Source organism: Sminthopsis crassicaudata, chromosome 2 (genome assembly GCF_048593235.1).
Source record: "Sminthopsis crassicaudata isolate SCR6 chromosome 2, ASM4859323v1, whole genome shotgun sequence".
NCBI classification, from domain to species: Eukaryota; Metazoa; Chordata; class Mammalia; order Dasyuromorphia; family Dasyuridae; genus Sminthopsis; species Sminthopsis crassicaudata.
The window spans coordinates 480,959,143-481,031,231 of NC_133618.1; the positions used below are offsets into that span (position 1 = coordinate 480,959,143).

Consider the following 72,089-nt stretch of genomic DNA (forward strand, 5'->3'; position numbering starts at 1 on the left):
AGTCTGGACATAAGCATTTTACATTGATTAAAAAAAAATTACAGCCGTCAATTCATTTTTTCAAATTAAGAGAACATAAATTACAGAACATTGGCTTCACAAAATGATTATGTTAAGGAACAATTGCATTTAATTTAGGGGAAAATATATTTGAAATACACATTTTGATGACGGCCACAAACAGGAAATATAAAATATTAGCTTAAACTCCTCAGACTGAAACACCTGAGGAAACTGTGGGCCTTAAACCTAGGGAAATTAATAATATGGTTGCTGGAACTCTTCCCAGAAATCAGCTGGAGTCAGGATCACTAAACATCTTTATTCTTGATCTTTTACAGTCAAGGTCAGGGGGTTAGGCCTAACAACCTCACACACACCTTCCTCCCTCAAACGCCTAGAGAGACTGAGTCAGCTTCTGCGTCTCAATTCCTCTTCCTCCTCTTACTCCTCCCACACACGTCACTTCCCCCTCTTTGTCCCACCAATCAAGTCAGCACAGAACAGCTGGGGAGAGTCAACCTTCATACAAGTTAATAGGGAACTGTCCAATTGGCAATTAGTCTCACGTGCTTCATTATCCAAGTGCATTGCTCAGTTCTAGCCCTTTACATATGGTGAAAAAACAAAAATGTTAATTCCCTCCAGTGACAAATAAGATTTATTTCATTGGCAATTTCAACAGAAATTCAACAGCTCAAAGTCAAAATTCCCCTCCAATCCCGGTTCCTCATTGTCATACTTTACAACCCCTCTGTCTCTCTTCTGAAATTCACTCTAAGCCTGAGTTTCCTCCCCATTGCATTGGAATACCCAATCATACCAGTGGCTTTGTCAACTTGAAATATCCTTCTGAAAGGTCTGCCCCTTTCTCCCACTGCTGAGTTCCTTCTGAGGCCTCTTTTATATGAAGAGGCCCAGACTGTCACAAATTTCCACTCCCATCCAGTTCTTGACTTCCTGACTTCAAATCCATGTCTTCATTCTTCTCTTCTCCCTTTGCTTTTCATTTCCCTATTGTGTGTTATCTTCCCCTTTAGAATACAAGCTCTTTGAGGGCAAGACTGACTTTTTTTTTGCTTGTATTTGTATCCCCAGTATTTAACATTGTGGCCAGCAAATAGAGGAATTAATAAATTCATGTTTCTTTCTTTCCATTCTACAAAAATGTTTCCAATGACTGAACATTTTAGCAATGACAACAGATTTGAAATGCATTTTTGAAGCAATGACAGGGAATTAAATAGATTTCAAGTGCTGTAAAGCTTAATGTTACCTCAGAAAGTGTTAAACTGCTCATCTTCCCTGCTGTTCATTTGGTACTGTGTAGGCACTGAAGTAATGGAAATGCAGGACTTCTTTATTAGGGTACCATATAACCAGTGTTATACAGTATACTTACTCATGGCACTCTTAGAAATTTTTTTAAGATCTAAACACATACAGCAAGTGAATTTAAAAAAAAAAATTTATATGGAAAATGTCACTAGCTGTCATTTAGAAAGTAGCTTAAAGGCTGACAACATATTAAGAATACTTGTCTTTATAGAAATATTCACTGGCACAAGCAATGTCTTTAGCCTCCTATTAAAATATGACAGATTTTTAATAATTAGACACTCTTATTCAGCTATTCTTTAAAAGTACAAAAGATCCCACTATTAAAATAAAAAGCAGATATCCTAGACAGTCCAAAGCTGCACATATTTATAAAGAAGATAAGGATCTGATTTGCTGACCAGTTTTAATCAAGAATTAGGATTAAGAGGTTATTAAAAAAATTTTAATTTAGGGCATCAGGCAGTCTAAAACAGTTAGCTAGAATTTCAATAGCTCGAACAGAAACTAGTTAAGCTAAAAGTATTTTAACTATACAAAATAGTATGTTTTCAACATTGTTTTTATTACAATGTTTTTTAATATTTTACTATTTTTATTCCCTAATATAAAAATGACCTAGATGGTTAAGTATTATGCAGTCTTGCTTGGCTGCTAATTAGCATATATTTCCCTCACTTTTCACAAATGTAACTGCATTCATCAAGTAGCATAAAGGTCCTGATCCTATATTTTTTATTTTAGCTTAATTCCAGTTAAAACCTACAGATAATTTCACCCAGAATAAGTCTGTTGTAAATTGAAGTCAAAAGAAACACAGATGGATTAGGAAGTAGTAAACATTTAAAGCTACATAACATTCCTCTTTATCTCTACAAAATTCAGGAAGTGAGAGCTATTTCCATATGCCTGTTTTCTACATTTCAGAAAAATTGGAATATACACCACTATGTTCAGATAATTCCTATTCACAGAAAGAATGACAAGTATATGAAGAATTAGTCTACAACTAGATGGTTAAAAAGCATTCACCCATCACATGCTGTCATAATTTAATAGTAAAGACATGCTCCTTTGAAAGTCAGCTTCTCAAACTGTTACAAAATCAAAAGCAATGTCAAATGGCAGTTGAATACACTTAACCTTAACACTAAACTTTTTCATTTAGATCAAAAAAGATAGCTGATAAGAGACTATGATGAAGAATAAAACATGGCTAATAACAAATATAAGTGCTTTACCTGACTAAGGCAATTTTGGCAAAATACAATTACATGCTTTTTCTGGTTATCATAGAACAATGATGAAAAACTAACAATTCCATATGAATAAAGTTTCAGAGCATGCGTAAATTTGAGAATATCTTAAAATCACAATTGTGCCAAAGATTGACTCCTAAGAAAAAAGAAAATGCTAACAAAAAGTTAAAGGGATGGATTATTTTCCCCCTATGTTTTCTATTTCAGTCATTCAACACAAATGTTAAATACACTTACAGAGCTCCCTCTACTACACAATTCTATTTGGTCATTTAGATCCCTTCATTACCGAATGCCCTTTCCAGATTTCTTATACTTTCCTCCCCCCATCACATATATACACACACACACACTCAGTGACATTAGCTGTTCCTATAAAAAGCTCCATTTCCTGACTTGCAGGACTATCTATTGTCATTAGCATCTCCCAAACGGGGAACTCTCATTTCTCCTTTCTGCCTCCTGCTTTCTCAGACTCTTCAAATCTTAGCTAAAGTCTCACTTTCTGCATGAAGCTTTTCCCACAGGGCAGCTAGGTGGTACAGTGGATAGTGTACTGGCCATGAAGCCAGGAGGATCTAAGTTCAAATCCAGCCTCAAACACTTATCACTTCCTAGTTGTATGACCCTGAGAAAGGTCACTTAACCCCAAATGCTTTATCAAAAAAAGTTTGATTAAAAAAAAAAAACTTTTCCCTGGCTTCCTAAATCTTAGTGCTCTCCTTCTAAGTTTATCTGCAAATCATCCTGCATATATCTTGTTTATATATAGTTGTTTGAATGCTATCTTTCCCATTAGATCGTGAGTTCTTTAAGGGCAGAATTTGTTTTTTGCTGCATTTTCAAAACCTAGGGCAGTGCCTGGCACATAATAAGTGCTTAAGAAATGCTTGATGACTGACTGCTAACAGAAATGTTCAGTTTTTTATGATTTACTTGACTATCATTTTCTTAAAAATAAGTTTGGCCTGTGGGTTTAGATATCAGACCTCTTGGAAAACCATTTTAAGCTAAAATGTAATACATTAAAAACTAAAACATTCTTATAACTGCCACTTATTTATATAGTGTTTAAGTTTTGCACAACACTTTCTTCACAAAATTAGTAGTAGAAAATAAAAATATCTCTATTTTACAGATTAGAAAAGTGATTCTGAAAACTTTTATGATTTGCCCAAGATCACATAGCTAGTTAATGTCTATACTGGACTCTGAACCCAGTGCTTTTTCTACTATACTATGTTGCACAGAAACAAAAAGGTTTTAGAATGTTACAGCTAATTAACCATAATCCAAAAACTATTTTGCCATAGTTAACCTATGGCAAAAAAAAAAAAAAAAAAAAATCACCTTTTCAATAACAAAACAAATTGTTTGTAAGGAAATCTGAAAAATGATAAGGATTAGGATTAATTCACCTGCAAGAAAAAGGCATAAAACATTTTTTTAAATTTTACTATTTTTTTAGAACAAATAATGCTAGGGTGCTTACTGCCTGAAGGAGTTTGAAGACATATTACTGGATTCAAGTTCAATATAATCTCTTTATAATTTTAATTGATAGGCATACTAAAAATACAATATAAATTCAAGGTGTTTTTTTTTTCAAGTTTTATGTCATATTAAGAAGGTTAACCCCAAAAAGATATAGTAACATTGTTTCATTTCGTCTTGGAAAAGATGAATGAAAAAATTGATCAGAATACTGTCATGGTAAAAGAAAAAGCACTACTTTTGAGTTTTTCATATTCAGCAATAGTGGAAGAGTTCTATACATACTCTTAATGATACTTTTAGTTCTGTTTCAAAGTGAGTACATCATCTATAGATATTTTGATGATTGCATAGTTTACCCCCAAAAAATGAATCCTACTCTTAAAAATCAGTTTGATTATGTGAGCAACTTCCTAATCATAAAGGTTTTTATTTCAACACAGCATCTACTGCACAGAAATCAGATCCACAATCAGGACTGAGAAACAAAAAGTGTGAGAAATGCTCATATTGCTCTATTGGTCATGTTCCCCTTAATTCCAGTCCTCTCCCTCAATAACCAGATTTAAAGTACTATATACTAAAAACTTACTTAATGTTCTCAATATAAGTCAATTACAATAAAAAGAAAGCAAAGCTTCTGGGCGAATAATTCTAGCCCCAACTTTAGTCCCTACAAGGCTTTTTAAAAATTCTTTATTTTTCACCTTTCTTATAAAAGGAGAATAATTTCTGTGCAACATTTGCAGAAAAGAATAAATATTGTTGCATTTCATTCAAATACAAAAGGAATAACAAATATACAATACCAGACAAGAAGCAAGCTACCTATGAGAAAAGCAGTGATTATTATAGTAGCATGTGCAAATCCAACATTTTTAAACATAAATTTCCATCAGAAAAGAAAAGTACCAAAACGGCCTTTTCCATTCCACTTGAACTGATTGCCTACAATAGAAACAAACATCTCCTGGGACATTAGGTTATCATCGGCTTCAATGATGCCCAGGCCACTCAACCTTTTCTTTTTTATTTGGCCTTTCCTCGTGGAAGCAGCCACTAGTTCATTGACAATTTCACAGTTGCCTTCCATTTGGTCAGTTTGGTCACAAAACTCAGGTCTTGCATATGGCCCCAGTTCACCAGATGCATACTGCATTTGCTCTTCTTGTCCCATTTTCTCCATTGCACCTATTTCTTCGTTTTCCTGAACTTTAAGTATTTTATTTCCTAGGGGAAAAGGAACAAATTAACAGAAATCAAGTTGCACACAAAATCAACTAAATAGAAAATATTTCAACATGATCATCTAATATAACTTCCAATTGTTTTTCTGACCAAGATCTCTTCTTGCATCTAACAATTAAAAGAATTTTAAATTTCCCATATTATATTTTCTATCAATAAGATTTCTTTGCCTTCCCAATACAACCAGGCTCTCATTCCTTTTCTTTTTATTCATGAACATAACTGTGCCTTGATTTTTTGAATCTTCTGCTCTATAACAAAGCTTTTAAATTCACACACATCCACTTAATGTCTAAACTTTCTCTAGCATTTAAAAATAAACAATAGATTGATTCAGGTCATGAGCCCCTAATATATTAGGTGAATTGTCCAATATCACTGTGTAAACTCTAGCTTTGAAATCCAAGAAAAATGGAAAAACTAAGGAAAGAATTCTTTGCAAGTAGGGAGCTACTGGCTAGCTATACTTCCATTTATCCTACTCCAGATTCACTGTCCCTCTCAGCAAGTCCCTATAACTCTTAGATCTCAGCTTCCTCATTTGCAGAAAATAGTTGAACTAGATTTCTAAAATCCTCTTTCACTAAGTCCTGCTGTACTGTATCTAGTTTAACACTTTCTGCTCTTTTCCTCTCTGATACTCTCTCCTAAGTCTTCCTGACCCTACTTTCTAATTACCTTTTATCCCAAACTGTTCCTTCTTACAAATATCACTATTTCTGATGAAATTCTGTTCGGATCTGTATGTGCAAGAATGTTTGTGGCAGCCCTCTTTGTAGTGACTAGAAACTGGAAAGTGAGTGGATGTCCCTCAATTGGAGAATGGCTGAATAAATTGTGGTATATGAATGTTATGGATTACTATTGTTCTGTAAGAAATGACCAGCAGGATGATTTCAGAAAGGCTTGGAGAGACTTACATGCATTGATGCTAAGTGAAATGAGCAGGACCAGGACAGCATTATATATTTCAACAATACTATATGATGATCAATTCTGATGGACGTGGCCCTCATCAACAATGAGATGAAACAAATCAGTTCCAATAGAACAGTAATGAACTGAACTGGCTACACCCAGCAAAAAAACTCTGGGAAATGAGTGTGAACCACTACATAGAATTCCCAATCCCTCTATTTTTGTCTGCCTGCATTTTTTATTTCCTTCACAGGTTAATTGTACACTATTTCAAAGTCCAATTCTTCTTGTGCAGCGAAATAACTGTATGGACATGTATACATATATTATATTTAACATATACTTTAACATATTTAATATGAATTTGTCTACCTGACATCTGGGGGAGAGGATAGGGGATGGAGGGGGAAAATTGGAATAAAAGGTTTTGCAACTCTCAATGCTGAAAAATTACCCATGCATATATCTTGTAAATAAAAAGCTATAATTAAAAAAATTATGTTCCTTCTATTCTCCCCAAGTTCATAATTGCATTTTTAGGGATAAACTTCAGTTTCTCCTCCTCTTTTATTCACAGATTCAAGTAGGTGCCAAATCGTGCTATTTCTTCCTCTACAACACCCCTTCCCTCAGAATGCATAGCTATCACTTTAACGTGAACTCTCTAAATGCCTCAATTAGTAGTTCTCGCTGATGTGTCCAAAGACTTTATGCTAAAAATTATTTAATGGTGTTTTAAGGAGTGTTTACTGCAAAGAATATCATGAGGAGTATATTAAATTACCCTACAGATTCACAACACATTCCTTTTTGTTGTTGAAAGAGGTTCAAGGGACAAAAAGCACTGTCTCAAGATTACTGCAAGAGGCTCTTAAAGTGGTCTCTTGCCTCAAGTCTCTCACCACTCCCACCCAACCTATCCTTCACAATGCTTCCAAAGTGATTTTCCTTAAGCAATAACAGTGTGACTGACTCCCTTAATTCCAGTGGCTTCCTATTGCCTCAAAATAAAATATATACTTCTTTGCTTAGCTTTCAAAGCTAAGCCTGGTATCTTTTTAGCCTCAAAGGACATTATACTTCTTTGGGAGAGTGGTCCTTCTCTGTTCTTATCACGCTTCATTCCATCTCTCATTTTGGTGTCTTTGGACTAGCAACTATCCTTTCTCACTACAACCCAGAAAATTTTTCTTCCCTAGTGGCTACCCCTCACCCAACTTTATGTTTAACCACTTTGTATTTACATGTACCATTCTTTTTTATATTTATTTTATATATACTTACATATATACTTATCCTCCCCACTAGAATGCTTCTTATGAGTGGGGATTTCTTAGTTCTTTGAACTTAAATCCCCAGTACCTACCACAATGCCTAGCACAAAGTAGGAGCTTAACAAATGCTTGTTGATTAATAGCAATTTTGTTTTCCTGGAATAATATATCCCTTACATATCAAAACAAACATTAAGGGCCTACTATGGATTGTGCTAAGGATATACAAAAATTTAAAAAGGTATAGTTCCTACTCTAAAGAAGCAAATAATCTAAAAGAGGAGGATGTGACATATATTCAGATAAAGAACCCCATTTTTTTCCACCAAGGCCCAGGTATTAAGAGAAGAATAACACAAATGGAATACTGCCACGGCTCTACATTCATACCCAATCACCTGATCATGGGAAAGGACTTTTCTCCCCAAGGGGACATAGAATCAAAGCCTTAGCTTTAGTTTAGCTCAAACAGTCTAAGTTCATATTTTTGTAATAAGAATTCATAAAAATAGTGTACCTTCAGATCCATGTTGAACATTTTCTTGCAGGTCAGAAAAAATTTTAGGTTTCACCAAGACAACACCATAGCCTTCATTATTATGTATGACATTATTCACCATAGTTATTTTGGGAATGTCATAATGTTCATCTAAGAAGTCCTGTGACATTGAAAACAAATGTTTTAAGGAACTGTCACATCCAACACTGCCTGATTTTAAAATCTTCTCCTCACTTTTTTCCAGGCTAGTCTAAAAATAAAGTAAAAAGCTAAGCTTATTAATATGTTACAGCACAGACTGAGTTCTGAATGACATACAACATTTTCTCTTCAATTATCTAGAGATATAGGGAAAGGAAAAACATTTCCTATGAGAGACAGAAAACTTCCAATCACCAATTATTGATATTACTGAAATCCATACACTGCAAATGTTTTTTCCACAATCCAAAACCAGAACAAAAGAATTTAATAAAACAAACATTCAATAAATAAATTCAATCTAACCTTGTAAAAGAACATAGTTCAGTTTGCACTCACCTTAATTAGTATGCCTTCCTTGCAATGATGTATCCCATTGTCACTCAAAGTACATTTACTCCCTGGATATATTTCTATACCTGCACCCTATAAATTAATTTGAGATATTAGTTATCAGTTTTAAAAAGTAAATGAAAAAGGCAGAAATAAGACTAAATTTATTATCATTAAAATTAGTCTCTTAAAAATACTACAACTTTATAAATCAATTTTATTATATAAATCAAATTTATTATCAATTTATTAAATAGGCATTCCTACCAACATTTCCATTTGTTTTATTTCCACCAGGTTGCATGAGAACCTTAGAGGTTCAAACACTTAATTTCTGTTTTTGGTTACTTTAATTCAGGGCAGATAAATTTTCTGATTCTTCAAAAAGTATTAATTATTTAATAATTTCCTTCAAAGAGATAAAACTAATTCAAAATGACCATTCTTCTCCTCCAGAACCAATTAAAAGGTAATCAAAATACGTTGAGTGAATTTTTTTATAAAACATTGTTGTCCCTCTGATGCCACATTTTGGTAGATAATTGTGGTGTCCAAATGACTGTAAAAGATGCTGAGAAAGCAATTTAAAAATAGGCAAAATGTGGCCTAGACAGGGTAAGCAATTATCTACGCTCACCAGGTAAAAATAAGTCAAAATTCAAACCCAGGTTTGGGTTCAAACACTTAATGCTCCATTCTCAAAATCTATGCCAGCCAAATACATATTAGGCAACAGATAAATCAAAATCAAGGACCATCCTGGATTCTTACAAAAGTTTTTAACCAAGCTAGCCACAGGCGACAAAATATCTTTGGCTATATCCATTTTTTAAAAAAGTAAAAATAATCCAGAACCTATCCTACAATGATAGCGGTGGAATGGCAGAAAATGGCAATGGGAGCTTACAGGAATTGTTAATTCTTTGACAGAGGTTCAACTCCTTGCTCTGCCCAGTGCTAGTCTTAGAACTGTCAGTGAGTTATTTTATTCGAAGCCTCTGTTTCCTTACCTATGAAGTGTATGGGCCTGTGTGCATGTGTTGTACAGATATGAATATGTGCATGCATATATGTAAATACATAGTTATACATATATACTATCCTGTGATTTTTATCATTAGATGCAGAAAAAAACCTGTGACAAAACACAATATCCATCTCTGCTCAATGAACCTCTCCTGAGCATGGTAAACAGAACAATAGTAAATGACTATAGTAATGTACTTTTGGAAAAATCCCAAGATCCAAGTTTTGAAGATAAAGAATTTACTATTTGACAAAAATTGCTGGTAAAATTGGAAATCACTTTGATAGAAACTAGGTATAGACCAAGACTTCACATCATATACCAAGACAAGACCAAAAATAGGTACATTATTTAGATATAAAGAGTGCTATTACAAACAAAGGAATTTTACCTGTCAGAACTATGAGAAAAGGAAATTTGTGACCAAACAAGAGATAAAGAGGATCACAGGAAAGATAGTAGACAATTTAAATATGTGAAATTAAAAATGTGAAAAATATATACAAATGAAACCAATGTAGCCAAAATGAGAAGAGCAAAAATTCAGAAAAAGAAGTTTATAGTAATTTTTTCTAATACTTCTAATTTCTTAAATATATAGAGAACTTAGCCAAAATTATAAAGAGCCATTCACCAATTGATAAATAGTCAAAAGACATGAACATGTAATTTTCTTTTTTTTTTCTATTATAGCTTTTTTATTTACAAAACATATGCATGGGTAATTTTTCAACATTGATCCTTGCAAAACCTTCTGTTCCAACTTTTCCTCTCCTTTCCCCACCCTCTCCCCCAGATGGCAGATAGTCCAATACAAAAATAGTCATTTCTTTTTTTGTTTGTTTTGTTTTGTTTTTTTTTTTATTTTGTTTTTGCTGAGCCAATTGGGGTCAGCTGATTTGCCCAGGATCACACAGCTAAGAAGTGTCAAATATTTGAGGCCAAATTTGAACTTAGATCCTCCTGATTTCAAGGTTCATGCTCTATCCACAATGCCACATAGCTGCCTCGAACATGTAATTTTCAGAAAAAGAAATCTAAGCCAATTATTGTCACATGAAAAAATGTTTTAAGTCATTATGGACTAGAAAAATGCAAATTAAAATCATTATGAGGCACCTCACATCCATCAGGTTGGCTAACATGATAGAAAAAGAAAATTATAAATGCTGGAGGGAATGTTAAAAAATAGGGACACAGGGGAAGCTAGGTGACGCAGTGGATAGAGCACCAGCCTTGAATTCAGGAGGACCCCAGTTCAAATCTGGTCTCAGACACTTAACACTTCCTAGCTGTGTGACCCTGGGCAAGTCACTTAACCCCAGCCTCAGGAAAAAAAAGAAAAGAAAAAAATAGGGACATTAACGCACAGTTGCTGGAATTATGAACTGGTCCCAACTATTCTGAAGAACAATTCTTTACTAGGCCCAAAGAGCTATAAAATTATGCATAGCCTTTGACCCAGCAGCAACATCACTATTAAGTTTGTATCCCAAAGATATTAAAGTTGAAAGGATCTAGATGTAAAAAAATATTTATAGTATCTCTTTTCATAGAAGCAAAGAACTGTAAAATTAAAGGGAGGCCCATCAATTGGAAATGGTTATTGTTATACTTTACTGTAAATGAATGTCCTTTGTTTCTGACTGTACCTTTCTTATACCCTCTGTTTAAATTCTGTCTTTTGCTCTGTCCTCTAGGGAGGCAGGGATATTGATTCAGACTTTTGGATTTGTTCTTTTGGTTTATATGGGCTCCTGTTTTCCTTCCAATGAAGGTTGTTTTAGACATGAACTGCTTTACTCCACTATTTTCATTTTAAAATAAAAATGACTGAATGGCTGAACAAGTTGTGGTATGTAATTTTGATAGAATGCTATTGTGCTATAAGAAATGACAAGAAGGATGGTTTCAAAAAAACCTGAGAAGACTTACATGAATTGATGCAAAATAAAGTGAAGAGCAAAACCAGGAGGACATTTTCACAATAAGAGTAATATTAAAATATTTAATTGTTAAAAACTTAGCTACTGTGATCAAGACAATGATCTCAAATAATTCCCAGGGACTCATGATGAAAAACGCTATTCAACTCAAGAGAGAACTGATGAACTCTGATTTGTAGATTGAATTATTTTTTTACCTTGTGCTTTTTGGGGCAACATGGCTAATATGGAAATATTATTTGCATCACTTCACATGTATGAAATCATATTGCTTGATTTTCATTGGACAGGAGAGGAACTAGAAGGAGAGGGAGAATTTGGAACTCAAAATTTTTTAGAATGATAAAAATAAATAACAATTTCCTTTAAAAACATGGCAAATAGTACAAATATAAAACCAGGAGCCAGCATTACTGGTGATAAACCAATAGTTCTTTGTCACAACTCCTATTTAAAATAATTCTATACATGCTAGTTGTAGCATTAAAAATTTGTGAAAATAAGCACAGATAAAGAAGAAACAAAACCTATTTTTTGCTGATTATTTTGAAAACTCTAAGAGTTTCAAATAAAAATAATTGAACTAAAAGCTTTGGAAAACTTACAGGGTTTAAATGAAGCCACATAAATCCCAAATATGTCTGTATACTGTCAATAAAAACTAGGAAGAAAAAATAGAAAAATTCCATTTAAAATAACTACAAAATTTGTGAAATATTTGGTAGTCTACCTACCAAGATATACACAAGTATTACATAAATAAACGAATTACAAAACACTATTTACAAAAATAAGACAAACCTAAATAACTAGAAAAAATAATAATTGCTCAGGGTCAGCTGAGCCAATGTAAAAATAATGATAATCTAAATTAACTTACATATTCAATATAATACCAAACTATCAAAGGATTAGGAAACTAGGGGGGAAAGGACAATAAAAATTTATATGGAGGTATAAAAAGTCAAGAATCTCAAGGAAATAATGAAAAAAAAAAGTGGGAAGGAAGAAAGTTAACAATGCTAGATCTCAAAATATATACAAAATGATAATTGTCAAACCAATTTGATATTGATTATAAATAGAAAGATGGATCAGTGGAACAAATTAGGTAGGCAAACAAATCTAGCAGCCTAGTGTTTACTAAGTCCAAATACCCCACCTGCTAGGATAAAAATTTACTAGTTCATAAAAGCTGCTGAGAAACTACTTAACAGCATCAATCAACATTTCTAAAGGGACAATATAGTAGAAATTAAGTTTAGAACAACACCTTACACCTCATGTCAAGATAAGTTCTCAATAAATGGATGTGTAATACAAATTAAAAAAAAATCACAGATTAACAAATAAAGAAACAAGAAAGAAATTACCTTTCAGATGTATAGATAGGGGAAGAGTTCACAACTAAATGGGGGATCCAAAGGATCACAGAAAATAAAAAGGGCAATTTCAATTATATATAATTTGAAAAATTTTGCACAAAAATCTAATACAGTTAAGATTAGAAGAAAAAAAAATTTTTTTGCAGCATATTTTCCTGATATGCCTTATTCACAAGATATGTAAGTAACTGATTCAGATTCATAAGAATAAGTATCATTCCCCTATTGGTAAATGACCTAAGGATATGAATAGGCAGTTATCAAGGGAAAAAAATTGAAGAAATTATGAGAATAAGTATAGATGAAAAAAAAAATTGTTTTTTGCAGATGATACAGTGGCACACTTTGAAATTCTAGAGTCCATATCCCAAAGAAATCAAAAAAGAGGAAAAGGATCAGTAGGTACAAAAATATTTATAGCAGCTCTTTTTGTAGGGGCAAAGAACTGGAAATTATCAGGATTCTCATAAATTGGAGATGACTTAAGAATCATGTTCTAGGAATGTAAGGGTAAAGCAAAGCAATTCCCACATCTGCTATATTCATTCAACATATTTAGTCTATTATTTCCCTCTCATGAGGCAAGCAGCATTCATCATTAGTTCTTTGATGAAGAGGAATCATAGTCTATTATTTTATTGATCAATCTTTATTTCTTTCAGAATTATTTTTACAATACTGATGTTATGGTATAAATTATTCAGGCTCTACTCTATATCAATTTATATAAGCCATCCCTGGTCTCCTATTTCTTAATTTCTTATAGCACAATAATATTGCATTACATTTAAGAATGCCTTTGTAAGTTTTTCACATTCCAAACTGCACTCCCAACTAGTGCTTCATCAATGACCATTACATCAAGCTATTTTTCTACTAGTTATAACCTCTTATGACAAGCCATTTACTCTTGAATGGTCTTCCCCCTCTTGACTTGTGGAAAATATCAGCCTACAAGTAGTTATATAGTATATAGACATGCAACAGAACACAGTAGATTGAATAGAGATCAAATAGGCAAACTTGGTCTTATCAAATTGCTATAAATCAATTATACTAACTAATCACTTAGGAAGTAGGAGAAACAGGTGTGAAACATCATGAAAGAAAAGAGAAATTCAGCAACTTTGAACGATTTATATTTGACTAATAAGAGCTAGTTAACTAAGAAATATTATTTTAAAAGACTAAGTTTTTCTTCAAGTTGACTTCAACTTTGAGATTTATTTTTCCTCTTTCCCTGAACTGCAAAAATGCTTAATAAGATTATTTAACTTTCTTAATTTGGTTTTGTTGTTTTGTTAAAAAAAAAAAAAAAATTACCTGGGGTACTTTACATAAAGTAAACAGTTTTATGTACCATACCTTGGCCCCATATAAATCAGAATTTTTCATTAGTAATTCTGCTGACGTTCGAACTGTTACTCCTGTAGTCTCACATTGCAACACACAGTTTTCCAATGTGGTCTTGCCACGATGAATACCTGTAATGAAAAATGCTCATTTAGTGTTAGTTGCATTAGAAATTATCTCACCTTTTCAAACATTAACATAAAAACTAAGTATTTTTAGGGAGCTGACAATTAAAAGTCTCCACAAGGTAACTCTCACAAAACTAATTGTGAATTGATGGTAACAATGCTTCACACAACACAATTCTAACATTATCAATTAGATAAATGACAATGTCTTGATTTGCTCTCTAACAGACACATACAGACTTTCATAGCCATAAAAGAAAAAATAAAATTTTTGAATTTTCATTAGTGGAGGTTAACCTTTCTTGTAGAAAATGCTAGATAAAGAAGCAAGCCATAAATTCTACAAAGAGGCTACAGATCATGGGAGGCAAAAAGCATTAGAATCCTAAAAAAGCATTATGAATATCTTAGCCAAATGTATAAGTACACAAAAGCAATTTATTATGAAATCTTTTCAAACTTTTTGAGAAACTTTGTACTTTGTACGTTCTAAATATAAAAATAATCAGTCTATCCATTCAGTAAAAGGTGATGAGAACTTAAGGGTTTGTCTATACTTGTTACTCTGATAAACACCAAGTTTTTCTTCAAAACTAAAAAGTCCAACAAATTCAGATACTTACTCAAGATTCCTTCTACAGCATCATGCTGAACAAATTTCACATTTGAGATTTTAACATTGGCACCTGTACAATCTACAAAATTGTCTCCTTTCCCCCTCTTTTCTATTACAATGTCATCTGGCAGACCATATCCTACAAAAAAAAAAAAATTTAAGATGAATTGGAAAAAATATAAACTCAATCTGAAAAATATGTTTTTGTGATTCACTGACCTTCAAAATTATAGTTATAAAACCAGTCAATCCAACAAGAATTTAGATAAAACAATTTGTTCGATTTGGGCAAAGAATTGATACAGTTCTTCACTATAAAGTTTCCCTTTTAATACCTAACGTCACTAAGATTTTCCCTAACCTATTCCATGTAACTTTCAGCTACATAAATCTCAGTATTTGCTAGAAAATAGGATTAGAAACAATCAATATCACTAATAAGGCTTGTCAAAAATTTTTCTAAGTCTTAAATGTACAAAACTGAAAAGGATATAGTAATCAGTCTAAATTAAGTTGAAAAGGCAAACCTGAACCTAAATCTTAAATGTACAAAACTGAATTGAAAGGATATAGTAATCAGTCTAAATTAGGTTGAAAAGGCAAACCTGAGCCTCTCAAAACATTAAAACACATTAATACATTTAATAAGAACCATATAGTTCACTGTTGGAAAAAAAAATTCAACTTTATTATTGAATATCAATTATATGCAAGACACTATACTGAATGTTTTACCTTCAAAATGTCAAAGAGGTACTCTGTCAAAAGAACATTTTCTAATTCCATTCTATATGAAAGAAAAACATATGTAGACAAAATATTTTCAATGGTTATGGCACTCAAAGAATAATGTTCACAGCAGAAAAAAATTAGCATATTCCATTGCTAAGGGTCATAATCCAACTATTCAATTTTCAAATATTTAAAAAGTCTTCTCTTTCCTGTGTTGCTACATAGGTAAAAAGTTTATAACTTAGATGTCCATAAGCCCCAATCAAAAAATCTTTGAACAATCTACTATGAAAAGAAGGTGTTCTGTAACTGGCACTAGTTTGGTTGTTTTTTCATTTCAAAAGAGATCCAAAGCAGGTCAAAAGCATAATTTCTTATTTATGTCTTAACTCTTCAATTCAATGATTATAAGTAAAAATGTACTATATGATGAGCAAAAAAGTCAGATCTAACCAACTGGAAAAATAGAAATGCTCTTGGATAGGGTGAGCAAATATAATAAAGATGACAATACTATCTAAATTAATCTATTTATTTAGCGCTATACCAATCAGACTCCCAAAAAACTATTTTAGTGACCTAGAAAAAATAACAACAAAGTTCATATGGAAAAACAAAAGGTCAAGAATTTCAAGGGAATTAATGAAAAAAAAAAAAAAAAAATCAAATGAAGATGGCCTAACTGTACCAGATCTAAAATTATATTATAAAGCAGCAGTTACCAAAACCATCTGGTATTGGCTAAAAAATAGACTAGTTTATCAGTGGAATAGGTTAGATTCAAAGGACAAAATAGCTAATAACTTTAATAATCTAGTATTTGACAAACCCAAAGAACTTTTAGTATAAGAAATTATTGTTTGACAAAAATTGCTGGGAAAATTGGAAATTAGTATGGAAAAAACTAGGCATTGACCTACACTTAACACCATACACCAAGATAAGGTCAAAATGGGTTTGACCTAGGCATAAAGAAAGATTATAAATAAAATAGAAGAACATAGGATAGTTTACCTCTCAGACCTGTGGAAGAGGAAGGAATTTATGTCCAAAGAAGAACTAGAGATCATTATTGATCACAAAATAGAAAATTATGATTATATCAAATTGAAAAGATTTTGTACAAACAATACTAATACAGATAAGATTAGAAGGGAAACAATAAATTGGGAAAATATTTTTACAGTCAAAGATTCCAATAAAGGCCTCATTTCCAAAATATACAGAAAATTGACTCTAATTTATAAGAAATCAAGCCATTCTCCAATTGATAAATGGTCAAAGCATATAAACAGACAATTCTCAGGTAAAGAAATTGAAACTATTTCTAGACATATGAAAAGATGCTCCAAGTCATTATTAATCAGAGAAATACAAATTAACACAACTCTGAGATACCACTACATACCAGTCAGATTGGCTAGAATGACAGGGAAAGATAATACAGAATGTTGGAGGACATGTTGGAAAACTGATACATTGTTGGTGGAATTGTGAATGCATCCAGCAATTCTGGAGAACAATTTGGAACTATGCTCAAAAAGTTATCAAACAGTGAATACCCTTTTGATCCAGAAGCGTTGCTACTGGGCTTATATCCCAAAGAGATTTTAAAGAAAGGAAAGGGACCTGTATGTGCAAGAATGTTTGTGGCAGCCCTCTTTGTAGTGGCTAGAAACTGGAAACTGAGTGGATGTTCCTCAACTGGAGAATGGCTAAATAAATTGTAGTATATGAATGTTATGGAATATTATTTTTCTGTAAGAAATGGCCAGCAGAATGATTTCAGAAAGGCCTGGAGAGACTTTCATCAACTGATGCCGAGTGAAATGAGCAGAATCAGGAGATCATTATATACTTCAACAACAATACTATATGATAATCAATTTTGATGGACATGGCCCTCTTCGACAATGAGATGAAACAAATAAGTTCCAATAGAGCAGTAATGAACTGAACCAGCTACTCTGGGAGATGACTATGAACCTACACTACATAGAATTCCCAATCCCTTTTTTTGTCCACCTACATTTTTTATTTCCTTCACAGGCTAATTGTACACTGTTTCAAAGTCCGATTCTTTTTGTACAGCAAAATAACTGTTTGGACATGTATACATATATTGTATTTAATTTATATTTTAACATATTTAACATGTATTGGTCAACCTGCCATCTGAGGGAAAGGGTGGGGGGAAAGGAAGGGAAAAGTTGAAACAAAAGGTTTTGCAATTGTCAATGCTGAAAAATTAGCCATACATATATCTTGTAAATAAAAAGCTATATAAAGAAAAAAAAAAAAAAAAAAGGTACATTATATGTACTACATATAGTGAAAGTGCTCCTGTATATGCCAGACATCCAAATTTGTAATTTTAGGTAGGTGAACTTTAAGTTGCATTTTAATGAAACAAGTCTTGAAAAAGGTTATCTTACTTGGAACCGCTGAGACGTTACTCCAAATAATACAAAACATCTGTAATTTCAATGGGTACTATTTTCACTGATGCAGATCCATACCTTAGTAAATATCTTCATGAGCTGGTACAGATAAAAAAATGCTTTCACACCTTGTGGTCAACCTTTTGATGATTTGCTTCTGAATCTATCCAAGCTATTCGACCTTGGTAGTATACATTCTGAAGTAATGATTTTCAAATATACAGAGTCATCTTTATTCTACACTGAGGCATCAAGGGATCAGTATAACTTAGTACTATTTGCAAGGCTCTATACTAGAACTTATTTCCTTGATTTAATATGAAAGATTGATCAATCACTCCATTTCAATTCAAATATTTATTAATGATTGCCATAAACAAAGGACTGTTCTAGGAAATGGGGATACCAAGAATAAAAATGAAGCTTATGGTCTACTGCTGATATGAAGACACATGCATAATATAAGGTAGAACATATTGGGGAGAAAGAAATAATAAATATTCTGGGAACATTTGAGAATCAAGTAATAGAGCATCAAAAAAAAACCACAATTTTGACTACAAAATATGTGACCAAATAAATTGAAATAAATTTAGAAGAAAAATAGGAGAATCAGGGAAAATATCTGCAGCAATTATTAACAATAAAAAACTTGCTATATAAAATATGCAAGGTAGTACTGGAAAAAAAAAAATAACATCAAGAGCCATTCCCCAATAAACAATATTTCAAAGAAAGACTGGCAAATTATAAATGGGAATATGAAAACATATTCCAAATCATTAATAGTATGATTCATGAAAATTACAAAACTCTTGAGTTTTCACCTAACAAAAAATGAAAATTATAGGAAGAGTCATTACTGAAGAGGCTGAAGCAAGGCACCAACAACAGGTGTCAGAGCTGCTTCCTCATTTAGATTATGACTTTGGAACATATAAGAAAACTAACAAATAACTATCCAGGCCCTTGCATGCAGAAACCCCACTCCTAAGCATATTCTTTCAGGAAGACAAAGGCAGAAATAAAAAAGGCCCCATATATCTCAGAACATATTCAAAGGAGCATTCCTTGACATAAAGAACTGGAATCAAAGTGGGTGACTATCAATAGTTGAAAGAAAAAAGAACTGATAGTATATGAATGGAATATTATTGTGCTATATAAAATGAAGAACATGAGAAATTCAGAGAAATATGGAATATTCATACAAACTAAAGTAAAATAAGCAGGCCTTAAATAATATAGATAATAGCTACAACATTAATGAAAATATCATGAAAAGGAAACTACTGAGTAATGTAAAAAACTAATGATGGTTTTGAGAAATAAACAATAAAACATGCCTCGAACCTCAAAGCAGAAGAGACAAGTGAATACATCTACTTTAACTTGATTGTTTTTTTTTTTTATTACTAAATAGGGTACAGTCTGGGCAAAGGATGGAAAGGAAATAACCACGATGTAAAGATAAAAAAGAAGAGCCATCTTTCAATATAGGAGGGTTCATGGAAGTGGAACAGCTCAATTTTCTCAAAACTACTCCAACAAGAATTTAAAAAAAGAAAGAAAGAAAAAAGAAAGAAAAAGAAACCCAGGCTGAAAAATGAAAAGAAATTCAAGAATAAATCATAGTAAGAACATTTTATCAATGCAGTTCCAAAGAGCCAGAGGCTTATAAACCATAGAGAACAGGTCCAGACAGCAGCCTAGATCCTAAACAAAGAGTAGAGTTTTCTATCTCACAAACCAAGACTGAACCAAGATCTAGGGAAACCTAGAACTGGAAACTGTACAGCCAGGACAGGTCTAACCATGGATCCCTGGACTCTAAAGCTGTGCTGGTCTGACCCTGAATCAGATCACTCAGCATAGATGTCCCAGCTGGCCAACTACTCCTGAGGTACCTGAAGAACATACTAACTCATTACTCAGATCCTAGCTAATACATAAATTTGCGTATTAGCATAAATAATTTTTTACAAAATAAATTATGAGAAGAGAGTACGCTTTTCTCAATACCCAGCATTAGCTAGACTCTACAAACATTAAGTATCTACCATATACAGCACAATGTATGATGAACTAAGGAGACAAAAAAAAAAATTATGTATCCCAGAGCCTTAGTCTAAAAGAAAGAATGTTGCTGTCATTCAGTCATTCCAGTTATGTCCATTTCTTCATGACCTCATTTGGGGTTCTCTTGGCAAAGATATGAGAGTAGTTTACCATTTCCTTTTCTAGCTCATTTTACAGCTGAGGAAACTAAGGCAAACAGGGTTAAGTGACTTGTCCGGGGTCACACAGTTTGAAGCCAGATTTGAAATCAAGAAGAAGAGTCTTCCTGACTCCAGACCCTATCCACTGTACCATCTAGCTGCCCAGAAAGAACACCTGTACAAATAACCATGCAAGTTAGGATGTATTAAGTATATAGGAGATCAATCAGATAAAATATTAGAGTACATCTAATTCTGAGGAGAAATGAAGAAAGGGAGGCTGGGGGAGGGGAATGGGACATAGAAAAGGTAGTTTGTGCTAGACCTTGAAGGAAAATTAAGGATTTCATAAAAGGGAGCAAAAGATGTGGAAGAAATTCATTCTAAGCAGGGAGGAATAGTGAGAGCTAACTTTTGGAGGTCAAAGAGGGCAGGGCAAAGTCAGGAGAGAACTATTTGGCTAAAACATAGAATAATCAACATGGATTGGTATGAAAAAAGACTGCAATGGCAGACTAGAACCAAAATATGTAGTGTTTTGAAAGCCAGCCTTAGTAGTTCATATTTTATCCTATATATAAAATGGAGAATTCATGAAGGCTACAGTCAGATCTATACATTAAAAATCAATCAAAAAGTATTTGTTAAACATTTACTATGTAGCAAGTACCATATTAGGTAAAAGAAATACAAAGATTAGAAATGAAACAATTCTTCCTCTCAAAAAAAAAAAAAAAAAAAAAAAATTCTTCCTCTTAAAAGCCGGTAGCTATTCAATTTCTTACTAGTGGAATGCAAAACTTAAGTACTCAAATTTCTATTCACTTCATATAAAAAAAAAAAAAAAGCCATATAAACTTCAAAATTCTGAAAATTTCCATTAGTAAATTCATATTCCTTTTTTCCCTCTTCATAACTACCAACAGTCATTCTCTAAAAGGTTTTATTGGAATTCTATATAGCCATTTATTATGCTCTAGCAATTATGCTATAATTTCCTCACCAATTCAAGAAATCCTCTCATCTACCACACAATCCATGATACCAATATTGTTTTCACTATGCTAAAGAAAAAGGTATTTTTCCTGCAATGATTTATTTTGCAGATGTGTTATTTATACACACACATCTCTATAAATCAAATGTAGGAAAGGAGGAAGAGAATGAAAATTATACACATAAAATAAAAAGGGGGATAAGATGATGTAGTGGTGAACAGCAGGAAATTAAACTCCCAGCCTTCCTTCCATTAAGAAGTTTTGACAAGATACAGACAAAGAATACAGCTTAAGCAGTATGTGAACAGCTGTAGAAACACCAAAATGATATATGGTTTCTTGCATTACAAACTTTATTGCTAACTTGAAGCTGTTTTGGTAAATAGTAGAACAGGTTTGTATATATATATTTGACACATTATAGAAACATACTGGACAAAGTTAAAGGATTGTAAAATAATCCAAATTTAGAAGTCACTCCAAATATATGTTAAGACTGAATGCTACTAAGTTGTTGGTGTTTTTTTTTTTTGTTTGTTTGTTTTTAATAGGCTCTTTCAATGTTAAAAATCTTTAAAGAAAGAATACATCAGTCAAGGTATAAAATAAAGAATTTGTAATATGTCACCAAACTTTCTTAAAGAATTATACTAAAAACAATAGTTTGCCTTATGCCAACTCCCAAAATATGATACTACCTTTCTTTCATGGAAATAAGTTGAATTTACAACAAGAATTATAAATTCAAAAATGTATAAAAAAAGCAAGACAGAAGACCAAGGGAAACTCCAAGTTTCAAACCACTTCAGTTATATATTCTAAATATGAAATCTCAACATACACAATTGCCTAGAAAATGTTTGGGATTTTTTTTAAATTATAATTTTTTAAAATAATTTGTTTTCATTTTTGCATCTTGTGTTTGCAAATTATTTCCAAAACACAAATATACCACATAAAATAGGACTATGAAGAAACTACTCAGCATCCCAAAATTTTCAGCCCAAGAGAGATTTCAAGACAACTCACTTAGAAATTTTCACAGAAATCATTCAACACTAAATTTACATTCTCAAAATCTAACTAAGGTTAGTAATTGACTTCTCTTAAGCATGCAATGCATGGCAATTGGTTAGGTGACCTTTTATACATACCTTCTAATTCAATGGAGTCAGCAATAGAAAACATGCCATTTACCACATAATGACCAGGACAAATAATAACAGTGTCTCCTTCATAACAAACATTTATAGCTGACAATGGGTCATTATGAAACTAAAAAAGAAAAAAAATTTAAATTAACTCAAAACAAAATGAAAAAGTTACTGCAACTTGGAAAATCTAATACATAATTAATACATATGGTTGACACATATATTACCAAAAATAATTTAATGGCCACTGATGATGAAAGAATGTACGATTTTGGCAATCTCTTCTCTTCACCTACTAGTTTGTTTTTAATTTGTTCAAGAAACATCAAGATCCTACTATGTATATATCACTAATTCTATGAAATTATCTCTAAGTTTTTTCAGAATAAATCTGAAGTATTTTTTCTACTTGGACATACCTGAATTTCCATTTCTTCATGAGAATCCTGATAAAGCTTGTCTCTGAGCAGAGAATGCAACAGACTAGCCATCATGGAAGTAGATACAACATGAGTGATCTTTTTACCAGTTGGACGAACTCCCTTTGCTTGAATGCCAGTGTGTTTCTGATAACCAAACACGTATCTTAAAGGTACAAATACATCTGTCAGTTCTCAACAAGAGCCATGTGGTAAAGATTATCATTCTAAGAGTAATACACTACCTTAGAAGAGGGTTTTCAATGAGTTTTAACTTCTGTTTCAGCTGTTCTATTTCAGAATACAGCCTTAATCCTTCAGCCATGGAAACATTTTGTAATTCAGTGTCTGAGTCACCATTTGATATACTACTCCTCAGATTTAAAAACTTCTTATAAATTTCTTCACTCTCAGAAAGTAGATTGTGGTAGTCAACAATGAGACCTGAAGGGACCCGTCCTTCAAGTATGTCATAGTGTCTGTAAGTTTAAAAACACAGTTAAAATCACAGCCTTTCAGAGGACCAGATCCACCTTTCTTAAAGACATAGAAAGTGGTTTGTTTTAACTGTATACTATCAAATGTATTCTAATTCTAAATGCATGAAAGAGTACCTACCAGAAGACAGACGAGAAAAGAAAATCATTTTAAGTTCATTAAGTATTTTGAAAAATCGATTTCATTTTTTCCCCTTAGGCCAGGATATTTTTCTAATACTGAAAAGTCCATCAGGAAAAGATATTTCTTTACTATACACCACTGATAAATTATCATTTTAAAAGTAACCTTTCTAGGGCATCTACATAGCACAGTGGATGGAGCACCATCCCTGAAGTCTGGAGGACCTCAAGTCTGGCCTCAGATACTTCCTAGCTATGTGACCCTGGGCAAGTCACTTAATCCCAATTGCCTAAGCAAAAAATAAAAAAATAGATAAAAGTAACCTTTCTTCTCCTATATGCAAAATTGAAAAAATGACTAGGTAAACATAAAAGAGAGGAAAAGAAATGCAAAATAAGGGGAAAAAGGAGTCTCAAGAAAAGGGGAGGAAAAGTAACTCCAAAACTTTACAAATGTGTAAAAACAAACAAACAAAAAAAAAAACACACAAAACACACCATGGTTATAACACATCAAGATTTACAAGAAATTCAACTCTTACTTTTGCCTTTTAGCAGTACTATCCCTGATTATGCTGAGTCTTCACTTAGGGAAGATTAACCAATTTAGAAAAATTAAACATTTCAGATTCTAAAGAGAAAATCATCACTAAAATAAGGAAACACTAAAATGGAAGAATAAAGATTTTGCTGGACAATTCTATAAATCTACTTTATACTTATGCTATTTGCTTAGCCATCTACTCTAAAATATCACAGAGAACTAAAAAATTTTACTTCTTTTAGATCAACAAAATAATTTATGTTTATATACTGGAGTTCAAACTAATGACTTAAAGATGTAAAATCATTACCATCTGAAGAGAAAGAACATTGTCAAAAGTTTCAAAATGATAATTTTATTATTAAAGTCAGAAAAACCTCAGTTCAAGTCCCAACATAGAGAGAAAAATCAGAACCCAAATCCTAAATAAATTGGTACCAAATGATGAAAACAAATGATACTTTAAAAGAATATAAATAGCTAATTTCTTTTCAAATAAATACATCAGATGAATCTTGGAAAGAAACTTTTTATGTATTGATTAAAGTATGAATATGTAAAGCCATTCTAAAACTCTGCTTTACAAAGAGAAATGGAGAAACAAAACATTAGTTATCCAGCCAAAAGTATAATAAAGTTGTGAAAAATTGAAGTTAGAATTCAAGAATAAGCAACCTAATATTTCTGATGCCCAACTCAAGCCATCTTTTTATTCTTTATATTGAATCTCTAAAATCCAACTTGTATGGACAACCTAAAAATCATCTATGTAATTTAATTTAGATCAACAAGCCTTAAAGCATGATATTTTAAAGTGAAAATAAAAAATATCTACTATATGCTATAATACCAAAAAAGTATAATGTGCTTTTTTTGAGTTATATCTCCAGTTCTACTCTCATTTGACATTTTCTTAAAGAATGCCCTTATTTATTTTTGTTTGTTTTGCTGGGGCGATTGGTATTAAATGACTTAGGCCAAATTTTTTCCTGACTTCAAGGCTGGTATTCTGTGGTGTTCTTATTTATGATAACATTCAAGACTTCATCAACTGCTGAGTGAAATGAGCAAAACCAGGAGATCATTATACACTTCAACAATACTGTATGAGGATATATTCTGATGGAAGTGGATATCTTCAACAAAGAGAAAATCTAATTCAGTTCCAATTGATCAATAATGAACAGAATTAGCTACACAGAGAAAGAACATTAGGAAATGAGTGTGAACTATTTGCATTTTTGTTTTTTCTTCTCAGGTTATTTTTACCTTTTGAATCTATTCTTGTTGTGCAACAAGAAAACTGTTAGGTTCTGCCACATATATTGTATCTAGGATATATACTATAACATATTTAACATGTATAAGACTGCCTGCCATCTAGGGGAAGGAAGGGAAAAGTCAGAACAGAAGTGAGTGTAAGGGATAACGTTGTAAAAAAATTACCTATGCATATGTAGTCAATAAAAAGTTATTTAAATAAATAATGAATAAAATAAAATGTTAAAAAAAAAAAAAAGACTTCATCAACAACAAAGATTGTTCTCAATTTTTGAAAATAGTTCTTTCCTTCCTTCAGCCTTATCAGCTTTGTTAAATGTGTATAAATCATTTATTGACTACCAAGAAAAGTATGAAATGTGAATGCATTTTTAAGAGTAAAGATGAAATTCTCCAGTACAAATAGCATTCAGCTATCATTTAATTTCATTTAAGTCAAAATAAATCATTATTCTTTAAATTATATTATTCTTCCCCCCCCCCCTTTGAGGCTGGCGTTAAGTGACTTGCCCAGGGTCACTCAACTAGGAAGTGTTAAGTGTCTGAGACCAGATTGGAACTGGGGTCCTCCTGAATTCAGGGCTGGTACTCTATCCACTGCGCCACCTAGCTGCCCCAAATTATATTATTCTTGAGAATTTTCTGGCTGGCTGAAATTCTGACATGCCAAGCACATATCTTAGAAAATAAGAAGGAAAGGAGATAATAAAAATCTCAGCTGATTTGTGAAAAAATAAATTACACATTACAATAAACTAAAAGAACTATTACTAAAGTCTCTCTTTTTATGTTGTTATTCAAATTTTTGACTAATTAAATCAACAGGTCCTTCCTTGAGCAATTAAGGCTCTATAAAAATTAACAGGATTAGTATATTAATAAACACAACCAAAGCACCTTCCATTAAAAAATTTTCAAAAATTTTCCAAAGTACAAGTTCAAGCTTTATTCACATTTCAACACTGCCTACTTAGTCAACTCTTCTGGAATTCATGAAAAGTTATCTGGTTTTATAGCACCATCTAATGGAAGGCTCAAAGTCATGCATTACCTAAGCAATCCTAAAGTAGTGCAGAACAATCTAGTGAGAAATTTGTTTTAGACCTTTAAGAAAGTAACTGAGAAAAGGCATGTAACACTTCAAAAAAGGGGTTCTGTTTTGTTTGTTTTCAGTTTTTTAGGTAGAAGATTTAGAACTGGATTCAAATTTTACAATGGAATCTCAAAATAATTTTACCATTAATGTACTATGTAGATCTATTTGCAAACTAGAGCCGACAATAATATCTCATGTCTTTTACAGTTTTTTGCTTCATTTTATGAATGAGACAACTGGAAACCTGATACTTCTTACAGAAATATGACTCAATATAACCCAGAAAAATATGTAGTTTGTAAATAATCCAAAACTGTTCATTCAAACCTCATCGAAACTTAAATGTTTTAGAATTCAATAACAGACCATAAAACAGTAACAAGATATACTTATCTTTGAATAATAGGTACCATTTATTCGGGTTAAAAGTTTACAAAGCACTTTACAAATGTTATATTATTTTATCCTCACAACAACCTGGAGAAGTAGGTGCTATAATATCATCATCCACATTTTACAGAAAATGGAGGCATTTCAAGGGTAGGTGACTTACTCAGGGTCAAAGCTAGTAAAGGCATAAGGATACCTTGAACTCAAATTTTCCTTAAAAAAAGGAATTCAATGTAAATTATGTAAATGGCATAATTAGGATGTTATTTGGCCTGCTTAATAAAAATATTATTTAAGCATTTGTGAACCTATATTCACAACTTAGTTATTCATTGTTAAATAATATTCTTACACAGTCATTTTGACAAATACAAAGATTTCTACTTTATAACATCCTGACAATATTTCATTAGTCTAGTTTAAATTACCATCTGAACTTGGACTAAAACTACATTTACTGAAAAATATTCTTTTATTCAAATGATTTTTGCTATTTTTCAATAGTACTATTAATCTAAATTTGTTGTAGATCTAGATAGAGTGAGTAAGCTTCATTTCTATTGGAGCTCTACTCTCAACTCTCCAGATTTCTCTCCAATATGCCATCTACAAGTTTGCGTTTCTCCCCATGGCCCCTCTTCTGATTAGTTACTTTTAGAATCTCCATTAGAAGGAGAATGACTAGGCCATGCTTTACTCCTAGTTCTATCATGCATAGAAGCCTTCTTCTCCTGGAAGTTCATTGGATCCTGACCATCACACTTCACACTCCAGAAATTCACTCTATCCCTATGGTCTCTTCCCTTTATTGAATAGTTGAGCCAAAAATCTCATCTAAGGCAAGGAACCCAGGCTATCCATGTCTTCATTCCTCTCCAGGATGTACCCCTGACTTTGTGGACTTTGTCTGCCTTGGAGACCTTCTCCCTCCCATTTCTTTTCAGTTTTTTTTAATGTGTTCCTCTATTAGAGCATAAGTTCCTTGAAGTCAAGTTCTCTCTTTTTGTTTGTATATTTTCACAGCTCAGCAAAGAGCCTGGCATACAGTTCAGCTTAATCAGTGCTTGTTGATTTGATTTGTGATGAGGACTCCTTTGGTGTGGGTACTGAAACTAGAGAGACACTAAGGTCCCCTCCAATTCTCAAATTCTGTGATTTTATTAACAAAATGTTATTAGTTACCTTGAATTTTTTTTTTTAAGTGAGATTCATAGGATTATAGATTCAAAGTTTGAAAAGACTTTATTAGAAGTCTTCCTTCCATTATACATATAAGAAATCAGGGCCCAAAACAGCCAGAACAGACTTCCTTAGATTTCCAGTAAGTAACTTGTAGACCCAAAGTTTGATCTTAACCTTCAAATTCCAAACCCAGCACCCTTTCCACTGAATGATATTGCTTAGATAATTGTTTAAGCATGAATTTTTTTCAGTTATTTTCTTAAATTTATGTAAGCTCTGAATCAAGAACCCACTGCCTCCTCCACCACCCCATAGGTATTGCCCTCAAGTGACTGGCAGCTAAATTTGGCCATTGCAAAGGATGCTGTTTCTGCATGAGCTCTAGTTTTATATGATTTGATAAAAATAAAAGCTAGTTAAAAGCACTTGTAATCACTGTAGGCACAAAGAAATAAACCAGTATTGAGAACAGTAATGACATACACTTACAAACGCAATCGAGGTTCAACACATCTGACAAAATAATCATATTCATCTTCCTCCTCTTCATCCCAACTCCTCCAAATATTTTGGTAGAAAAACCTAAAATAAATAAATAAATAAATAAGATAAATAAATAAATAAGATAAATAAATAAATATATGTATATATATATATATAAAACATTAAAAATTAATCACTAATTCAAAATATAAAAATTCTTGTGGACAAAAACTGAACTTGCACTTGTAAATCAAAGCAGTTATGTCAACAAGAATATCTCAAACATTCTTTCAGATCCTAATAAAAATTCAGAATTATGAAGTATCTAAAGTATAAACATTCCTTCTACCTACTTGTGGAGTTTTTCCAGAATCACTGATTCTTTCAGTTTTTTTCATCCAAAAACAAATATAAATAAACAAGACACTATAATAAATACTAAGAGCATTATAGTATGGTTCTTTCACTTTAGGTAACAATTAGCTACTACAGCTAGGTGGTACAGTACATAATGCCCCAAACCTGTTAGAAAGGCTTCCTGAATTCAAATCTGACCTCTGACAATTACCAGCTACCAGCTGTGTGACCCTGGACAAGTCATTTAAAACTGTTTGCTTCAATTTCCTCATCTGTAAAATAAACTAAAAAAGGAAACCACCCTTTGCCAAGATGATTAAACAATTAGCCTACATGGGGAGGCAGAACACAAATATGCATGAAAAATTAAAATAAAACACTATAATTAGCATCTGGTTTCAAATGCTTAGTAGTAAAATAAGTATTATGAATTCAAAATTGGGATGACTATGGGCTTAAGGACTGAATTCATGAGTTCATTGGTACAGGGAATTCCTGAATAAGGAAATTCTTTTCTATCTTCTCTGTAACTTATAGTTTTAGAGGAACCTTATAGTTTTAGAGAATTGCCTAAAATAATAAGAGGTTAAATGACTTGTTCAGGATCACAGCTAGTATGTGTCACATGTAGGACTGGAAACCAGGTCTTCATGGCAATAGGAACAACTCTATATTCAATACCATATGCTTATGTGTATATGAATGATATATGAATAAATGGCTATATAGATGTGTACACATCTAAATGTGCACACATTCACATATTCTACATCAGAAAAAGCACCTAAATTTCCCCTTTAAATCTACCATAAACATTAATTTTCAAATGATTCATAACGAAGAATTCTAAATATCAGGCTTGTGTCATCTTAACTGAAACTAATAAATTACCATAAAATGATATAGTATGGTCAAAGATATGAGATATCTGATTAACAATATTTAGTTGTAATCTAAAAATTTAAACACAAAAAGGTATAAGAAAATATACTTCAGCTTCTTATGCAAAATGGTGGCAAAGAAAAATCTTGAAATCATTTTATAATTTTCCCTAAAAAGTTAATGTTATAATCAGTTAGAACAAATACGAATATTTTGATTGGATTCGTCTAATTTGCTTTTGAGAGAACCACAAATCCAAAGAGTTCTTACCCACACACACACTATTATTCATAATTCTATAAAATACAAGCAATTTTCCTTTACCTCCAACTGTTTTACTTATTAGAAACACTGATAGAACCAGGATGACTACTTCACTTTTCTAATGTTGAACAGAGTTTCTTGGACATGAAAAGGCAATATGTTACAGTGAAGAGTAAGAGTTGAAATAGCAAAATCTGGATTCAAGACTAAGTTTTTCCATATATAATACTGAATAAGTTAAGGAGAATCAACTAAGATAACATGAGGTAAAAAGTACTTTGGAGTCATAAAATACTGCTGAACCATAAAGTACTGCCCCCAAAAAAGCAATAAATATGCTTAGCATAGAATCACTGTTGGTATTTTGTGCTAAATTTTTTTTGTACACTGTCAGAAATGTTACTTACAATCTGGGATTGAATTAGATGACAAGGAGGAAAATGTTCAATCTATAAAACCTGGGCCCAGTTCTTAAAATAAAATAATGGATATGGAGAGTTTATTAATCATATGAGGACTATTTCCCAGTTTCTAGATAAAATAAATAAGGAACAACAATGTACTCTATCCTTAAATAATCAAATTAAGCCTTTAAAAAAACAATTTAAGCATTTTTAATGAAAAGGAACATCCACTCACTCTCCTACGTTAATTAGTTAAATATACAAAAATTTAGCTACATAAGATAAATAAGAGTTAAGATGTAAGTGGTCCTATTTAAAAAAAAAAAAAAAAATTTAAACCCAGGAAAACACAGCTTAATACAAATAGGCTTTTATTTTAATCTCATTTCAAATATAGGAATAAGTTAATAGTAACTATGCAAAGCTAAAATCAGTTATGCCAAAAAGTACTGGTCAAAACTGAATTTTCCCTGAAAAACTACAGGAAGAAACAAAAGATTTCTTTTAATCAGCATTAGCCCAAAAAAATGACAAAAAAGAAAATGTTAAAATAGATGGAAAAATTAGGGCAAGTTTTTCTAGCAACAGTAATTCTCTATCAACTTGTTAAAAGTCAGTTCTTCAATCTTGGGATTCTCTCAGAACATGTAGAACCTTAAAAATTCTCTAGCAATAATTTCCAAATAACTCATGGCCTACAAAAACACTAAAGAAAAAGTCCTTTCTCCAAATGCTTTATTTTTGAACACCCCTGCTTCTGCAAGTATACAATTAAAGAAAAAACTTCCACCTTTAAGCATTTTAAAATAAAGATACAATAACTGGTTTGATATCTTAGTTTGGGGATCTTCATTATCTCATTTTCATCCAATATTTCTAGATAAGAGACCATTTTTAATATATTTCTCTTCTTACCTGACATGTTCAATTGCAAGTGCTGTCTGGTCAAACTCCCCTGAATCATCAAACACCACCCACAGTTCTTGAAGAGGCAATTGGTTTTCTTTCAGTTCTAGCAGTTCTTTCATGCATTCTAAAGTAAAGGTGCTAACTCGAGATTCACAAAGGTAAGGATGAGTAAGCTTCACCTCTGCTTTCAGAGATGAAAAATCCACATTTGTGATCTGAAATTTAAAATAATATGACAATGAGATAAGATGGTTTTCTTATCAAATGGACAAGTAATACAAAGCTAGGAAGGATGGCTAAATACATTCAGTGATAAAGTAAGGATATCAAAGATCAGTCTAAAACAATGGAGCAAATAGAAGATACTATTTAATAGGAATAAATACAAGGTCATACATTTGTTTAAAAAAAAAAAGAAAAAAGAAAAGAAAAAAGCCAAAAACCTCCCAAATGAAAGATGGAGGAGGCATAGTTAAATAACAGTTCATGAGAACTCAAAATTTCCATGTCAGTCAAAGAAGCTAAATCAATCTTGGGCTTCATTAAGAGACCTAAGAACATGGCGGTCCCACTGCTTCAGTCAATCAACATCTGGAACATTATATTTAGCTCTGTAAGCCACATTTTAAGATCTACTTTGACAAGTAGAGAACATCCAGAAAAGGACAACCAGAATGGCAATGGAACCAGCAACCATACCATGAAAAAGTACAAATTAAGGAATTACAAATGTTTAACCTAAAAAAAAGAAAAGATTTGGGAACAGGAAGAACAGATGTCTTCAGTTATGAGATAGGCTGTCATGTGAAAGAGAAATTAGTTTTGGTCTTCTTGCCCCCAGAAGTGTGATGTTTTCTAAGGAAGACAGAAGATCACTTGTAAGGAATGATGGTAAGATTCCAGTTCAGTTAGGGGTTAGTGTACATGGCCTCCAACATTTCTTCCAACTCAAGTCTATGGAATTCTTTGAAAGAGTATGTAGGTATGTTTTCCATTTCATTTTAAGATATAAAAAAATTACTCAAAATTTAACAATTCAGAAGTTAAAAAATAAAAAGATACTATCCTCTGAGGCTTCAGAAAATATATAAATTTTAACATATATAAAGAGTTAACTCATTATTAATCTCTCTTCCTCAAGTTTCTCTTCTCCCCAATCTATTTTCCACAAATGCCAAAATGATTTCCTAACTCTGACCAGGTTATGCCTTTATTCAATAAACTCCACTAGCTGCTTATTATCTCTAGATTATCTCTAGATCCTCTATTTATCAGCATTTATAACTTCATGACTCAGCCTCAACTTACCCTTCCAGTCTCATTATACACAACACTCCCTTCAATACATGCTATGGTCCAGCCAAACTAATATTCTCTATTCTTCAAACAAACTTCATCCTCCCATCTCTCTCCCACCTTTGTACAACTGACTATTCCCCATGCCTGAATACACTCCTTCATCTTTGCCTTTCACAATATCATTTCCTTCACAAACATAGCACAAGTGCTACATTAAGTGTTTCTTGATCCTAGAGCTCCCACCCTTCAAAAAAAAAAAAAAATTTGCCTTACATTTTCTTATATATTTTGCAAAGATATACATAGCACCTCTTCCTCATCCCCACAAAATGGTAAGTACCTCAAAGACATAAAATGTTTCATTTCAGTCTTTGTATCCTTAGTATCTAGCACAGATCCTGGCATGTGGAACATTTTTAATAAATAATTCTTGATCCTGAAATGCCTAAGATCATAGTTGCAAATAATCTTAGAAACTTAACTTCATCTGCCTTCCTATCGAATACTGCCAACAGCTGAATTTTCAGATAACTTATTTGATGATTTTTGTAGTTTAATGTAGAATTTAGAGTTTCACTTTAAACTGAGTAAGAAAGTTCAGGGGCAGCCTATTTATTACTAACAATGAAATACATTATCAGGTGCAGCAAGAACAGTTATCACAACCAAAAGGAAGATAAGTCAGTCATGCAGAAAGTGAAAGAGAAAACAGCCCAAGAATTAAAGATCACAGAATAAACAGATTTAGAGCTGGAAGGTATTTTAGCAGTATTCCTTCTACAGATGAATCAAGTAAGGCTAAAACAGGTTAAGTTACTTAGCCAAGGTCACATAGGAAATAAAATGGCAAAAATAAAATTAGAACCCAAGTCTTCTAACTCCAAATCTATCACTCTTCTCCACTCCACCACCAAGCTGCCTGTACAATGAAAAAAAGAGAGGACTGGATTTGTAATCAGAAGACTTGGGTTCAAATCATGTCTCTGCCAACCACTTGGGTGGCCAAAAGCAAGTCGCTATGTTCCCAGCCTCAGCTGCCTATCTGCAAAAGGAGAGGTTTGTAGCAGGTGACCTTTAAGGTCCATTCTAGCTCTCAATTGATGGCCTACAAATTGCATTGTTACTCATAATTATTAAAAGTACTAGAAGAAGGCCTCTAACATGTTCAGTAGTAGATCCACTATAGAAGATTTACAGGAAGACAAGGACGAGAAAGAAAAGATGAGAAGGTATGGATAAGTATTTGATTGTATCAATGAGACTACCCACATCAATGAGATTACTAATCATTAAAATATTACAGGAATACTCAATCAACATTACCTCTAACATACAGATTCATGCAAGTTGTAACATAATTAGTGTATTGCTTAACAAACAGAACAAATCAAGGTTAGACTGAGACTTTAAAGTTAAATAACAAATATCCATATTTAATTCTGAAAGCGTAAACATCTTATTAAATTCAAATTTACTGTGAATGTCTTTTAATAGTGCAGAATTTCAACAGAAAGATTATATTTAATAAATTCACAATTCTGTAGACTGATAGTACCAGACCAATAATATAATAATAATAATATAAGCTTCTGAAATTTTCAAATTTCATGGAAAGCAACCTCTTTAGTACCAAGTGGCAAAGAAAAAAATTACATTAAGAGAGCATGACAAAGTAAACATGTGAAAAACATTTTGTTAGTTTTTCTTCACCCCAAATACAATCAATTCTTCAACTTGTGGCTATTTTTCTGAATGTTCTTTCTTTAAAAATCCTCATCTAAAGCAAAGCTTTTAAAACTCTGGTTCATGAACCCTATGGAGTTGTGTAATTGACTGTAGAGGTCATGAAATTATGATTTATTATCAGTAAATGTTTCATTTGAATATTTATTTTATATACCTATATAGGTAGGGTCTCATCAAAATTTCTCAAGCAAAAAGGTATCACAAGTGAAAGAATTTTAAAAAGCCCAACCTAAATGACAGTTTTAAAAGAAGTAGAATTTATTGCAAAAATGTTTAATATAAAAAGTAGGTAGTGTAACATGGAGATTCATAGTTTCATATCGAATCTTCTTTTTGTATTTTACCATATGGTATAAATGCTTTTTCAGTGTTGAAGTTTAGAATTTAAAAAATAAATTTTGAAAATAAATTTATACCCTTATCTTTCTAGAATCTTTTACAGTGCATGGAAGAAAATGGCTCCAATTAAGCCCTGCTTCAATGCATACTATAGAAAGAGGTAACATCAAGTCTAAAAGTTATGTTGAGCTCTTAAAGTTCTATCAAGCTGAAACTGCTTCAAATATTGGCCCAGGAACAAACTATGATCTGAGCACCAGCAAAATTAAGAACAAATAGGTTTGCTACTAGGGGATTAACCAATCCTAAATGATACATTTAACTAGCCAACGTACCTATAGAACTATTATAATACTGAGGGAGTACCACACTGATGCAATTATGAATCTTTTAAGGTAAATAATAATAATTTGAGTAGAATAGATGCATCCCACTATAAAGTCAATCTGTACCAAGATGTCAGACAAAAGAAGATATCTTTGATCCCATATGAATTGAGCAAATATGAAATATTTGAAATACTGATCTTAAAGATTAAAAAAATTAAGTATGAAAATCTAAGTATGAATTTTATTCCAAGTTAACATAGAAATATAAAATTAAGATAAATTCACAAGCAATATCTATGATTCACTGCCCTGTACATAAGCACTGCAGTAAATGACATTGTTTCTAAAGGAGTTGTAGTGTAACTACTTGTATTCACACTTGTCGGTTTAACATTACAGTTTAGCAAGGTTTTTTGTGGTCCAGTTAACAAACACTGAGAAAATTCACAGCTGTAATTAGAGTGCAAATTTAATGGGAAAGACCCAGTCAATTGAAAAATAAGATTGTTTTACTTTCTGGAATGGGGCACATTACCAAGAGATTAACCACATAACTACAGATTTGTTAAGCAAAAAACGGCCTGTCTTGTATTGCCTATTTGGCTTGAGCTATTTAATGTGCTACAATTAAGACGACAAAAAATTAATTGAAACTGCTGTTGACTTATAACTAGACCTTTTTTAAACAAGTTCAGAGCACCTACACTTCACAGATCTATAGTTAACTTCCCTTTATCAGGAGGACATTGAAACTTAAACAACTGAAATTTTCAATAGCTTTCCTTCAGTTGCTTTTAAAATTTGCTTGAATGCTTTATCCACCGTGGCAATTAGATGTGGAAAACATGTTATTTTCAATCAGCTCATAAACCTTAATTAAAAATAAGTACTTTGGCTATAACAGTCTGAAGTAAAGTACTTTTAGCTAGAGACAAATGTCTTAACAACTGAATTAAATTTACCTCAACCAGCACCTCGAACACATTAGTGCGCCAGATTGCCTGCCATCCAGATGGTTCAAGGACCTTCTCCAAGTACTCAGCTGTGAATTCCCTTACCTCGGAAGCCTTGCAATCAGCTACAAACAAATTAAATACTTGAAATAAGAATTTATACTACATAAAGCAGAAGGAAGCTACTGTCCACCCAACCATTTGATATGTGCACTCCATTCTCAATACGACATTGCAGTCAGACTGACAAGCCTGTTTTCAAACGCATTAACTAAAATGTACATTTCTTTGTATTAACTACTCTTTGAAGCAGTAAAAATATTACCATCCTCATATTACTGATGAGGAAACTGAGGTTAAGAAAGTTTGTATTGCTTGCCCAAGATCCCACAGCCAATGAATGGCAGGGAAAGAAGATTCTATTCCCTATCTCAGAAACAGCAGCTCCATTTACACAGTAATTCTAACAGCAGATTCTAGGGTACAGCAGTGCCATAAAAAGATACCATATTCCCACCAAATTACAAAGACACTGAAAATGTAAGAAGCAAAAAAGCCCATCTTACATGCAAAGTGAATACTTACCTAGAATATAATCTTGATAGGCTCTGAATCGCTCGTAGAACAAAAGCTGATTTGTTTGGAAAATGTCTGGAAAAGGAACATTCCCTTTCGGCACAAACCTTTGCAAAATGGTCCCTGGTTTATCATGTCTGCCATAATCATTGAATGTATCTTCATCTTGGAACAAGTCTAAAGGAGCAAAAAAAGAAGAACATTCAACTTCCTAAATACTTCAATGTATTCAATTACACAAAAATTAAAACACTCATTAGAACAACAAAGAAGCACAAATGAGCATTCGGGTATCATAGTTTATTTACCTCTCCCCTTATCAGATGGAACTACAGTTTATCCAAGAAAGCCTAAAAACATGTCAAATTAAGTGTTCTTTCAAAATCCTAAGAATTTTTTTGCAAGTTTATATTTTTACATCAAAAGATGCTTTCTTTTCCTCTAAAGACTACACCTTTAATTCTTTACTATGACTTAGTACTTTCCATTTACTCAACATTTTATGATCATACATTTTCCTTATAACAATACTATAAATTTCCTGGCAAATAGGGAAAAGGATGACTCTTCCTCTAATGACTAGCACTTTCAGAGAACTAGGAGCTCACTTTTTTTCTAGTACAACTTCAAGTTTACAATGCTCATTCCACATATAGTGATAAAATAACCTTTAATAGAAAAAGTTTTATTTCCATCTTATGTAGGCTGTGGGTCTCCTCATTTAAGAACTTATCATTTAAAAAGAAAAAAAAATGGTCCAAACTCTTCCCTCTCCCAATAAGCTGGCCCTCAATGACAATAACATGACTAATTATAATTATATCAATTATTTACTATCTGTAGTTTCTGTAGTTTACCCATTTCCACTCCTAATAGCTGAGTAACAATGCAGAATTTATTTTCCATGCTCATTTCCCAATTTTACCTGTTTCCCACACATTATTCTATATAACAAACCATGTCATAACAGCAACAATAATACAGATCAGTGTGACCTTGGTTAAGTCACTTAGCCTTATTTCCTTCAGTTCCTCATCTGTAAAATAACCTGGAGGAAACAGCAAAGCACTCTGCTATCTTTGCCAAAATCTCAAATGAAGTTACAATGTCAGACATGACTAAAAAAAACGGATCATCCTCAGTGTTTATGGTAGCATTCAATAGATGGATTTATGATCGACAATGGCATCACTAAGTGTTTCAAAGCAAATTAATATTAACTTCTCTTACTTCTCTTTATTCCTGCTTTCCTAGAGTGTTAGAACTGCCCTAGTAGCCTGCACTTGGCTTTACTAAGCTCCATAGTACAGCAATGGAGGCTTATAATGCAATAGGGACCTACATTTTGGAAAGAAAAAGTCATAAGGTGACAAAATATAATAATAACTCACTTGTATAATCCTTTTATTTGACAAAGTATTTTCTTCATAAGGACTCTGTGTGAAAGGTGATAACTCAGATTTACATAGAACTTCGAGGCTTATGAAGGATTTTTCTCACAAAACTAATCAATAAATCTTATGTGCCAGGCACTGCGCTAAGTGCTTAGAATACAAAAAAAAACAAAACAAAACAAAAAAAAACCGATGCAAGGACAATCCCAGCCCTTAAAAAGCTGACAATCTGATGGGGGAGATAACAAGCAAACATACACATAAAGCAAGCTATAATCAGGATAAGTAGAAAATATTGGGCATATGGAAGACACTGAAATTACGGGAAGATTTCCTACAGAAAAGGTATTTTATTTTTCCACATTACAAAGAAGCTGAGATTTAGTTCAAGTTAAAAAATATTTATTAATGACTACTTTGCAACTGAAATAGGGGCTATAATAGCAGGGGGGAAAATGTGACCCCACTCTCAAGGAATTTATTTTCTAAGTAGATGGGATACAATGTGTACAGAGATACATAGCTTAAAGAAGAGGATACATTGCTTAAAGAGCAAAGTTAAGACCCAGGTAAAACGGTACTCTCAGACTCATAAATAAGAGACTCGTCTATGGTCGACAATTCAACCTGGGTTACAGATCCGAGCTGGAAAGAAAATGAAGCCCACAGAAGGAAGATTTGAAGACAAATCTAAATTCCAAGTTTACTGCTCTCTCACGAAAATGGGTCTTAGGCCTTACCCTAGATCACCCTGACTCTTCCCGTGTAATGACTTAATGTTTCAAGGATTTGATTCAAGCCCCGCCCCCACTCCCCTGACTTTGGAGACAGAAGAAGTGGGACCAATGCTCGAGGGCGATGTCTGAACTTGGAGCCTTAAGTGGTCGAGATTTATTAGCACCTCCTTCATAGATTTGTGGTGAGGATAAAATGAGGCAGCATTCGAAGAGCTTTTGCAAACCTTTAGGCACTATAAAATCCACAGCTATCTTTATTAGCAAGGAGCTAAGCTAACCACTGAACTCTCAGGCCGTAAGTGGTAGCGCAGACTGGACTTTCAAAGGTTGAACAGGGGCATCCGACTAGTTTAAACCTTTGAGGATTAGCAGTAAAGAACTACATCTGCCGTAAAATTCAATAACCGCTTGATCAATTCGCACAAAGACCCGACGCACTGGCTCCGTTTCTCTTGGGGGCTGCAGGCGCTCAGTCCAAACTCTCCCACTGCCCAGGCCCTGAGTCCTTCGTACCATTTCACTGTGGGGAAGGACCTCTGAACACTAACCGCCTCTAGGACATCCCTGACTCCTGATCTAAAGATGACTGAAAATCTCCACCACCGATGGGGGGCTCACTGCTTCCCGCAGCACCTTCCGACACCTAGAACGATCAAAGAATTTTCTCCAAACACCAGGCCCAAATGTGCCTCTTCCTTTGCTCCAACTGCTAGCCCCTCCCAAAGGCCCGTGACGTGCTCGGGACTAGCAGAGCAGCCGCGCCCCTCACCCCCGCCCCCAGCTTCTTCTCAAAATAAACTTCCCAGGTGGTTTTCCTCAGGCCGGGCCTCCTGCAGGGAGTCAAGAGCAGTCAGGCCCAGGGAAATGCCATTCGGCCGAAGAAGTCGAGTGACCGGATCGGAGTCACACGGAAGGAAGGGACTGAAAAACCCTCAGATCAAACTTGGGTATGCTCCCGCCTCCCCGGCTCTTCCTTCCCCGACGCAGCTAGGTTCCCTCCCTCGGGGGCCCTGGAGCCACAGACGCGCCGCCCCGCAGAGGAGGGAGCTCTCGGGCCCGGCCGGGCTGAAAGAGGAAGCGCCAGGGGCGGACGACAGCCGTGGCCTCTGCCCGCTCGCCCGCCTGCCTGCCGGGCCCACCGCAGCCGACCCGGGGAAGGGAAGATGCGCACCGTGTTGCACGTCCGAAGACACCCCGGACGCCTTGGAATCCGGGGCCGGAGCCGCAGTCCCCAAGTCTTCAGCCGTCGCCAACCCTTCAGCCATTTCAAATTTCCGCGGGCTGCACTGTGGGATGCCGTGACGTAGACCCAGCGGAGGCCGCGGGTTGGAAAGTAGCCAGAAGCACAGAGGCCCAATCAGAGGAAGGCTTACTTACGTTCGCTCCTAAGGCAGCCACCGAGCTTGGCCGCGTCTTGGCATAGCAAGACCCAACTATGTCTCCCCCTCTTGGCTGGGAGGCGAGGCTGCAGTGTCAAAAATTGTCATCTGCTTGAGCTCGAACGGTTTTAGATTTAGATCTGGAAATGATTTCAGAGGCTCTCTAATCCGTATTTTTTGTTTTGTTTTGTTTTAACAAACTGAAAACCCGGGAGGTTAAATGCCTTACCTAGTTTAAGGTCAAGTTCCTACTATTGGTCAATGCAGGACAAAGGAAGGAATTATGCAAAACCAGCCCCTTTCCCTCAGAATCTTGTGGCCTCCTACTCTGCATATAGTTTGTTTTTACTTATCTCCGTCCACGTGGACAGAGCACAAACTGTTTCCGCTGGGATTTCTGTTTTGTTTTGTCTTTGGATCCCAGAGCCCGCCAAGTAGTAATGGAATGGGTAAATCTTAAAACCCTGCACAAATACCCGCTTTTTTTTAAAGATGTGTATTCTTGGAATAAAGAGAAATCAGATGGCTCACGGTATTTTCAAAGATGCTACATTTCATTAATTACCTTCTGTATTCCAGGCCCCGAGCTATGGCAGAGGATATGAATGTGTAAAAGGCAGCCCTGGTCCTCCAGGACTGACCGAGGGAGATAACAGGCTGGGGAGGGGGAGAGAGGATGGAGATGTCCAAGAAAAAGCCAAAAAAGCGCAAATCATCTGGAGAAGCCCCAAAAAGTCTAGATAGCTGGGGGGAGGGAGCCAAATAAGATCAATATGAGTATAACTGGTGGGAAATAAGAAACTATGAGAGTACCAGAAAGTCATTTGTGCCCCCAGGGCCTCGTTTTCCTTATCTGTAAAATGGGGATATTAATTGGTATAATTCCCACCACACTAAATTGTTATGAAGATCACATTAGATAGTAGGTAAAGTGATTTATAAACCTTAAAATGTTACATCAATATCAGAGATGATTCATGTACTCAGTTTCCTGCCAAAATGGCCTATTTGTCATTGGGCAGTCAGGAATTTCCACTTCCACTTGATATGGGTTGTAGTCCCTTTAAGAAACTAGTCCTTTCAGATGGATTTATTCCTTTCTGATTCCCAGCCCTGTTAGGGGCCGGGACCTTTCACAGGAAACCTCAACAGTGACTGCCTCTTCCAGCTTCCCCGACCCAACGGGGCTTTGGACGTCTCCGGCCCTCCTCCTGGAGACGGGAGGAGGGAATCACCAGACAGAGAGCCGAGGTGGATAGAACACAGTGATGTTTATTGGAGTTACAAGTCAGCCGTGTCTCCCCCAGCCCTTCCATGCTTGCTCTTTTATAGCCCATTTATCTTTTTTGCATATTTCCCCATTAGAGTTTGGACTCCTCCCTGATTCCTCCCCGAAGGCGGAGCCAATCCTTACTGTGCCTCCCCTGCACCCACCCAGATCCTACCGGTCAGTTGCCACGGTGACAGATCCTGTTCGGGCGGGTCCTGACACAAAGGCGTCTCAACTATCCCCCAGGAGGTTCAGGTCCAGAGCCTCTTACACACCCCCTCCTAGCTGATGCATTTACAATTCAAGAAGCTAGGACCTTTGATTCACAAATCCTGGTCAAAAGCGTCCCTTTGAATTCCAATGGAAGATCCGGGCTCTCCCAGCCCCCACCGGATCTGAGCCAATTTGGGACTTCACCCACGGGCCCCTTTAGTTAAATCTCATTATAAAAGAACCAAGCTGGAGTTCTCTCTTTGCAGAGGTTCCTAACATGGCAGCCTTACTCTGGCTGCCAAGGATCTCTGCCCACTGGAATCCTATTTCCGGTGCCCTTTTACCTCTACCTTCACCTTTACTAACTAGACTTTACCCTTACTTCCAAACCCCATAATAAACCTCTTTTATCAATCTAGGTTTTCAGGTCTGTAAATTCCTTTACAGAGGACTTTTGCGCCACTACTAGACCTCATTTAACTCTGTATCCTTGCACCGAATCCAAAGGGGCTGCAGGGGAGCTCTATTGGACTCCCTGTGCCCCAAACCTGCCACTAGGTTTCATTCTAAACCTCATCACACTCTCCCTGCCTTTCACTCTCTTTTTACCTCTAAGCAGAAGACACATCTTTGAGTAATCAGTTATACAATCATAGCTTAGAATCTCTTCTTAGTATAACTATTAGCAGGCCATGAAAGAGGCACCCATCTGATATTAAAAACAGTTCATTAAGATATGAAAGCTGAGAAATTTTAAGAGGAAGTCAAATTGAACTTAATAAATGCTAACCATCTTCAGAAAGAGAATTGATAAATTCTTAGTGCAGATTAAAGCATACTTTTTTCCACTTTATTTCTTTTCATTTTTTTGGCAACATGGCTAATATGGAAATATGTTTTGCATGATTTCACATGTATAACGGTCATATTGCTTGCCTTCTCAATGAGTGGGGGAAGGGCCGGAAGAAAAGAGAATTTGGAACCCAGCATTTTTTTAAATTAATGTTTAAAATTTGATTGTTTTTACATGCTTTTCCATTAATTCAAGCAGTATAGATAGGGATTACCTATTTTTAAGGGAAACATTCCAAAAAAGTTTTGTATCCAGAAAGGTCTAAATCCTTGGATTTCCTCTTGGGTTGGAGCCTAGATATAAAAACAGGTAAGAAATTTGAAAAAATAAAAAGAGGGAGGGGAGAATTACTTGGTAAATCAACAGGTAAAATTGATAAGTAAGCATGTAAAGAGAAATCCTATGATGTTCCTGAGCTACCAAGAGTGGAAACAAAGAAGCAAGGTGTGGGTTAGAGTCAGAGTGGAAGGGGAATGCATAGGAGAGTAGTGTCATGGGGACCCCAAACCTAGAAGTCCTTGTTCTGATGTCTGCTGAGCTTCAGGAGATTTCAACCTCCCCCAAGAGGGTAAGTAGCATGGCTGACCACTGTAAACCTTCCATAAACAATGACAATTTCCTCATTCCATCTGCCCATATAATGAGGGATGATTTCCCAACCCCCGTAAGTTTCCCCAAGAGATTTCTTCTCACTTTCAACCACCTCTAAAGATAATGTGATGACATTTAAAGATAGAGATAGAAAAAGAGAGAGAGAAATATACGCACTAAAGTGACTCTATAATTTGATTTCCTCTTACAATTTTCACAGCTTTCATATCTTAATTAATTGCTTTTAATATTAAATTGACATTTCTTTCACGGTCTGCTTACCAACAGTTATACTAAGAAGAGACTTTGAGCCATGATTTGTATAACTGATTACTCAAAACAGGAAACATAACCAAGGGCTCCAGAGCTAGCATTTTTAGAGACTTCAGGGGCCCATTTGTTAAATAAATGTAACATCTGTTTCACTAAGATCTCTCCTCCAGAGATTACAGTTACTCTGAATGCCTTTCACACGAGTCTTGAGAGAAAATTTTCTAGGGAAAGAGAAGGAAAACTCTGGGTACCCAAGGAGAAAATGTCAATGGAGTAGAAGAAAAAGCTACAAAACAAAGAGACTGGGGACATAAATTTTAATGACTTATACATCAGTCTAGTCAGGTTTCTTCTCTGCTTAGAAGTTTTCAGTACCACACTCTTGACTTCCAAATAAAGTTCAAATTCCCAGCTAGCATTAAAGGTCCATCAGTCTGGCAGCAGCCTGCATACCCAGACTTCAATCATGTTTTCCCCCTCTTCTATGCATTGTACCTTGCCCAAACTGTGTGTTCTATCCTATTAATGTGCCTGGATTCTCTCTTCAAGCTTTTTTTCCAACTATTCCTTACACCTAGGAAATCCTTTTTTTTTTCTTCTTTGCTTAGTAAATTTCAACCTAATGTTTAAAGCATCACTGAACTGCCACCTCAGATAGGAAGCCTTCCTTTATACTTCTTTTTTTTTTTTTTAATACTTTTTTTTTTCCCCCCCTTAGGCTGGGGTTAAGTGACTTGCCCAGGGTCACACAGCTAGGAAGTGTTAAGTGTCTGAGACTAGATTTGAACTCGGGTCCTCCTGAATTCAGGGCTGGTGTTGTATCCACTGCGCCACCTAGCTGCCCCTATACTTCTTGACAGTACAGACCTTAAGTATTTGGACCATGTCAGTTTTTGATCTTTATATCCCCAGAACATAATAGAATAGGCACTTCACCAGGGCTGGTACAGTAGATTCTAATACATTTCCCTGTTCTCTCCATTTTAATCTATCCTATACAAGGCTGCTAGGGATCTTCATATAATCACTATTTTCCACTAATGGCCTTGATCAGTAAAAATGGCAAAACACAATAGTGAATTTGAACTTTTGTCTTGGTATGGGTTTTAAGGGGATAAATTTTCCTTTTTTAAAATATGTTTTTGAAAAACAACCTTTGTACATTTATGTGAATTATATGGGAATGAATGAGCAGAAGAACTTCAGAATTTTAGCTGATAAGCACAAAGCTACATATTTCATCTAAAGCACTAATTACAGCCACCAAAAACCATTCTTTGTGTGCAAGAGTCTCAAACATCTAGATGTTTGTTGTTTTCTTTTTTACATTTCTTTAACATATTAACTTTTTATGGATTTTTTAAACCTATGTTCAAAAGCGCCAATATCAAAACCACTAAAGTATATACAAATCTTGCTGTAATCTTGAATAAAACTGATACTTGAATTTATTTTCCTTTATTTAAGAGGTGATATCACTTCCCTAATCAATGAACTCCAGTTGATTCTAGGATAAAATATAAATTCCTCTGGTTTTCCTTTAAAGATTTTCACAACTTGACCCCAACTTTTTTTTTTTCTGGCCTCTCATTATTCTACTTTCTGCATTGTATATTTTGCACTGAACTTCCTATGTGGTAGTGATGTGGATTGTGGTCCCTTTAAGAAACTAATCCTTTCTATTTCTGGGTCCTGACCCAGTTTCCCTAATTGTCCTATTCCATTACTCTGCCTCAGGTTATAACCATTCCCTCTTAATGTTAGGATAAAGGTTTTATATCTTAGATCTTAGGCTATAGCCATTCCCTCTTAATGTTTGATGGGATAAAGGTCTTTATCCATTTTATATATCATTAGAATATAGGGAGCCTCTCCAGTACTTCCCATTATATCATTGTTCTTGTTACCTTATAAAAGAATGCTGTATCCGATATTCAGTGCTAGATTCTTTGAGCCGATAGTCTCATTCAGCCCTGGGACCAAATCATGGATCCATTTGGTCCCAATAACTCTCTCCATTTAATAAATTCTGTATTGAATACTCTCTGATCTCTGTCTTGCTCAGTTTCTCTGGCATTACAGTATTATTGACTTCAAGATTCCTATGAGAGTAAAGGCCCATCTTTTCAAGGCTAATTGGTGTTGCTATATGTCAGTTAGACATGGAACAGCACTGACTCTAAAAAGGTGAAGATGAATATCACACAGTGGGCAATGAAGAAACAAATGGAGGATGTGAGCAGAGTGCAGCATAACTAATGACCAACTCTAAAAAAGAACCAGAAGAAATGATAAGAGATAAAGGATCAAAAGTAATGTCATACAAGTACTTCTTTTCATTTTTACTTTGTCCTCTGGCTCTGATATAGGCAATTTGCATTTAAAATTTCTTGAAATATAATGTCTAGGTCTTTTCAAAATTGTGTTTTTCAAGAAGTCCAGTGATTCTTAAATCATCTCTCTTTAATCAGTTTCCTAGATCAGCTGTTTCTTTATATCAGATATTTTACATTTTTGAGGGTTTTAAAAAATCTTTTGATTTTTATCTTAGTCTAGTATTTCTTGTCTTATTCTGTCATTGATTTCTATTTGTTCTAGTCTTGTTTTCAAAAAATTTATTTTTTGGATAGATTGGCCATTATTTTTTTTCTGAGCTACTTATTCTTTTCTAAAGAGGTATTTTTTTCTTTGTTTTCATCTTTTTATTTCCTTCAGATATTTTTGCAGTGCTTATAAAAAATCTGTTTTTTTCCTTTAGGTCTCTATTTACAGTTGTCATGGCATAAGATTTGTAATAATATTCGAAACTGATTAGGGTTTTCTTTGATTTGCTCATCTACCTAGCTTTAGTTCCCAAATTAAAGCACTGTATCAGAGCCAGGCTCTTTCCCCTCCTATACTTCTGAGTACTGGGTCCGACCTGCTTAATCTCACTCTTGTTCCTTATGTTTTTATACTGACCTCGAGTCTCCTCCCTCCTTTTATTCTTATTCTTTGAAATAGAGAGTGAACTACATACACTTCAACAACAATACTATATGATGATCAATTCTAATGGACTTGGCTCTCTTCAACAATGAGAGGATCCAGATCAGTTCCAATTGATTTGTAGTGAACGATCCAGCTACACCCAGAGAAAGAACACTAGGAAATGAGTATGGACCGCAACATAACATTTCCACTCTTTCTTTTACTGTTTGCTTGCATTTTTGTTTTTTTTCTTCTCAGTTTATTTTTACCTTCTTTCTAAATTCGATCTTTTCTGTGCAAAAAGGTAACTGTATAAATATGTATTTATATACTGTATTTAACATATACTTTAACATATTTAACATGTATGGGACTACCTGCCATCTATCTGCCATGGGTGGGGGGAAGGAGGGAAAAAGCTGGAACAGAAGGTTTTACAAGGGTCAATGTTGAAAAATTATCTATGTACATGTTTTGTATATAAAAAGCTATAATTAAAAAGAAAAGAAAAGAAATAGAGTGAGCACTAGATCTTCAGAGTCCTGTCTGGTGTTCCTGGAAAGAACGTTAGGAACCTCAAAGCCCTTGGACCAGGACTGTCCCAGTCTGAGTTCCAGTCAGCATCCTGATCCCTGGTGGGTAAAGAGTCTGGCAAGCTACATGGATCTGCCCCATCTTGTGGTACTTTGAGATTTCTTTGAGAGTTTCTTTTCTTATTGTCTTTGGGGATTTCAACTGGATTTTTTTTTGGGGGGGGGGATAGTTCTTAGGTGAAATATACTACTTATGTACTTTCTCATTGTATTTTTTTTTTTTATCATTGTTTTGTCTAGCATGAAATTCTGTAATTTGCTGGTGTAGATGTAGGGGAGTTGGGCAACCTCTCCTTTGGACAACCATGTTGATCAGAAGTCCTAAATTTCATCTCATTAGATTTGGCTCATTTTCTAATGTGAACAAATTTTAGACATTTGAAAGAAAATTCTGGCTTTATTAAAACTAGTGAATAAACTACTTTTATTATAGCTTTGATGCCAAACCCCAGGATGTATTTTCTGTAGAATTTGACTAGTTGAGGAGATAATACTTGATGCCAAACCCCAGGATGTATTTTCTGTAGAATTTGACTAGTTGAGGAGATAATACCCAAATTGACTATTCACAAAAAAGAGAGACTTCAAATGATAGATACAGGAATTTGGAGGGATTATGAGGAAATAGTTTAGACCAAAAAAAAGGAAAGGCATATTAATAAGAAGTGAAATTGATACAAAAACGTTAATCAGCACAATTATTAATAAATTCTAATGGTACCGTTGCCAAATTCCCCCCCCCCCCCCCAGGCTGGGGTTAAGTGATTTGCCCAGGGTCTCACAGCTAGGAACTGTTAAGTGTCTGAGACCAGATTTGAACTCAGGTCCTCCTGAATTCAAGACTGGTGCTCTATCCACTGCACCATCTAGCTGTCCTTACCATTGCCAATTTTCTGCAGAAGACTATTTTAATTGTTTTCTTTTCTTTATAATTATTTGAGGGAAAGTTCCTGATTCCATAAAAATAAAAATAAAAATGATTCTGTCGAAATAGAATCATCATTATGTTGCCAATGCTACTTTAAAAAAAAAAAAAGAAAGAAAGAAAAGAAAAAACAAAGAGTTAGTATGTTTTGTGTTTTAAAACCACATGGGGGAGTGCTAGCATTTCAAAAGCAAAAATATCCTCAATTTATAGTTTAAACTGATCCTGCATTTAGATGTCTGTGTATCTGCCCTATTCTCACATTCAACCCTACCCTACCCATGTAATTGTCCATAAACACACATCTGACCACAAATCTCCTTTATCAACTCAAATAGTTTTCTTATTGCCCATAAGATAAATTCTTCTCTATAACTTTTAAATCTACACAAACTGGCTCAATTATAACCTAACAGAGCCATTGAATCTCCTGAATACTCCATCTCCCGCCTCAGTAGCCCCACATATCTGCAATGTAGTGACTCCTTACTTATAGAATCTTTCTCTTCCTTTAAGAGGCAGTTCAACAGCAACCTTTCCCATGAAGCCTTCCTGATGCCCCTAAATGCCAGGTCCCTCTTTCCCAAATTAGCTAGTATTTCATCACTTTGTACATATTTGTATTTATCCATTTCGTATTTATGCTGTATTTCTTATATGTAATGTGCTGTTGTCTCCAGAAGCTGCCGATCGCTCTCTGGGAGGAGAACTGCTGTGTCAACTCAAATCTCTCGGGACAGATTCTTCTTCCTGTAGAGAGCCGACTTCCCATCCTGCAGAGAGCTGCCTCAAGTCTGTCTAGAGCAGAGACTGACCTTTTTCCTCCAGAGCTGCCCTCTTTATCCTCCCAGAGAATGGGTGTGGGATAATGCAAGGGCTTCTGGGAAGAACCACTTCAACCAATGAACTTGCTCCTCCCAAGCACACAAGCTCTTCCCCAGGAATTCACAAGTCAAACTCCCAGGAAAGGCTGGAACTAGAAAATTGTCAAGTACTGACTTAGCACTTAGTAAGAACCTAATATCTTGTGCTTCTTTTGTAAGCTGGCGTGGTGAATTTAAAGCACTGTCTCCCCTTAAAATGTCATATAGAAGTTGTACTTGATTGGTGGTTAAACCTAACACTGGACGCATCCATTGGATATCTCCTATTAATTTTTGGAAGTCATTTAAGGTGTTCAACTTCTCTGTTCTTAAAGAAAGCTTTTGTACTGGGAGTGTCTTAGGTTATACTTCAAATCCTAAATATTGAAAAGGAGCATGTCTTTGAATTTTTTCTGTAGCTATATGCAGTTTATAGTACTTTAGTGTTTCCATGGTCTTTTGTAGACACGCTTCTAACATTTGTTCCTCAGGTGCACATCCCAAAATATCATCCATATAATGTAACAATATTACTTTTGGAAATGCTTTTCTTATTGGAGCAAGAGCAGCAGCAACATACATCTGGCACATAGTAGGGCTGTTTTTCATTCCCTGTGGCAAAACTGTCCATTCATATCTTTTATAAGGCTCGGCCAAATTAACACTAGGCACTGAAAAAGCAAATCTTTTCATATCCTCCTTATCTAGAGGGATAGAATAGAAACAATCCTTAATGTCTATAACCCATAGAGGCCATTCTCTTGGCAACTGAGTAGGAGATGGAAGTCCAGGCTGAAGAGTTCCCATAGTTTCTATCTGTTCATCTACTCTTCTTAGATCAGATTTCTTTTTCACCACAAATACTGGGGAATTCCAAGGACTTAGAGAAGGCCGCAAGTGTCCTTGGTCAAGTTGTTCTTGCACTATGTCTAATAAGGCCTGAATTTTATCACTTCTTAAGGGCCGCTGTTCTACCCACACTGGTGAATCAGTCTTCCACTGAATAGGAACCGGTGAAAGTGCAGGTAGGCCTTCAACAGCAGCCCTGCCTAAAAAGCCGAAGTGCTTATTTGTAATCCTATCTGCTGTAAAATGTCTCTTCCCCACAGATTGATGGGGATTTTTCAACCACAAAAGGAGTAAAAACTCCTGTTTCACCTTCAAATATCCATCTCAAAGGCCTAGCACTAACTTCTGCTGCTACTGATCCTTCTACCTGAGACATGTAGGTGTCTGCCTTAATCTTTGGCCAGTGACTGGGCCAACTGGCACCTCTAATAACTGTACAATCTGTACCTGTGTCTACCAATCCTTCAAATGGTATTCCATTTATATAAATAGTAAGCATAGGTCGGTCAGCTGTCACAGCTGCTGTCCAGTATATTCCTGGATTTTGTTCACTGGAGTCAGAATCTAGGCGACTATCACCAGGTTGCTTATTAGGGTTACATAACAATAAGCCTGATGCTACTACTTCTCCTGGTTGATAAATCACACGTTGTCTACCTGTGTTAGAGATTGGGATATTAGCTATATGCTCTCCAGTTTCCCACATCAGTGTATGGATGGACACTGTTTTGTAGGCACTCTCAGAAGGTGAAATGGTCAAGTCTCCGTGCCTGGAGGCAAAGGATCCATAGGCTCAACAGGAACAGATTTCACTTCTCCAGGGAGTATCTCAGTAGTCTCTACTGCACACAATTCTATTTTTCCTAATTTCAATCCCTTTCTTACATCTGATTGCCTTTTGGCTGATTGATCATGTCTTAAAATTCTCTGGATGTAACCTCGGTTGCCATCATGCCCCACTTGGGGGGCTGAAGCTGGGCCCCACCTCTCATTTCCCTGGGTCAATCTACATTTGGAGGCCCAGTGGAGACCCTGTTCGGGCGCCAAATTGCGATGGTCCAGTCTAGCTCCTCTGAAGGGCTCAGAATAAGTCCTTAAATGCAAAGGTCTGGGCTAGCTCCTCTGAAGGGCTCAGAATAAGTCCTTGTCAGGATAAGCAAAAGTCCTTGCCCCACGTTGGGCACGAATTTGTAACATGCTGTTGTCTCCAGAAGCTGCTGATTGCTCTCTGGGAGAAGAACTGCTGTGTCAACTCAAATCTCTCAGGACAGATTCTTCTTCCTGTAGAGAGCTGACTTCCCTTCCTGCAGAGAGCTGCCTCAAGTCTGTCTAGAGCAGAGACTGACTTTTTTTTTCCAGAGCTGCCCTCTTTATCCTCCCAGAGAATGGGTGTGGGATAATGCAAGGGCTTCTGGGAAGAACCACTTCAACCAATGAACTTGCTCTTCCCAAGCACACAAGCTCTTCCCCAGGAATTCACAAGTCAAACTCCCAGGAAAGGCCGGAACTACCGACTTAGCACTTAGTAAGAACCTAATATCTTATTATCTCATTAGCACTTAGTAAGAACCTAAGACTTATATGTACTTAATGTGTTCCCTATTAGTATGCAAACTACTTGCATCCTAGTAGAGTTATTTCATTCTTTATTCCAGAATATCCTGTACCTAGCACCTTAGCTGACATATAATAGACACTAAATAAATACTGACTGATTAATTGAGATCTCATTCAAATACAATATCATTTTCAACCAAGGATACAATTTTAAGAAATATCAGCACACTATTATGTAGGTGGCACATATCCATTTGTATATGCATTCACAAATATACACAATCAGATTTATCAAGAAACAGATTAAATAGGTGTAAATTATTAAACACAAATAGTTTATTTCATGCATCAAATAGGTTTCTGAAAGCATTCAATAAACCATATTTTGACTTATTTAATAAAGGTTCCATTTAGTGTAAATAATAGAAATAGTGTAAATAAATAAATAATAAATAATAAAAAATGCCTCTTAGCTATACACAAAATAAATAAATAAATATATATGTACATATATATGTATATATATTATATATCCACATATTTCTATAATAGATATATATGCATACACATATACATATGTGTTACAAAGGCATAATAGGTCATACCACTTATTAATGCAGAGAGCTAGCCAAGTAGGAAACTCCTTTTACTAATCTAGTTCATCTACTTCTCTGAACTTAATATATTAGATATTTATTACATATTATCTTGATTAAAGTCCTTCTCCAATTCCTCATCATGACTTTGGTCCTCAGTTCATGGAGATTATACCATTGGAGGACCAAATTCTGGAAGATCATACCAAGTTAGTATGACTTTAAATATGAACCTTACAAAGATCATGTGTCTGATTTTCAAAGAATAATCTAGCAATGCTTGGAGAAAAACAAATATCTGAAAGCTGGCCACTAAGGAAAATTGTTGGTTTTATCATACCAATTCATGATACCATCTATCAAAGGTCAAGTGGAAAGAGTCCTATCCCACATAAAAACAAAACTTTTGAAGTATTACATTTTTTACTATGCATATTACATGTGTGTGAAATTCTTGAGGAAAGAAAAGGGGGTTGATTGCTATAGAAATTAAAATAGAACCAAAGTAATACTTCTTATAATATATATTTACAATAAATTAGATTTCAATTACTAGATCGTTGCTCAACTGTGTTATGCTATAATTTGCATTAAAGGTAGGGAAGCACTGCCTTAAGAAAATGGGGTTCACAAATCAGTTCCATTTGTTCAATAATGAACCAGCTACACCCAGTGAAAGAACTCTGGGAAATGAGTGTGAACCACTTCATAGAATTCCCAATCCTTCTGTTTTTGTTCACCTGCATTTTTTATTTCCTTCACAGGCTAATTGTACATTATTTCAAAGTCCAATTCTTCTTGTGCAGCAAAATAACTATGGATATATATACATATATTGTATTTAATTTATACTTTAACATATTTAACATGTATTAGTCAACCTGCCATCTGGGGGTGTGGGGGGAAGAAGGGGCAAAGCTGGAACAGAAGGTTTTGCAATTATCAATGCTGAAAAATTACCCATGCATATATCTTGTAAATAAAAAGCTATGATAAAAAAACGGGGTTCAATAGAATGTGCTTGTGGATTCCATTTCCCACAGTCCTTAGGGCTAAGGGAACCTTACTCAGAACTTCATGGACATTTCTTGAATTATTTCCCAAAAGGAAGACTTTATGCTTAGTGACATCATCATTGATAGAGAAATTTTGAAGCCCAGGAATTTTTAAACTGCACTGAGTGAACAGCATGAGCAAATCTGAATAAAAGGTCAGGGACACTGGTGCAGAGATTCTGGCAATAGCAATAATGGGAGTGGGTGGGGGGAAGAGATACACAAGAGATCATTGTACACGTCAACAAGAAGACTGTTCGATGAGCAATTCTGATAGATGTGGCTCTCTTCAATAATGAGATGATTCAGGTCAGTTCCAATGGTCTTGTGATGAAGAGAGCCATCTGCACCCAGAGAGAGGGCTGTGGGAACTGAGTGTGGTTCACAACGTAGAATTTTCACTGTTTTTGTTATTTGTTTGCATTTTATTTTCTTTCCCATTTTTTTCCTGTTTGATTTGATTTTTCTTGTGCAGCAAGATAAATTTTTAAATGTGTATGCCTATATTGGATTTAACATATATTTGTACCATGTTTAACATATCCTGAATTACTTACTGAATTAGAGGAGGGGGGGGAGAAGGAGAGGGAAAACTGGAACACAAGGTTTTGCAAGGATTAATGTTGAAAAATTATCCATAAATATATTTTGAAAATAAAAGGCTTTAATTAAAAAAAAAAAAAAGGAACAAAAGAAAACAAAGTTTAAAAAAAAGAGATACATTGAGAGAAAGTAAGTGCTCTTGGCCTGAAGATGAGGACAATAAAAATAACAAGGATGACTGTAAAAGCTGTGTGAACAGACTTGTTCATTATTACTCTCTAGCCTGCTTTGCAAAGACTAGACAGGAAGTTGCTAAGTAAAACAGCTTTGGACATTAAACTCTTAAATGGTGTCAGGAATTGGAAATGATTGTGCCTTTCTATTATGTTATGGTTATTGCCAAATTGTCAGGGGAAAAAAAAAAACACTTTTAAAGCACCTAATATGTGCCAGATATAGTGGTTAAGTAATAGAGAGATAATGAAAGATAAAAGAACAAATACAAAATTACTTTCTTTTCTCTCAAGGAACCCCTTACTCTAATAATTATTGTTTGAAGAAAATTAGTGACATTATGGAATGATGTTTTGACTGCTTATGAGGCAAAATTGCACAAAGTTCTCAAACTCAAACTTCATCATCGAAGCCCAGTGGCAGGACAAAAGTCAAAATGACTGGGGATGGCCCCAGTACAGTGGCTCACTTTGGAATCTTTGATGCTGAATAGATTCTAAAATTATGAAGGGCTTTAATAGCCAAAGAGGATTTTATATTTGATCCTGAAAGTAATAGGGAGCCATTAAAGGACCAAGAAGTGACATAGTTATATGCTTTAAGGAGATCATAGAATGGAAAGAGACAGAAAGGCCAGCCCCAAAGTTATTACAATAGTCCAGTCATGGAGTGAGGGGCAAATTCCTTTTGCTTTGGAACTTAAGGGTCACCTAGTGGGGTCTGACCTAGAGATGGATTGGTGGAGGCTTAAATTATGGTTCAGAATAGACTGATAAACCAAAAAGTAAAAGATCCATTACATATAAATTAGAAGGTGATTTATTTTTCACACTTCAAATTGATTCTTCTCTTGCAAAACAATTTCTTGCAAGGTTACTTTAGATGGTGAATTTAACAGATACATTTATAATATAATTTATTTTGAGTTTTTTTCAGGACCTCAGCTACTGCATAAAACAAGATATACCTATATAAAAATTTGCACCTATTTGATCTGTTTTATTGAAATTCTAGGGTTTAATTCATATTTGTATTTTCTTATTTGGCCTGTATCCTATCTCCCCTGCTTGGGCTTGAAGTGAAAATTAATTGATCAATAATTAAATATTTATTATACAGAAGACTTAGAGTTGAAACCTGACTATAGCATTTACTTAGATAAATTATTTCCCTTCTCTGAGACTCACTCAACTTTGCATCTGCTGCTTCACCTGGTTTCTGCTCCACAGAACAAGATGCCTCTTCCCCAATAAGATCATCACTTCTAAACTCACTACTCTCAAGTCTGATTGACTGCATCTTTCTTGGCCTTTCTGATTAGATGAAAGAATACCAAATTCGTCTCACTGCCTTCCTTTTATATGGAGCAGAAACTGGATTCAGCTCACTCTATTCTGAATCTTTGGTTCTTTCTTCCTTCATTTAACTCTACAGAATAAACAAATGCTTAGCAAAGAGGCTTTCTTGTAGCAGGTTATTAATATGTTTGTTTACTGGAATTAAAATTTTTACAATAACAACATTTAGCTATTTTTCTCTCCATTTTACAGATGGGGGAAACAGAAGCAGACAAAAGTTGAATAACTTTAGTCTCACAAATAGTATCTGAGGTGAGATTTGAATTCAGGTCTTCACTTTTCCAAGCACAGCTCTCTATTCATTTTGCCCATAGATGCCTAATAGTTAACTTTAGATTAGTAGCTGGAACTGGAAGGCTCTTTAAAGATCATCTAAATTAGCCCCTCAATTTACAGAAGGGCAAGTTGAGACCTAAAGAATAAGATACTATATAAACTTTGTGTTTTGTTTTTTTTCTCTCTTGAAATTATTTTCTATTGTTATTTGGTCATTTCAATTGTATTCAATTCTTCATGACCCCATTTAAGGTTTTCTTGCAAAGATCCTGGAGTGGTTTGTTCTTTCCATCTCTAGCTCATTTTATAGATGAAAAAATTGAGTTAGAGGATTAAGTGACTTGCCCAAGATTTACACAGCTAGTGGTCTGAGGTTGGATTTTAATTCAGGAAGATGAGTCTTCCTGATTTCAAGTCTAATGCTTGACATCTTAAATTTAGAGGTAGAAGGGACATTGGAGGTCATGTAGAATTAACCCTTGCAGATGAGGATATTGAGGCCCCCAATGATTAAATGACTTGCTCAAGATTGTATAGTAAAGGCCAGGGCTGAAATTTGAACCTAGGGCCTCTGACAACAAATTCAGTTTCTTTCTATTGCACTACACTACACAACATCCAATTATTTTATATATAGTTTGTATGTATTTATCTGAGACCATTTTGCATCCTTCCAAAGAACAGAAACTTTCCAGGTTTTGGTCTTTTTATTCCCAGAGTCTGGAATGGTGTCTAAAACATATTGAAGGGGAAAAAAATTTAAATACCATAATCTGTTTTAGGCACAAACCTACTAGGGGAAAAAAAAACAAACAAAAACAAAAGACCCATTATTTATTTAGTGTTGTTCTAAACCCAAGCATTCAAAATCTAAGAGGGAATTGTACAGACAGACATAACACCTGGGATTTTCAGACTATCTCCCTACCTCAAGATGATTTGAGGTAATATTTATAGGAATTTTGAATAAAGAAAAGATCATTATATATGAAAATACAGTTTGAGCCATGCTACATAAGACAAGTCAGATCAAAAAGGGGAAAAAAATGGAAAAGAAAACAAAAAGTAAGCAAACAACAACAAAAAGGTGAAAAATACTATGTTGTGAACCACATTCAATCCCCAGAGTCCTCTCTCTGGGTGCAGATGGCTTTCCTCCATTATAAGTCTATTGGAATTGTAGGCCTTTTTTTTTTCTACTCATTTTTCAAAAAGGAAAAGTCTGATATAATTTCAGGTTCAAGAAAATATTACCTTATATTTTTCAAAAATTTCAAAAAGGCCTACTTTCCATGAGTCTTCTAAACCTTTTCATTTTCTTTAAACATTACATAGGTTACTCTCCCCCATCCTCCCTATTGAGATTTGCCTCCTACTTTATAGGGGCGGGAGGGGGGGGGAGGAAAGAAAGGGGGAGGAGAAAATAAGGCTACTCACCAAGAGCTTCCTATTCTCCATTCTCCCTTATTGCCATCACTCAGATGCCTGTCTGTCACTTTCTCTTCCCATCCATCTCAAACAATGAAATGGCCTTCCTCTTTGCCAAGCCTAACCCCTCTACTTGTTAAGTGATCCCATTCCATGAGATCTCCTCCACAGATTGTTCCTTTTTCTGTCATTCATTCCAATTCTTTTGCTAATTTTCACTTGATTCTCCTCCTACTTGATTCTTCCTTCTCTGTCCCTTTTGCTATTTTTAAAATTGTCTATCCCTGGATATCGCTTGGGGTTCTCTTCTGGGTCCCCTTTTCTTCTCTCTCTCTCTCTCTCCTCTCTCTCTCTCTCTCTCTCTCTCTCTTTCTCTCTCTCTCTCTCTCTCTCTCTCTCTCTCTCTCTCTCTCTCTCTCTCTCTCTCTCTCTCTCTCTCTCTCTCTCTCTCTCTCTCTCTCTCTCTCTCTCTCTCTCTCTCCATTTGATGATCTCATCAGCTACTATGGATTTAATAACCATGTCTATGTTTATAATTCTCAAACCTACCTTTCCTGACCCATTTTCTCTGCTGATCTCCAAATTCACACCTCTAACTACTTTCAGACATCTCATACCAGACATCCAGTAAATATCTTAAACTTAATATGTCCAAAATAAAATTATCTCCATTTTTCTTCTAGCTCTCTTTTAAAGAAATTTTTCAATTTCTTTTAGGAGAGCCATGTATGATAGGGACCAATTTATATCACCTTTTGGGGTTTCATGTAGAGACAACCTGCTTTTTAGTCTCCTCAGGCTTTGAAATCTGTTCTTTTCTTTCAGCACAAAAACTATCTATGGTTAGACTTCTTTTTGAATTTTTTACTCATTTTTTTAAAAAGTTGAGATCTACTTTTAGGGTAAGGGAGATTATCCATGCTTCCTCTACAAGCAGCAATAGCTGCATTGACTGACTTCCAGTGCTGGGTGGTGTGACCAGGTCCTGTGTGATTCTGGCATTTTGGGTTCACTATTGACCTTTTGAGTTTGTGTTAGATGTTTTATAACTTCTCTGCTGATTTACAGACTTGTAGCCAGCAGAGTGGCCAGCATTGCTGTAGATTACTTCCCGTAGATTCTCCAGCATGCAGAACCACACTGCCCCAGGTCTGTGCACTGCTTGTGCTTGGCACACCTCCCTCCCAATTGAAACAGACATTTTCTGGCAATCTTCAAATTATCTTCTGTTGGTAACTTGTTACATTCCCAATATTTGGGGGTTCTGCCAGTCCAGAACTAATTCAGAGGCTGGATTTGCTAATTAGCCTGAGGGTTGTGGGAAGAGGTCAGAAAGAAAAATGTGATCTCTCTGCCATCTTGGCTCCACCCCTCTCCCCAACTTAAAATTCCAAGGGAATCTAACCAAGAGGCAGAATCAAGGAGATAATGTTATAGGAAAGAGAAAGATTGAGTTGATTTGCTAATATTATGGTTTAAAGGTACAATTGAAGAGTAATTGGGTGGAGTAGTTCCCATCTTTGAGTTCTAAAGTTTCCTGACCCAACAAACTGACCAGCATTGTTTGTGACACTCCCAAGGCCAGCTAGTCTTAGGGCTTCTAAGGCCTTGAAACTTTCTCACACCTCACCATTGCCCATCCAGCGATCAAAACCCAAATTCTTTTGGGGCAAAGGGACAGAGATCTCCTCTTTTAGAGCTGCTTCAGGCTGACAAGGGATGTAGAGTTGGCCTGCCTGTCTGAGCCCAGACTGAGGAGGGGAGGCTTGAAGATGGTGAAAGCATACAGGGTCTGTTGAGCCTTAGCATTAGGTAACCGGTGGTATTCAGGTTGGGAAGTTCAAGGCCTGGAGTCTGGAAGATACAAAGCTTACTAGTAAGTGTGTACGACATAAAAGGCACATCTGGATTGATTATATTTGTTCACTTCCATTTCTCTCTCACTTCTAAAGCTCTGGTGAGGGCAATGAATTCTGGGCAGGGGTCCTGGGTGGGGGGGAGTGGCTTAACTTCCAAGGTGCTATTGAGGTTCACCACAAAGTAACCTGGCTTCCATTCCCCATTTAAATCAGGCAGGGCTAATGCTAAAGCAGAGGTCAGGAAGTGACAAGATTCCATACTTCCTTTCCTCTGAGAGTGATCAGGCTGTGGGAATTAATTCATGGCCCAAATACTTAACACATTGCCAGGCAATGTAGGCTTTAGACAAAGAAGTCTCAGGAGTCTAGAAAGTTAAATGTCTCATTTACAGCTCTGAGATGCTTAAGAAATTTTTCAGTCAGGGATTTCAATCCCCCTTTGGCCTTTGGTTTAACTGGGTACTGGAGCCTATGAGGGAACACACTGGGATCCTGGAGGTACACTAGAGCTGGGGGAGCATGAGTAACTGATCCAGGGATTCCTGGATCCCAGACAGAAGAATCTGCTTTCCCCCAGCTTTCAGATGGAGCATGGCAGGGCTTTGAGAGAAGCACAAAAAAATGTACCCAGAGGTCTGAGAAGAGAAAGCTGGATTCAAAGTTTTGTCTGTTGGAAATGAAGACCCATGGTTAACTTCTGCAGCTTCCTCTGAATGTCTGGGGCAGACTGACTAATGAAATGCATGCTGAGGACAGTGGTCTCCTCTGGAAAAGTGGGGTCCAGGTTAGTGTATTCTTTTAGAGCCTCCACAAGGCACTTCTGAAAGAAAGCAGGATTTTCCTCAGCTCTTTGGGTAACTTCCTGTTAGGATTACAAGATGAGAACTCAGGTTGTCTGGACAGTTCTCTGGCTCAGAATTCACACCTTTGGTTCAGGCCTTTGAAGGGAGTTTACATGTTTAAAAGAAGTTTGCACCTTTAAGAAGCCTGAGTTAAAGAAGCCTTTAAGCCCCTGAGTTCTCATATGCCTCTTTAAAAAGGAGCAAGTTCATTGGTTGAAGTATTTTCTCACAAGCCCCGTTGAGTTCTCACTACTATCTCTGCTAGGATAAAAGAAGACAACATTGGGCCCGGAGAGGAGTCTACTCTAGGTCAGAGTTGTGGCGGCTCTCTACAAGAAGAGTCTGGCTGGGAGATTGAGTTGAGACAGCAGATCTCCTCCCAGAGAGCGATTGGCAGTTTCTGGAGACAACAGAACATTACAACTTCCTTAAGTTTTTCATAATTAGTCTGCTTCTTAATTCCTTTCTTCATGCCTTCAGTGAGCAGATTAGAGAATAATCCAGTCTCTTTGTCTCTCTGCTTCCTTTCTGATAATCCTATCCTGGGTCTGAGAATGGAACAGATATTCTGGGGGTATCTATCAGAGGAGAAGAATTTAGCTATATCTTCCCCAAACTTCTGGGCTAGATCCCAGATTCTCTTTTTCTCCTCTATGGTGCAACAAGAGGAGATAATGATGTTAACATCTCCCAAGGTAAAATCAAATTGGAAGGAGATGGCTTTAAAATCTTCAATATGTCTAGTGGAGTCCTCAGGGCAAGGGGACAAATGGGGCATCACTTGCCCCTGGGGGAGTAGAAAAGAAGGAGTCATCTAAGAGATCAGTATTCAGTTCCCCTCCAGTAGTTTAAAGATAGAGGTGAATTATCCCATTTTTGCTAAGAGCTTTAGAATTCCTAGTTCTATAGCACTTCCCCTCTTCTGGCATCCCAGGGTGGTTGAAAAGGTGGCAAAGTTTCCTTAGTCAAGAAGGAACTTTACCATGAAATGGCAAGAGGTTCCAAGTCCAAGAAACCCTGGTCAAGGAAAGTTTGCAGAGCCTGGAGCTCAGACGACCCAGACAAACTTTCCTAGACACTTGACTATTGGATCAGATCTTAACAAAGATATAAAATTGGGGGGGGCCCATATTAGGCACTAAAAATAATTGAGAAGGCTACTCCACCAAGATTAGGGTCCCCCCAGTTACTGTAATGAGTGGGTTTGGTGAAAGAAGTCATATACTCAGTCTTCAAGTTAAGGGGCAAAGATTTATTACGCTATCAGCAGGGGGCTAATTTCCAAGAGAATTTTAACAAAGAATCAGAATCAGGGAGATAATTGTGATGCCAAATGAAGCAGGCTAAAGTTCCAAGGAATCTAACAAAGAGGCAGAAATAAGGAGATCATTATATAGGAAAGAGAAACAAAGATTGGGCTGATTTGCTAATATTATGGTTTAGAGGTACAATTGAAGACTGGTGGGGGGGTAGCTTCCATCATTGAGTGACAGCTTTCTGACCAACAGATTGGCCAGCTGGCCTTGGGGTACCTCAGGCCTTGCAACTTTCTTACATCTCATCACCCCTACACCCCCATCCAATTGGTTGTCAAGGCTTGCCAATTTTACTTTTTCAATATCTCTTAAATAACCCTCCTTCTCTCCTCTGACACTGATACCTCATTCCTAGATTATTGTATTAGCATGCTTATGGGTCTCTCCCCACTCCAATTCATCCCCTATTCAGACACTAAAGTAATTTTACTAAAATACGTGTCTGACTGTGTCATTCCCCCTTCCCCAATTCAATAAATTGTAGCAACTCCCTATTGGCTCCAAGGTTAAATATAAAATGCTCTACTTCGTGTTCGAGGCTCTTCATAGCCTAGTCCTCTCCTACCTTCACAATCTACTTAATCTTACTCCCCAACATGTACTCTTTGATCCAGTGACACTGGCCTCCTGACTGTTCTATAGACAAGATACTCCATCTCTCCACTCTGGATATTTTCTCTACATTGTCTCCTGTATCATGGAACACTCTCCTTCCTCCACACCAACTCTCTAGTTTCCTTAAGTCCCAATTAAATTCCATTTTTTACTGAAAGCCTTCCCCAACCTCTCTTAATTTTAATCCTTTTCCTCGGTTAATTATTTTATATTTATTTTATATATAAGTTGCATTGTATACATTTATTTGTGTGCTTTCTCCTGCATTAGATTGTAAGCTCCTTGTCTTTTGTCTCTTTTATATCCCTAGCACTTAGCACAGTGTCTGACACATAGTAAGCACTTAATAAATGTTTATTGATTAAATTATTGGATTTGTTAATTCAAATTGAACAGAAAAATCTCAATGAATTCTATAGATCAGTTTTTCCTTGTGAGTTTTTTGTTTTAGGATGTTTAAGTTTTTTTGAGTTACAGTGTTATACTTGAGTCAAAGTTTCCTTATCTATAAAATGTGAATAATAATTTGTATAATATCTGTCTACAGAGCTGTTATTTAGTACATAATACAAGAAAAATAACAATTGGGCTCAGGCCATGAAAGAGATTAAAAGGGACTTTGAAAATTAAGTAAGAGAGATAGAGGAAAAATCAAGGAAAGAATTGAGAGAGGTGCAAAAGGAAATATAAAAACAAAAACAAAAACAAAAAACTGAGGAGAATGCCTTAAATATCAAAATTGGTCAATTGAGAAAGAAGGTATAAAAGCTCACTAAGGAAAATAATTCCTTAAAAAATAGAATTGGGCAAATGGAAGCTAATGACTGTATGAGAAATCAAGATACAATAAAGCAAAACAAAATAAAAATGAAATAATAGGAAAAAATGTGAAATATCTCATTGGAAAACAACTGATCTGGAAAATCAATCCAGGAGAGATAATTTTAAAATTATTGATCTACCTGAAAGTCATGATCACAAAAAGAGCCTAGATAACAATCTTTTAAAAAATTATCAAGGAAAACAGTCCTGATATTCAAAACCCAGAAGGTAAAATAGAAATTGAAAGAATCCAATGATTACCTCCTGAAAGAGATACCAAAATAAAAATTCCCAGGAATATTATAGCCAAATTCTGAAACTTTCAGGTCAAGGAGAAAATATTGCAAGCATCCAAAAAGAAACAATTCAAATATGGTAAAGCCACAGACAGGATAACACAAGATTTAGTAGCTTCTATATTAAAGGACCAGAGATCTTGGAATACAATATTCTGGAGAGCAATGGAGCTAGTATTGCAATCACAAATCACCTACCAACAAAACTGATCCTTCAGAGGAAAAGGTGGTCACTCAATAAAACACTCAATAAAATTTTCAAGTTCGTGATAAAAAAGAAAAAAACAACCCGAAGCTGAATGGAAATTTTGATTTTCAAATACAGGACTCTGGAGAAGAATAAGGAGATAATCAGGAAAATTATATCATAAAGGACTTAAATAAGGTTAATTTGTTTATATTCCTGCATGGTAGGATGATACTTGTAACTCATTAGAAAGTTCACATTATTATGGCAGTTAGAAGGAGTATATATATATATATATATATATATATAGAGAGAGAGAGAGAGAGAGAGAGAGAGAGAGAGAGAGAGAGAGAGAGAGAAGGAGAAGAGAGAGAGAGAGAGAGAGAGAGAGAGAGAGAGAGAGAGAGAGAGAGAGAGGAGAAGAGAGAGAGAGAGAGAGAGAGAGAGAGAGGGCAAAGTTGTGAGTTGAATATAGAAGGATAATATTTTTTTTTAAATGATGACATTAAGAGGTGAGAGAGGAATGTACTGGGAAAAAAGGAAAGGGAAAAGTGGAATAGTATAAATTATCTATCATTAAAAAGAGACAAGAAAAAGCTTTTACAGTGGAGGGGAAGAGGGAGAGTAGAGGGGGAGTGAATGAGCCTTACTCTCATCAGAATTAGATCAAATAGGAAATAGCATATATATTCAATAGGGGCATAGAAATCTATCTTACCCTGCAGGAAAATAGGAAAGGAATGAGATGTGGGAAGGGAAAGAGAAGTCATATTGGGGAAGAGAGTGTTCAGTAGCAAAATATTTTTGAAGAAGGAAAGAGAGAATAAATGGGGGAAGGGGAAGAAATACAATTAGCAATAGTAATTGTAAAAAAATTTTTTTGAAGCAAGTTTGATGGAATGTTATTGTTCTCTGGAAAATAATGTGTAGGATGCTCTCAAGAAAAAAAAAATTTGGAAAGTCCTCCATGGACAAAGTGAAATATGCTGTTTACAAAGTAATAGCAATGTTCTGGGATGACCAATTATAAATGATTTTGTTTTTCTCAGTAGTGTAATCATCCACACTTACTTTGAAGGACATATGATAAAAAATTCTATCTATACCCAGAAAAGGAACTAATCAAGTCTGAATATAGATTGAAGCATTCTCTATTACTCTCTCTATCTCTCTATTTTTAACTTAATTTTTCTTGAGGGTTTTTATTTTTATTAGGGTGGGAGATCTGTGTTTTCTTTCACAGCTTGACTTTTATGGAAATGTTCTGCATAATTTCACATATGGTTTCTTAATTGTGGCTGAGGATAAGGGAGAAAAACTAAAACTCTAAAAAACAAATGTAAAAAAATTGTTTTGAATGTAACTGGGGAAAAATATTAAATAAGTAAACAAAAATGTAAAAAAGAACTAAATTCTGGGAATAAATTGTTATTCAAATGCTAATAGTTGCTGTTATTTTTCTGTTGTGAGTTTTTCTTCCTAATAGAAGGAACTCCATCAAATATTGGATTATTGAATTCCATTATTTCTGATTCTTGCTTGTTTTATTCTGTTCCATTGATTTCCTCTATTTTTTAACCAGTATTATATGACTTTCATGGCTTTATAGTGTAGTTTGAAGTTCAGAAGTGTCATTCCCTTTAATCATTTCCCTTGACATTCCAAATACTTTGTTTTTCCAAAAGGAATTTTGTTGTTATTTTATCAAGTTCAATAATGTAATTGATTTGGTAACTTGATTTGAACTCAGGTCCTCCTGACTTCTGGGCTGGTGCTCTATCCACTGTGCCACCTAGCTGCTCCTTCTTTATTTCTTTATAGAGTACTTTTAATTGAATATACAAGTCTTGTGTATGTTTTAGTAAACTAGTCCCAGATACTTATTGATTTTGTAGCTATTTAGAAGAGGAATTTCCCTTTCAATTATTGCAGCTTGTACTTTTTCCCTATTATTTTATAGAAATGCTCTTTTAAAGATTTATTTTAGAGCCTGCAACTTTGCTAAAACTATTGTCTCAATTAACATTTTTTCTGATTTCCTAGAATTTTCCAAGTATATTATCATATTGTCAGCATATAGAAATATTTTTATCTTCTTTTTATCTAGTTTTACACACTTAATTTCTTTCTTTTGTTTTATGTCTATTGCTGGCATTTCCAAAACTATATCAAATAATAGTGAGGAAAGTGAACATCTTTGTTTTACTCTCCTATTTATTGGGAAAGGTTCTAATGTATTGCTATTGTATAATACTTGTTTTTGGTTTTAGAAAGATGCTTTTTATGATTTTTTTAAATCATATACTTTATAGAGTTTTTAAAAATTGTTTGTTTTAGTATAAATACATGTCATACTTTATTAAAGCTTGTCCTGTATCTACTGAGGTCTTGAATGTTTTGGTTTTTTAGAAGGTTTGATTACATTTATTGTTTCCCTAATGTCAAACTATTCTTATCTGCCTGGTATAAATCCTATTTGGTCATAATGAGTGATTTCTTGAATAGGTCACTGTGATCTGTTTGGTGAGATTTTGTTTAAAAATTTTGAGTTGTTAATACTCTCTAATGATATTGCCTGTAATTTTTTCTCTGTATTTTGTGATACTTTGTGATTTCTTGGTATTTTATTTTCTGTGTCCAGAAGTTCTAGGAAATTTTCTTGCATTATGTAATCCATAATAGTGTTCAGGCTTTTTGTTTTTTGTTTTTGTTTGTTTTTAACTTGTATTCTTCTAGGAGATCTATAATCCTTAAGTTGTTTTTGTGCATCCTTTTTGAAATCAGTTATGTTTGTTTGAGAAGATATTTTCTTTTAATGTTTCTGGATTTTGCTTCTCTTTTTTGAAACTGTCCTCAATTGTTCTCTTTTTGTTCCTTTGGTGGTATTTATCACTATAGATTTTAGTGTTTTCCTATTAATTATTTTGGTGGTGAAGACCATAATTTACATTCCCATAACCTTCATTAAAAAAAAAAAAAGCACTCAGGAAGCATATTGTGATTCCATATTCACCTCAAATTCCATAGAATCTTCTATCTCATCAAGTGATGAATTTTTTCCCTTTTTTTTTTCCAGTATTTATTCATAGACAACTGAACTAGTCTACTAGATCTGCAAGCTCTATTTCTTTCTGTTGTTAATATTTTCCCTATTGATTTTTCTATTTATGGTCAACAGTATTTGAGTTTCTTCTTCCTGAGATTTTTAGTAACTTCATTTTTTCCCCCTTATTTTACTCTTTTGCTCACTTTCTAATTCCATTCTCTCTAGTCATAGTTTTCTTAGGGGTTGTGCCTCAAAATATCATAGCCTTTCTTCATGCTGGGCAATTCATGGTTAACCATTCTAGATCTCTAACCCCAAGTGATCTCTGGGGGGGATATAACTGACCCCAAGGAATCTGGGAAAAAGGAAGGTGAGATATGGAATTGGGCCCTTTTACAAGCCCACAAATGTGTTCTGCCCCCTTCTCTTTGTTCCTCTCCCCTGAAGAAATATTTTAAAGCACAAAAAACTGCCAGGATGCCTCTATGAAGAGATCCCCAATCTAGAGGCCAGATCTCTATGACTCTAGAAAGAATAAGGATGGACCAGACCATGATATAGTTTGGATTTCGTTGCAAGTCCATAGGTTACATCTCTGATCAGTTAGTGCAGCTTGCTGCCCAGAGCATGATGGGGTGTTTGGAAAGCGGATACTATATGAACTTGAGATAGATGTCAGTTAATGCTTTTTTTTTTTTAACCCTCTGTTTGGGTTCCAGGGTTCAAGACCATGGAGGCAGCTGAAGTTACTTTATCTTTTTACACCTAATTTCTTTTTTGATAAGGTTTGAGAGGTTGTTGGGAATAAAAGAAAGTGTTTAGTTTTCTATCTTTTTGGTCACATAATCTAGTAGTCCCTGATGCTTACTTTAATTAAGGATCTATTGATCAAATACAATGCCTATCAATTAGGGAATGACTAAGACAAATTCTGATCTGCAAATGCAATGAAATATTATAGTTGTAAGAAATGACAAATATGACCAATACAAAGAATGGAAAGATTTACCTGACAATGAATAATGAACTAAGAAACAGCTTGAGAAAACAATATATACAATGAGAACAAAGTAATATAAGTGAAAAAACAATGATCACAAAACAAAATGCTGAAAAAATAATTTTAAAAAAAAAACATGGTCCTCATAGAAGTAATATGAGAAGATACTGCTCTCCAATTCTTTGTGGTGATAGGAAATACATGGGTATGGAAAATTGTGTGTATTTGCAGATTTTTCTTATTGTGATTAATTTTACTGCTTGTTTTTATTCTTTCTTCTCTTATTATAAAACATTCCTAATTATATGAGTTGGAGGGAGAAAGGAAAAGACACAAGGGGAAATCTAGAGAAAATTTTAAAAGATATTAATAAACATTTTATTTTAGAAAAATAGTGGGCATCTATGTTTGTATAATGTGATCAACTAGCAATAGATAAAGTATATTTGTTTTTTGAAAAAAACAACAACCAGAAGTCCACCATGCTCTAACTACTCTTCTGTTGAAAGACCTTTGCTACCCAAACCCCAGCATGTGGGCTAAGAGCATCTCTGTAGGAAATTCCTAGTCATCTTCCTCCAGAAAATTCTTATCATTTCCAGTTCAACCTTTATGTTTCTCAAAGAAATGTTATCATCAGCACAATAAAGTAGCTATCACAAATAGTCCCTATTTTACAAATGAGGTCCAGTAAGGTAAATGGAATTGTTCTTGGTTCTAGAGTTAACAAGTATAGTTAATAAGTATATCTGAAGTATAGAGTTAAAATACATATATCCAAGTTACTTACTCTATTGCTATTACCTCTTCTGCAAACTTTCCTTTCTTCTCTCCTACCTTTTAGAAACACTAGAACAGGGAAATAAGACATTAAAAAAAGTGAGATTTCATAACCTCGCCCAAAAGAATAACTAATACATCTCAATCGGAAAAACTGACAGGATAAAGATATGGCTATGGTTATGTACAAATGAGAGAGAGAGAGAGAGAGAGAAGAGAGAGAGAGAGAGAGAGAGAGAGAGAGAGGAGAGAGAGAGAGAGATGAGAGAGAGAGAAAGAGAGAGAGAGAGAGAAGAGAGAGAGAGAGAGAGAGAGAGTAGAGAGAGAGAGAGAGAGAGATAGAGAGAGAGAGGAGAGAGAGAGAGAGAGAGAGAGAGAGAGAGAAGAGAGAGAGAGAGAGAGATGGAGGAGAGAGTAGAGGAGCGGAGGGGGAGAGGGAGAGGGAGAGAGAGAAAAGAGAAGAGGAGAGGCAGATAGAAAGACATAGACAGAAATAGGCAAAGACAAACAGAGAGATAGAGAGAAACAAGGAGACAGACAGGGAAACAGAGAGAGTATTAGGAGAAAGAGGAAGAGAAAAAAAGGAGAAAGAGAAAATGTGTTAAAATGATGTATAGATCCACTTGAAATTGGAGAAAATTATGAAAGGACTATTCTGGGACAAAAGAGAAATGTCACATTCTACTCCCTGCTTTTATTGGTTTTTGCTTGCTCATTAAAATCAGATTCTGGTGAGTAGATCTCACTTACTGCTGATCAGCGTGAGAGTTTTGTTCTGCTATTTCTAATCTGGGCCAGTTTGCCCCTCCTTAGGGAAATTTAGGACTGCCCAGCCATCATATTGGTGGCAGACTTAATACAATCAATCAATAGGCTTACCCTAATGCAAGTTAAAAGTCCCACACTTAAGGGATCCAAAAGCCTCATCTTCCCAGGTAGTTGAGATTATAGGTTACACCACCACAACACTCATTTGCATTGTAAGAGACCAAAAAGGAAAATAGAACAAACAGATTTTTAAAAATCTGGTTCTTCTTTGTTAAAATGTCTTATATATAGCCCCTGGGGCCCTTTAAACTATGCTCAGGTCTATCGTACAGCTGTTTTATTTGTCCATTTGGTTCCAACTCTGAACTCTTCAGTCATGATTATTTTACTAGGTTATACCAAAAAATAACTACAAATTCAAAACAAAGATGTTTGATATCACCCTAAGCAAATCACTTAATTTTTCAAGCCTCAATAGCCTTTTCTACAAAATGAAAGAATTGAACTAGATGACATGTTCTAAATCAATTATCTATGACAAATAAAATAGAATAACAAGACAATAACAGATAATTGAAACAGGCATTAAATTCTTTGACCCATTTCAAATGGTTTCCACTTTCACATATCAAATTAACTAATATCTCAAAAATTTAGGAGGGATATCATAGATATCATAGAATATCATAGAATCCTAAAATTTTTGAGTTTAAAGAGATTTTAGAAAAGATAATGATGACTGTTGGAGGGAATGTGGGAAAACTGGGATACTGATACATTGTTGGTGGAGTTGTGAATACATCCAGCCATTCTGGAGAGCAATTTGGAACTATGCTCAAAAAGTTTTCAAACTGCACCTACCCTTTGATCCAGCAGTGCTACTACTGGGCTCATATCCCAAAGAAAACTCAAAAAAGGGAAAGTGACCCACATGTGCAGAAATGTTTGTGGCAGCCCTCTTTGTAGTGGCAAGAAACTGGAAACTAAGTGGATGCCCATCAATTGGAGAATGGCTGGATAAATTATGGTATATAAATGTTACGGAATATTATTGTTCTGTAAGAAATGACCAGCAGGAGGAATACAGAGAGGCCTGGATAGACTTACATGAACTGATGTTAAGTGAAATGAGCTGAACTAGGAGATCATTGTACATGGCAACAACAATGAGATGATTCAAACCAGTTCCACTTGTTCAGTGATGAAGAGAACCCAGAGAGAGGACCGGGGAAACTGAGTGTGGAACACAACATGGCATTCTCTCTCTTTTTATTGTTGCTTACTTACATTTTATTCTGCTTTTTTTTTTTTTTTTTTTTACTGGTTTGATTTGATTTTTCTTGTGCATTACAATAATTGTATAAATATGTATGCATCTATTAGATTTAATATATATTTCTATCATGTTAACATATATTGGACTACTTGCCATCTAGGGGAGGGCATGGGGGAAGGGCAGGAAAATTGGAACACAGGGTTTTGCAAGGGCTAATGTTGAAGAATTGTCCATGCATATGTTTTGAGAAATAAAAAGTTTTAATTAAAAAGAGAGAAAAAGAGAAACAGAGTGAGAGGGAGCGAGAGAGACAGAGACAGAGAGAGAGAGACAGAGAGAGAGAGAGAGAGAGAGAGAGAGAGAGAGAGAGAGAGAGATTAGAAAATACCTAATCCAGCAGTAGACTAAAGACCTTAGAGCTTCTCAGCATAAGAACATCAAACTAGGAAATGCTTGGCTTCTTAGTACAGGAACTAGATGAGCATGGAAACCCTGAATCTTAGCTCTTACTGTCTATACAGCATGCTGGAGCAAATGTTACAGTTCCCATTTTCTTGCCTTACTTTCCAGGTAACCTCCTCTGCTTCTCCAACCCTGTACCTTGTTCTTCATGAGATTTCCCCAGTGTTTTTCAACAACTTCTATGGTGACGCAAGCTGCAAACTCATGTACTGTTTTTGTAAGAATGTAATTCCAAAGAAAACATTGAATCAATGGCTAGAAAATCCTTCTTCCACATATCATTCTATTTGTTATTTTAAATCTTTATTTTTTCTTAATTGTTACATTTATCATTTGAAAATGTAAAAATAAAAGAATCTTTTTTATGGATCCTCAATAATTTAGACAATTTATCAGCCAAATTAGTTCTGTGACTATCCAGTAATTTCTATGGTGACCCACCAAATCAAGAAAATGTTATCTTTTTCCTCCAACAGGTTTGGAGTGTCAAAGCCCACCTTCTTCAGCTAAATTTGAACCAAGTCTGACTGCTATTTCTCTTCTGGAATTAAAAGTTGACAATCTTAAGGACTGAGAAGCAAAGAAACTAGAATGACATCAGTGCCATATTTGCAAACCTCCTGAGCATAAAGCATTGGCAAACTGTTGAGGTTGTCCAAGGTACTTGAGATTTGGCCCAAAAGCAACTGGCAAGATATAAATGCAGACGACTGCTTCTCTTTATTTCCCTGATTCTCTGATTAAAATTATATTAGGCAGTAAACATGCATCACTGAGCATCTTACATTACAGCATCCTCCCATTTCTGTCCCAGAATCTAGCTGGGCTAGACTTTTCTTCTCATTCCCTAGCATTGACAAATAAGACTTTTATATATGTCCTCTAAGATAAAGTGAGAAAAAAAAAAGAGAGGTTCCTTTTCTCATCATTTCTTTTTGGTTACCATCCTTCTTATTGAGTTCAAGTCAGTACTTCACAGAAATTTGGGGAAGGGTGGGAATTCATTTTTTATATTAAATAATTTCTTTTTAATAAAGCTTTTGGTTTTCAAAACATATGCATAGATAGTTTTCAGCATTCACCCTTGCAAAACCTTGTGTTCCAAATTTTTTTCTTCCTCCCTTTTCCCTACTGCTTCCCCCCTAGATGGCAAGTAATCCAACATGTATTAAACATGTGCAATTCTTCTATACATATTTCCACAATTATCAGACTGCACAAGAAAAATCAAATCAAAAAAGGGAAAATGAGAAAGAAAACAAAATGTAAATAAACAACAACAAAAGAAGTGAAAATGCTATGTTGTGTTCTGCACTCAGTTCCCACAGGCCTCTCTCTGGGTATACATGGCTCTCTCAATCATCTGATCATTGGAACTGTCCTGAATCACCTCATTGTTGAAAAGAGTCATGTCTATAAGAATTGATCATCATATAATCTTGTTGTTGCTGTATATAATGGTCTCCTGATTCTATTCACTTCACTTAGCATCAGGCCTTTCTGAAATCATCCTCCTGAGCATTTCTTACAGAATAATGATATTCTATAACATTCATATACTATAACTTATTCAGCCATTCTCCAAATGATGGGCATCCACTCAATGGGAATTCATTTAATACCTAAAAACTACTGCAAAGTAGAAAGGCAGGACAGTAAAAGGCAGGAAAAGTTAAATTTAAGGTCAGAAGAAGAGTCAGATCTGAGCTCTGTCATTTGCTATCTGTGTGAACTTGGGCAAATCAAATGAGCTAAGTGGGCTTCAGTTTCCTTATCTGAAAGTTGAATGAAGTAGCCCTTAGGAACCCTTCCAAATCCATGAGACTGGGAGTTTATGGGATTCTGATTTCATAGAGCTGCTTAAGGAAAGAAAGGACAGAGTAACAAATAAAAACGTTTGAAGGAAAGTTAGTTTTTCTTCATTTAGACCTTCAACAAACATTTGTTGAACTTCTAACATGAACAAGGTATCATGCTGGACGTCGCAAAGGGGAACCTTAAGAAAAAGACATCAAACCCCACCCTCAAGGAACTCAAATAGATGAGTGAGATATGACAGAAGGCAATATAGGTAAGAAGGCTACTGGGGCCGAGGTGTAAAAGTTCAAAGGGTTGAGATTCAAGTTGGGAGATGAATGATTTATTTGAAGGTAGCAGGGTATGGTAGAAAAAACACTGGTATTAGAGTTTAAAAGGGCAGCAAGGTGGTGCAGTGAATAGAGCATCT

At 35.0% G+C, this 72,089-nt stretch overlaps 1 protein-coding gene across 2 annotated transcripts; it reads right to left on the reverse strand.

The window, feature by feature from the left end:
- Positions 1–4,491: 4,491 nt before the first annotated feature.
- SHCBP1 (SHC binding and spindle associated 1) lies at positions 4,492–40,138 on the reverse strand. 2 transcript variants are annotated; one of them, XM_074293290.1, is made up of 13 exons: positions 39,939–40,138; positions 36,646–36,813; positions 36,070–36,185; positions 31,401–31,609; positions 28,585–28,677; positions 23,228–23,461; positions 22,983–23,148; positions 22,564–22,684; positions 15,027–15,158; positions 14,288–14,406; positions 8,571–8,657; positions 8,049–8,190; positions 4,492–5,321 (listed from the first exon to the last, which is right to left on the reverse strand). In XM_074293290.1, exons 1-13 carry the CDS (start codon positions 40,030–40,032, stop codon positions 4,987–4,989), a joined length of 2,016 nt encoding a protein of 671 aa, XP_074149391.1. In that variant the 5' UTR covers positions 40,033–40,138; the 3' UTR covers positions 4,492–4,986. The 2 variants fall into 2 exon arrangements, with proteins under 2 accessions (XP_074149391.1, XP_074149390.1); XM_074293289.1 differs by having other exon boundaries at positions 8,049–8,280.
- Between the last annotated feature and the right edge of the window lie 31,951 nt (positions 40,139–72,089).

What these genes read in the sequence shown, in the direction of transcription:
- SHCBP1 (XM_074293289.1), bottom strand. Translation starts at nt 40,032, where the DNA reads ATGGCTGAAGGGTTGGCGACGGCTGAAGACTTGGGGACTGCGGCTCCG. An exon ending in TGTTCGAGGTGCTGGTTGAG is followed by an intron (nt 31,610 to 36,069) that starts GTAAATTTAATT and finishes TTTAAATTTCAG; the next exon opens with ATCACAAATGTGGATTTTTC. An exon ending in GTTGAACCTCGATTGCGTTT is followed by an intron (nt 23,462 to 28,584) that starts GTAAGTGTATGT and finishes TTAAACTTACAG; the next exon opens with ACACTATGACATACTTGAAG.